This window comes from Coregonus clupeaformis, unplaced genomic scaffold (genome assembly GCF_020615455.1).
Source record: "Coregonus clupeaformis isolate EN_2021a unplaced genomic scaffold, ASM2061545v1 scaf0643, whole genome shotgun sequence".
In the NCBI taxonomy this organism is placed as follows: Eukaryota; Metazoa; Chordata; class Actinopteri; order Salmoniformes; family Salmonidae; genus Coregonus; species Coregonus clupeaformis.
This window is the reverse complement of record NW_025534098.1, coordinates 161,173-233,261: the sequence shown is the minus strand read 5'-3', so window position 1 is coordinate 233,261 and position 72,089 is coordinate 161,173. Positions and strand designations below refer to the sequence as shown.

General features: G+C 49.1%; 2 protein-coding genes across 2 annotated transcripts; both read right to left on the bottom strand.

The window, feature by feature from the left end:
• Positions 1–50,073: 50,073 nt before the first annotated feature.
• Positions 50,074–50,925, bottom strand: LOC123485285 (piggyBac transposable element-derived protein 4-like; the record flags this gene model as incomplete). The annotated part of the gene is made up of 2 exons (XM_045216233.1): positions 50,582–50,925; positions 50,074–50,420 (listed from the first exon to the last, which is right to left on the bottom strand). Coding segments are annotated over exons 1-2 (675 nt in total), but the record flags the coding sequence as incomplete, so codon positions are not given.
• Positions 50,926–64,422: 13,497 nt separating this feature from the next.
• LOC121563258 (histone H3-3-like) lies at positions 64,423–65,560 on the bottom strand. Its single transcript, XM_041875221.1, is given in 4 exon segments — positions 64,423–64,633; positions 64,635–64,661; positions 64,663–64,737; positions 65,373–65,560. Coding segments are annotated over 4 exon segments (501 nt in total).
• Between the last annotated feature and the right edge of the window lie 6,529 nt (positions 65,561–72,089).

Genomic DNA, 72,089 nt, shown 5'->3' with positions numbered 1-72,089 from the left:
CTTTTGTGTCACTGCGGTAGGCTCGAAATGTTCGCTTACGTCGAACCCGTTCAGCGGCTCTACCTTTGAGAAAAAGCAGTTGCCATTTAGACGTGTCACAGTGAGAGCGCCATCGTTGGTAAGGTGTAACTCGTTGGTGAGATTATATTCGTGATCTCTGTATGCGATAGGGGTGCTGACAGTGTCACCATTTAGGTTCTCACTAGACTCAAAGCGGTACACTCGAGCTCCTAGGACTGGGAGGATGATCCAGTACATGACATTGCAATAGTCCACATTGTCCAAGGTGAAGTCGTTTGGGTATCCATATTCCGTAACGCTACCTGACACGACATTGAAGAACACAGGCATTGAGGCTATCACAGAGTTGTTCCGTCTCCCAACTATGCACTTAAACAGTCCCATGACACTGTTCATCAATCCCTCCAATTGTAGCAATACGGTACGTTCTTCTTTGGTAATCGTCGACGCGGTCTCCTTTGCGGTGAGCACACGGCGTATGTGAACGGCGCAGATGGGGTCTGCTAACCAAGACCAAAATACCCTTCCCGTGGTCCAGTTGCCATCGTCCAGTCCTTGTGTTTGTCCTCCATTGAGGATAAGCATTCTCAATGCAAGCATTGACTTTATACCCTGGGTGTAACAGAGCGCTCGTTCAAGGAAGTCCAAGTGATATGTCAGCTGTTTGGCGCGTTCTGTATCGCCGAAGTGAGTTTTTAACTCGCTGCCGATCTGAGACATTTCCTTGTCTATGTTGTTCATAGGAGAGGTGTTGAAAAGAGCCACCCGGGGCCTGACAACCCAGCGCTCCGGCACCACGTTGCCTCTGTCACCAATACGATTTTCGGGTGGGCGAGGGACAACCATGTTGCGAGTGTCGAACTCGAGTATGGACGCTGGGTTTTTTATCTTACTGTACCAGTCTTCAAAGTTCCCAAGACAAGTCAGTTTTTCTACAGGAATTGAGTTTGGATCGCTTCTCATCAATGCGTTCAAATCATTTTGAAGTTTCGTCCTACGCTCGTGACTGAACAGCTCTTTGGGGTTACCCACTGGGTGTAGGCTACGAAGACTGACGCATGCGACCGAACCGTCATACTGGTGAAGGTACGAGGCCGAGGGGGATCGCTGGGCGAGCTGCTTGTAGTTGATCTCTTCCGAGTCTGTGGTGGAGAGGATATGCGAGGGGTTGATCTGACCCAGAGCAGGCGCCATGCAGCCAACCGTGAAGTACTCCCACTTGAACCCTTCAGAGTTACAGAATGCCTTGTTTTCAGTCGACGTGTCTCTGGTGTTACCATGCTCCATCTGCACCCCGTCCCACGTGCACAATGGGGATCTTATCGGTGGGGCCTCCTCCGAGTCTAATGTAGCTCACAATCATGTCAATCGAGCTGTCCTGGAAGCAGGATTCGTTGGTGAAGGGTAGATCCTTGTCACCCAGAGCGTTCCGGGTGACCTGTTGCATGGTGAACTCGTAGCCTAGCCCGGGTCTACCGTTCTCGTTGGCCATGGTGTAAACAGAGAACTCCGGGGTGATCTTGGTCTCCTCGCTGCCGATCTGAGACCACATCACGCCATTGGAGCTTCTCTGGGAGATAACGCGGAACAGAGTGTCACCCAGGATCAGTACCTCGGGCTTATCGCTCCCCAGTATCCTCCGAGAGTTTTCTAGTGCGCAGACCAAGGAGTCGGGTTGTATGTTGATAATACCACACATGAGTTCAGCCATAACCAATACAGAGTCCAATTTCTCTGCACGACTGGAGGTCTTGGTCCTTTGAGCGACTCTGTCTGTCAATGTGGGTTGAGCGGCGCAATATCTGAGCACCTCAATGGTCCTAGTTAGCTCCCAGGAAGTGCTGACCCTGTCCAACTCTCTTCTGATCAGATCCATTGCCAACGAGGGCACTGTAACACTCAGGAGGCTTCCGAATTGCATCGTGACCACCTTGGATGTATGCTGGAACACTTGGCTGTATTCCCTGGTCTGCACTCATTTACATTTTTACATTTTAGTCATTTAGCAGACGCTCTTAACCAGAGCGACTTACAGGAGCAATTAGGGTCAAGTGCCTTGCTCAAGGGCACATTAACGTCATTTAGCAGACGCTCTTAGCCAGAGCGACTCACAAATTGGTACGTTCACCCTATAGCCAGTGGGATAACCACTTTACAATTTGGGGGGGTTTAGAAGGATTACTTTATCCTATCCCAGGTATTCCTTAAAGAGGTGGGGTTTCAAATGACTCCGGAAGGTGGTGAGTGACTCCGCTGTCCTGGCGTCGTGAGGGAGCTTGTTCCACCATTGGGGTGCCAGAGCAGCGAACAGTTTTGACTGGGCTGAGGGGGAGCTATGCTTCCGCAGAGGAAGGGAGCCAGCAGGCCAGAGGTGGATGAACGCAATGCCCTCGTTTGGGTGTAGGGACTGATCAGAGCCTGAAGGTACAGAGGTGCCGTTCCCCTCACTGCTCCATAGGCAAGCACCATGGTCTTGTAGCGGATGCGAGCTTCAACTGGAAGCCAGTGGAGTGTGCGGAGGAGGGGGTGACGTGAGAGAACTTGGGAAGGTTGAACACCAGACGGGCTGCGGCATTCTGGATGAGTTGTAGGGGTTTAATGGCACAGGCAGGGAGGCCAGCCAACAGCGAGTTGCAGTAGTCCAGACGGGAGATGACAAGTGCCTGGATTAGGACCTGTGCCGCTTCTTGTGTAAGGCAGGGTCGTACTCTCCGAATGTTGTAGAGCATGAACCTGCAGGAGCGGGTCACCGCCTTGATGTTGGCGGAGAACGACAGGGTGTTGTCCAGGGTCACGCCTAGGCTCTTCGCACTCTGGGAGGAGGACACAGCGGAGTTGTCAATCGTGATGGCGAGATCATGGAACGGGCAGTCCTTCCCCGGGAGGAAGAGCAGCTCCGTCTTGCCAGGGTTCAGCTTGAGGTGGTGATCCGTCATCCATACTGATATGTCTGCCAGACATGCAGAGATGCGATTCGCCACCTGGTTATCAGAAGGGGGAAAGGAGAAGATTAGTTGTGTATCGTCAGCGTAGCAATGTTATGAAAGGCCATGTGAGGATATGACAGAGCCAAGTGACTTGGTGTATAGGGAGAAAAGGAGAGGGCCTAGAACTGAGCCCTGGGGGACACCAGTGGTGAGAGCGCGTGGTGCGGAGACAGCTTCTCGCCACGCCACTTGGTAGGAGCGACCGGTCAGGTAGGATGCAATCCAGGAGTGAGCCGCGCCGGAGATGCCCAGCTCGGAGAGGGTGGAGAGGAGGATCTGATGGTTCACAGTATCAAAGGCAGCAGACAGGTCTAGAAGGACAAGAGCAGAGGAGAGAGAGTTAGCTTTAGCAGTGCGGAGAGTCTCCGTGACACAGAGAAGAGCAGTCTCAGTTGAATGACCAGTCCTGAAACCTGATTGGTTTGGATCAAGAAGGTCATTCTGAGAGAGATAGCAAGAGAGTTGGCTAAAGACGGCACGCTCAATAGTTTTGGAAAGAAAAGAAAGAAGGGATACTGGTCTGTAGTTGTTGACATCAGTGGGGTCGAGTGTTGGTTTTTTTGAGAAGGGGAGCAACTCTCGCTCTCTTGAAGACGGAAGGGACATGACCAGCGGTCAAGGATGAGTTGATCAGCGAGGTGAGGTAGGGGAGAAGGTCACCGGAGATGGTCTGGAGAAGAGAGGAGGGGATGGGGTCAAGCGGGCAGGTTGTTGGGCGGCCTGCAGTCACAAGTCGCAGGATTTTATCTGGAGAGAGAGGGGAGAAAGAAGTCAGAGCATAGGGTAGGGCAGTGTGAGCAGGACCAACAGTGTCATTAGACTTAACAAACGAGGATCGGATGTCGTCAACCTTCTTTTCAAAGTGGTTGACGAAGTCATCCACAGAGAGAGAGGAGGGGGAGGAGGATTCAGGAGGGAGGAAAATGTGGCAAAGAGCTTCCTAGGGTTAGAGGCAGATGCTTGGAATTTAGAGTGGTAGAAGGTGGCCTTAGCAGCAGAAACAGATGAAGAAAATGTAGAGAGGAGGGAGTGAAAAGAAGCCAGGTCGGCAGGGAGTTTAGTTTTCTTCCATTTCCGCTCCGCTGCCCGGAGCTCTGTTCTGTGAGCTCGCAATGAGTCATCAAGCCACGGAGCTGGAGGGGAGGGCCGAGCCGGCCGGGAGGATAGGGGACACAGAGAGTCAAAGGATGCAGAAAGGGAGGAGAGGAGGGTTGAGGAGGCAGAATCAGGAGATTGGAGGGAGAAGGATTGAGCAGAGGGAAGAGATGATAGGATGGAAGAGGAGAGAGTAGTGGGAGAGAGAGAGCGAAGGTTGCGGCGGCGCATTACCATCTGTGTAGGGGCAGAGTGAGTAGTGTGGGAGGAGAGCGAGAGAGAAAAGGAAACAAAGTAGTGGTCAGAGACTTGGAGGGGAGTTGCAGTGAGATTAGTAGAGGAGCAGCATCTAGTGAAGATGAGGTCAAGCGTATTGCCTGCCTTGTGAGTAGGGGGGGACGGGGAGAGGGGTGAGGTCAAAAGAGGAGAGGAGTGGAAAGAAGGAGGCAGAGAGAAATGAGTCAAATGTGGACATAGGGAGGTTGAAATCCCCCAAAACTGTGAGGGGTGAGCCATCCTCAGGGAAGGAACTTATCAAGGCGTCAAGCTCATTGATGAACTCTCCAAGGGAACCTGGAGGGCGATAGATGACAAGGATATTAAGCTTAAATGGGCTAGTGACTGTGACAGCATGGAATTCAAATGAGGAGATAGACAGATGGGTTAGGGGAAAAATTGAGAATGTCCACTTGGGAGAGATGAGGATTCCTGTACCACCACCCCTCTGACCAGATGCTCTCGGGGTATGTGAGAACACATGGTCAGACGAGGAGAGAGCAGTAGGAGTAGCAGTGTTTTCAGTGGTGATCCATGTTTCCGTCAGCGCCAGGAAGTCGAGGGACTGGAGGTTGGCATAGGCTGGGATGAAGTCAGCTTTGTTGGCAGCAGAACGGCAGTTCCAGAGGCTGCCTGCGACCTGGAACTCCACGTGGGTGGTGCGTGCAGGGACCACCAGGTTAGAGAGGCAGCAGCCACGCGGTGTGGTGCGTTTGTGTAGCCTGTGCAGAGAGGAGAGAACAGGGATAGGCAGAGGCATAGTTGACAGGCTGTAGCAAATGGCTACAAAAATGCAGAGGAGATCGGAATGAAATGAGCTGTGTCACGGTTAACTAAGCCAGAACCCAGAAGCAGACCAGGACAAGGTACGTTGAGGCAAAGGTGAGTGTTTATTAATAGATTCCGAGTGAGGCTGAATAATCCAGGGAACAGAGCGGGTGGCGTGGATGGGTTGTTGAGGGTGCAGTGGTTGGTCCGGTACTGGCTCGGCAGCCGCCGACCATCAGGCAGAGGTTGGGTGAAGGTTCCGGGTGAGAGACTGCAGACAGAACAAAACCGGAGGTCAGTACACAGCTAGTCAAAAAGGTGCAAAACAACAAAACTAACATTAATGGCTCAGAGACTGATACGCAGACAAACATACTGTTCATGGCTAACGATCCGGCAGGAACTGGATGTTGGGCCAGAGCCTAAGAAGGGTGATGATCAGGACCAGGTGTGCAGATTGCTGATGGGATGCAGGTGCGGAAAACAAGAGCGCTCCCCGAGCGTTCCCGAACCCTCGGGAAACTGGAGATTACGAACAGGAACACTAGTCACCAGACAGGACCCGACTCAGACAGCCGGGATCGTTACAGTACCCCCCTCCGACGAACGCCACCGGGCGGACTCCCGGAGCGCCAGGATGGAGGCGGTAGAAGTCACTGATGAGGTCCGCATCTAGGACCTGTCGCCGCGGAATCCAACTCCTCTCTTCAGGGCCATACCCCTCCCAGTCCACGAGATACTGAAACCCCGGCCCCCGCCGTCTGGAATCCATGATGCGACGCACCGTGTAGGCAGGACCACCTCCGATCATCCGAGGAGGAGGAGGAGGAGGCGGAGGAGGCAACAGAGGACTGAGGAAGACAGGCTTGAGGCAGGAGACATGAAAGGTGGGATGGACTCTGAGCGTCCTCGGTAGTTTGAGTCGAACTGCCACTGGATTGATCACCTTCTCCACCACAAACGGACCAATGAACTTCGGTAACAACTTCCCTAGACTCAGTCCGTAACGGAAGATCCCGTGTGGCCAACCAAACCCTATCTCCGATGGTATAGGTGGGAGCGGGGATCCGGCGACGATCGCCTGGAGCTGATACCGGTCCGAAACTCTAAGGAGTGCCTTTCTGGCCCGATGCCAGGTCCGGTGGCAACGACGAATATGGGCCTGAACAGAAGGCACTGAGAGCTCCTTCTCCTGAGAAGGAAACAGGGGAGGTTGGTAGCCATACAGGCACTGGAAGGGAGACATCCCAGTGGCAGATGTAGGAAGAGTATTGTGGGCATACTCAACCCAAGGCAACTGAGAGACCCAGGAGGTGGGGTTGGAAGAGACCAGACAGCGTAGCGTGGATTCCATCTTCTGGTTGGCTCTCTCCGCCTGACCATTGGATTGGGGGTGAAAACCAGATGTGAGACTGACTGTAGCTCCAATGGCCAAACAGAAGGACTTCCAGACAGCAGAGGTAAACTGAGGGCCACGGTCGGAAACGATATCACTGGGCAAACCGTGGACCCTGAAAACCTCCCTAACCAGGATCTCGGACGTCTCCGAGGCAGAGGGAAGCTTGGCAATAGGCACAAAGTGGGCGAACTTGCTGAATCTGTCCACGATAGTCAGAACGACCGTGTTCCCCTCAGAAGCGGGCAACCCAGTGACGAAGTCCAGGGCCAGATGCGACCATGGTCGCCGGGGAATAGGAAGGGGGTGAAGTAGTCCAGAGCTGGGCCGATTGGTACTCTTATTCTGCGCACACACTGGACAGGCAGCAACAAAACCCCGAGTATCCTCGGCCATGGCAGGCCACCAAAAAGCGTCTGCGAAGAAACGCCATTGTCCGAGCCACGCCAGGGTGACAAGCCATCTTGCTGGCGTGGGGACCATTTGAGGACAGCAGGACTGTCACGATCGTCTGAAGGATGAGACCAACGCGCAGCGTGTGTACCCGATAAACATGATGACTTTATTTAATAAAGTGCAACACGACAAAACAATAAACCACGATCATGAAGTTCCACGGTGCACTCACCGTAACGGAAACAAAAACCCACAAACCCCACAGGAAAACATTCAGAATAAATATGGCTCCCAATCAGAGATAACGAGCCGACAGCTGACACTCGTTACCTCCGATTGGGAGTCATAGACAAACCTAGAAATACAACCAACAGAAAGGCAAACCTAGAAATACAAAACCAAAACAAAAGACACCCTAAATGAAAATAACAACCCTGGCTCAACAATCAGAGTCCCTGAGCCAGAGTGTTACAGTACCCCCTAAAGGTGCGCACTCCGGGCGCACCAGCATACCGTCTAGGGGAGGGTCTGGGTGGGCGTCTGTCCAGGTGGCGGCTCTGGCCCAGGTCGTGGTCCCCACCCCACCATAGTCATTACCCACTTAATATGCCTCCTACACATTACCCCCCCCCAACTACACCCCACTGGGTTAAGGGGCGGCACCGGACTAAGGGGCAGCACCGGACTAAGGACCAGCACCGGGATAAGGGGCAGCACCGGGCTAAGGGGCAGCACCGGGCTAAGGGGCAGCACCGGGCTAAGGGGCAGCACCGGGCTAAGGGCCAGCACCGGGATAAGGACCAGCACCAGGCTAAGGAACAGTACCTGACTAAGTGGCAGCACCGGACTGAGGGGCAGCCCGGACTGAATGGCGGATCCTGGCTGGCTGGCTCTGGCGGATCCTGCTGCTCATGGCTGGCTGACGGATCTGGCTGCTCATGGCAGGCGGAAGGCTCTGGCTGATCCTGTCTGGCAGAAGGCTCTGGCTGATCCTGTCTGGCAGAAGGCTCTGGCTGATCCTGTCTGGCAGGAAGGCTCTGGCTGATCCTGTCTGGCGGAAGGCTCTAGCGGCTCCGGTCTGGCGGACGGCTCTGATGGCTCATGGCAGACGGGCGGCTTTGCAGACTTTGGGCAGACGGGCAGTTCAGGCCCCGTTGGGCAGACGGGCAGTTCAGGCGCCGTTGGGCAGACGGGCAGTTCAGGCGCCCGTTGGGCCGACGGACAGTTCAGGCCCTGTTGGGCAGACGGCAGACTCTGGCCGTCTGAGGCGCATCGTAGGCCTGTGGCGTGGTGCCGGAACTGGAGGTACCGGACTGAGGACACGCATCACAGGGCTAGTGCGGGGAGAAGCAACAGGGCATGCTGGACCCTGAGAACGCACATAAGGGCTAGTACGGAGAGCCGGAACAGGGCAGACCGGGCTGGCGAAGCGCACCGTATCCATGGTGCGGGGAGCAGGAACAGGCCGGGCTGGGCTGGCGACGCGCACCGCATCCCTGGTGCGGGTGGCCGGAACAGGCCGGGCCGGGCTGGCGAAGCGCACCGTATCCATGGTGCGGGAGCAGGAACAGGCCGGGCTGGGCTGGCGGGCGCACCGTATCCATGGTGCGGGGAGCAGGAACAGGCCGGGCTGGGCTGGCGGCGCACCGTATCCATGGTGCGGGGAGCAGGAACAGGCCGGGCTGGGCTGGCGAAGCGCCACCGTATCCATGGTGCGGGGAGCAGGAACAGGCCGGTCCGTCGCGAACACACACCACTGGCCTCAACCGAGGATCAGGAACGGGCCGACCGGACTGGCAACACACGTCAGTCTTTCACGCCGTGCCACAAACACTTCCCTTCCTCTACTCGCCAATGGCTCCCGTATTCCGTTAGCCTTCTCTCCTTTTCTCCTGTGGCAGCCTCCTGCTGCCCAGCCGCTAAGCCATGTGCCCCCCAAAAATTTCTTAGGGGTTGCCTCTCGTCCTTCCGACGAAAAACCTGCTGCCGCCCGATGCTCCTCTCTCGCCAGGGCCTTGATCTTTCCCCAAGGTCCCTTGCCTCCGAGCATGTCCTCCCAGGACCACGATGTGCCCACCTGGGCCATCGCCAGCCTCTCCATCTCCTTGCCCGGCGCCTCCACCCATGTCCAGTCTCTTTGCTCCTGCTACACGCTGCTTGGTCTTGGTATGGTGGGTTTTTTCTGTCACGATCGTCTGAAGGATGAGACCAACGCGCAGCGTGTACCGATAAACATGATGACTTTATTTAATAAAGTGCAACACGACAAAACAATAAACCACGATCATGAAGTTCCACGGTGCACTCACCGTAACGGAAACAAAAACCCACAAACCCCACAGGAAAACATTCCAGAATAAATTTGGCTCCCAATCAGAGATAACGAGCCGACAGCTGACACTTTCGTTACCTCCGATTGGGAGTCATAGACAAACCTAGAAATACAACCAACAGAAAGGCAAACCTAGAAATACAAAACCAAAACAAAAGACACCCTAAATGAAAATAACAACCCTGGCTCAACAATCAGAGTCCCTGGAGCCAGAGTGTTACAAGGGACGAACCGACTCAGGCACAAACAACCGACCGGGTGGACCGTTACCGGGACCGGGCTGAGTCCGAAGGGCCGCCAGCACCTCCTCCTCAATCTTCCACATAACTGCTCCCACGACGCAGTTCCGGGGAAGGATTGTCTCGGTCTTGGACCCACTCTCCTCCGTCTTGGAGAACATCCGGGACAAGGCGTCCGCCTTGCCGTTCTTAGATCCAGGTCGGAACGTCAGGGCAAACTTGAATCGTCCGAAAAACAACGCCCACCTGGCCTGACGGGAGTTGAGACGTTTAGCCGATTGCACGTAAGCGAGATTCTTGTGGTCAGTCCAGACAATAAACGGTTGCTCCGCCCCCTCCAACCAGTGGCGCCACTCTCTCCAAGGCAAGTTTCACCGCGAGAAGCTCCCGGTTACCCACATCGTAATTCCTCTCCCGCAGGCGAAAGGCGACTGAGGTAGTAGGCGCAGGGATGGAGTTTACTGTCCGTGGAGCATCGCTGCGACAGGATGGCGCCAACTCCCACATCAGACGCGTCCACTTCAACGAACGAACTGACGGGCCGTGTCCGGTTGAGAGAGAATCGGTGCGTTGGTGAATCGCCTCTTCAAATCCAGAAACGCTCGATCCGCCTCCGGATTCCACTTGAAGGTCCTGATACTGGAAGTCAAGGCAGTTAACGGAGCGGCCACACGGCTGTAATCCCGGATGAATCTGCGGTAGAAATTCGCAAACCCCAAAAATCTCTGGAGCTGCAATCTCGTACCGGGCTGGGCCCATTCCAGAACCGCTCTAACCTTCTCCTGGTCCATCCTAATCTCTCCCCTGGAGATGATGTACCCGAGAAAGGATGTAGTGTGGGCGTGAAACTCGCACTTCTCGGCCTTCACGAACAGGCGATTCTCCAACAATCGCTGCAGAACCTGCCGGACATGCTGGACGTGGTCGGAAGGTTCCTTCGAGAAGATCAGAATGTCATCCAGGTAAACAAACACAAAGAGACCGATCATATCTCTCAGGACGTCGTTCACCATACTCTGGAATACCGCTGGAGCATTGGTCAGTCCAAACGGCATCACCTGATACTCGAAGTGACCCATCGGTGTATTGAAACCCCGTCAACCACTCGTCCCCCTCTCTGATCCGGACCAGGTGATACGCATTGCGTAGGTCTAGCTTGGTGAACACCGTAGCACCCTGTAAGGAGTCGAAGGCAGAACTCATCAAGGGCAGGGGATACTTGTTCTTGACCGTGATGTCATTCAACCCCGATAATCAATACACGGTCGAAGAGAGCCATCCTTCTTACCCACAAAGAAGAATCCTGCCCCCAGGGGGTGATGACGAGGGACGAACGAGACCAGCAGCTAGGGACTCCTTGATGTAGGTCTCCAACGCCTCACGTTCAGGTCGGGAGATACTGTATAACCTTCCCTTGGGGTAGACAGCTCCAGGAACCAGGTTGATGGCACAATCATATGGTCGGTGGGGAGGGGAGTGACAGAGCCTTCTGCTTACTGAAAACTTCCCCCAAATCGTGATATGTCTCGGGAACCAGGGACAAATCTGGGGGTTTAGCCTCAATCACCTGACTGGGAACCGAATGGGGGCAGGCAGTCTTGAGACAGTTAGCATGACAATCAAGGCTCCAACTCGTTACCTTGCCCGTCACCCAATCGAACGTGGGATTGTGTTCCTTCAGCCAGGGGTATCCAAGGACCAGAGGAACATGGGAAGACGGCAGAATGAAGAATGAAATCATCTCAGAATGATTCCCGACAACCGCATCTTAACCGGTTCAGTCCTCATCGTGATACGTGCCAGACTACTGCCGTTCAGAGTGGTCGCTTCAATGGCTTCCGGCAATTGCTCCTTGGAAAGCCCCAGCTGTTCCACCAACTCGGCATCAAGAAAGCTTCCATCGGCACCTGAATCGATAAAAGCGTTAAGCGCTAAGCTCTGATTCCTGTTCACAAGGGTAGCCGGGAAACGGGGTCTGACAGAGGTACTGAGAGGTTGAAACTGGCTCGCTAAAAGTCCTCCCAACTTTAGCGAGCCGGGCAGTTTGACGACCGCCGGGAACAAGTGGAGATGTAATGTCCCGAGCTACCACAGTAGAGGCAGCAGTTGGTCTTACGTCTATGTTGACGCTCCTCCTTGGTTAACCCGTGCCGCCCCACTTGCATGGGTTCAGAATCGGGAGAGAGGACCTCTCCACTAATCCATTGTGGTGGAGAATGATCGACGTGTTCTGGTCCACCACCCGACCCGACTGGGAACTGAGAAGCTGATCGATTGGACGGACCCCATTGCTTCTCCCTCCTTCGCTCTCGGACTCGATTATCCACCCGAATAGACAAGGCTACCAAGCTGTCCAGGTCACTAGGCTCGGATAGGAGATCAACTCATCCTTGAGCTGCTCCGACAGACCCTGGTAAAAGGCCGCTTGCAGAGACTCCTCGTTCACCCACTCTCCCACAGCCAACGTCTTGAACTCGATCACGAAGTCGGCCACGCTGCGAGTTCCTTGGCGAAGCGAAAACAGGCGCCTAGCTGCGTCCCTCCCTCGGACGGAATGGTCGAAGAGCTTCCTCATCTCGGCCGTGAACCCCTGGTATGAAGCCATGCAGGGATCCTGTCGTTCCCAAACGGCTGAAGCCCACTCCAGCGCTCGACCACGCAGCAACTCAATCACAAAGGCTATCCTAGCCTTGTCTGTGGCATAAGAGTAGGGCTGTAGATCGAACACTAATCCACACTGCATAAGGAAGGAACGGCATCTTCCCAGCTCCCCCTCATATTTATCCGGCGCCGGAACCTTGGGCTCACGGATGGACACAGCTTCAGAAGCGGCAGGCGAGATGGGTGAAACCGGTAGTGGATCCTCCACCGGACACTTACGTTGGTTCTGGACCTCCGTCAGACCGGTAGAAAGGTTCCGAACTGACAACGCGATCTCCTGTAGTACCGTGCTATGATGGCCCAACATCTTCTCCTGCTGGGTAATAGCATGGCGAACGGAGTCCAGGTCCGCTGGGTTCATTACTGGCCGGATCGTTCTGTCACGGTTAACTAAGCCAGAACCCAGAAGCAGACCAGGACAAGGTACGTTGAGGCAAAGGTGAGTGTTTATTAATAGATTCCGAGTGAGGCTGAATAATCCAGGGAACAGAGCGGGTGGCGTGGATGGGTTGTTGAGGGTGCAGTGGTTGGTCGGTACTGGCTCGGCAGCCGCCGACCATCAGGCAGAGGTTGGGTGAAGGTTCCGGGTGAGAGACTGCAGACAGAACAAAACCGGAGGTCAGTACACAGCTAGTCAAAAAGGTGCAAAACAACAAAACTAACATTAATGGCTCAGAGACTGATACGCAGACAAACATACTGTTCATGGCTAACGATCCGGCAGGAACTGGATGTTGGGCCAGAGCCTAAGAAGGGTGATGATCAGGACCAGGTGTGCAGATTGCTGATGGGATGCAGGTGCGGAAAACAAGAGCGCTCCCCGGAGCGTTCCCGAACCCTCGGGAAACTGGAGATTACGAACAGGAACACTAGTCACCAGACAGGACCCGACTCAGACAGCCGGGATCGTTACAAGCTGAGCATCTGGGAGCGGAGAGAGCAGGACCTCCCTCACCAAAACTTCTACCTCAGAAACTAAAATTGTTTCACTGAACCACCCGAACAAAAACTCTCCCAACTTCCACCTTTAGAAATCAGAATTGTTGTGAACCACAGCGGTTCAATGTTTAAAGGAATAGACTCAACCCACTTTATTCAACTATGACACCATAGCTAACTAGCAAGCTAATAACAATAACAATCCAATCCAATCCAATAACAATAACACACCGTATAGCACCAACACTTGGTCACAACAAACCACCAATAGTGTGATAACACACTAAACAGATCATTCGTGTCTGTGTCAAGTTCCTTTCATGACACAGCAATGATTAGACATTGGCTAGCTAGGACAAGTATATTGTATTTAGCTACTACCGTACAGTTAAGCTGGTAGTAGCTAATCCAGCTAGCAATGGCCACTGTGTTGACTTTGTTTGAAGAACGGCTAGCTGGCTAGCTTCGTGCTACACCCGGCACACAATGGCTATTGTGTTGACTCTAACTCAGTTCGAAAAAACGGCTAGGTAGCTCGCTTCGTATACAGCCGCACTGCCAGGACACAGTAACTACCCACAACAACCCACGATGCTTAGCTATGACGCCGTAGCTAACCTGCAAGCTAGCATCCATTAACACACAATTTAGCATCAATACTTGGTTACGACAAACTGCCAAGAGTGTGTTAGCACACTAAACAGATAATTCAAGTCCGTGTCTAGTTCCTTTCATAACGCATAACGCAGCAAAAATTAAACGTTGGCTAGGACTACATTAACATTTGGAAACAGCTCTCCAGCGTTGCTAATCGATACCAGTAGCTACCCGCTAGCTAGCTAGCCTCGTGCTTTTATACTAACCTACAATTACCTACGGAAACCTACAATAACAACAATACTAACCTATAATAAATACAATACCTAACTACAGCTAACTACCTACCTACGATCTAAAACATGGTTAAGCTTTACTCAACACCATATGAGAAGCTTACCTCCTGCTTACCTCCAGCTAGAGAAAAACACGACCTCTCCCGACAATCAGACAATCAGACGAAGCGGTTTGTGTCGTATTGCTGATTGTGTCGTACGTGCCCTGCTGAGCCTCGCGCTGGTCCGTGATCCTGTAGCGCCTGCAGAATCTCGCCCCACTGGGAACCGCTTCGTCGGGGACCAGCATCTTGTACACAAAGCCAGCGAGTAGGCGACTCGTCTCTCTCTGTTGTCTAAACAGGGTAACTCCCATGTGAGCCTGGGATATCACGACCGTGGCGTCGGCTGAGATGGAACTGTTGGTGGCTGAGGCTCTGATTATGTTATCTGTCATGTACTCAGCGAATGTGCTGTTCGGAGCGACCAGGAAGTTGGGAGCTTTCACCAAACGCGCGACCGTCTCTAGTGGTTTCAGCGTGTAGCTGCTCGGGTCCATGGTTACCACACTCATGATGCTGCCAATGTCGGGACCTTTCCAGTAAATTGAATTATAGCCGAGATAGAGCAAATCTCAAGACAAAACACACACAGAGTGCAGTGTTAAGATGATTATTTTTTAGAGTTACACAATGTCTGCAGTGTAATGCATATCCTTGTGGCACAGCCTAGGAGGCCTCTTGACCTGAGCTCTGTTCGACTTTCCCGGAAGCTTATCGAGAGCTCGCTGCATCTCGTTGGAGCACAAATCGTGGTACATTAGTAAACTCGGGTGGTCGCCGTGTCTTCTCAGCAGGTTTTCCGCGACAATCACATCTGTGGTCACGTCAATGGCGTTTCGTTTGAGATTGGAGGCCTTTACCACACGTGCCCGGACCTTGCCGTCTGTGTCGTCTTCGTCATTGCTGCTGTCGTTGTCGCTGTCGTCCTGGTAGTAGTGGTAATGACCACCGCCTCGGTTCAGGTTACTCAGGCTCTGTCTGTTGCTACACAGACAACAGAATGTTCTAAACATCATCCACAACATCTCGGAGACTCATCCCGTATGCGGCTGGGAACGTTGTAAGTATAAGAGAAAGCGCGTTGGTATCGTTAACCAGACGTCAACGCCTGATAGGATAGAGTCTTTGCGCTGCCCGATCGGACCGCATAAGGGGAGATGAAGAGAGCTGTGACTAGCGCGTCCAGAGAGCATCTGGTCCGCTGCGAAAAAGGAGCTGGCTGAGGCTGCTTTGGAAGACCGAGTGAGCTCCTACGGAGTAGAGATGTTCAGAAAAAGAGAGTGCTGTCATCGCGAAAGGTGGGATCGGTCAGACAATGTCGACTACGAGCGTTACGGCCTGATCCCTATCCACCGGGATGTAGACTCCTGGGTGTATGTGAGTGACGATCCACAGCTGGCCATAGTGATAGAGGAGATTGTCAACACATTCAGCCCGGCTCTCTCTGTGGAGCTGCTCCTTTACAACGTATTGGGGAGTAACAGCGAGAGTGCCACTTGCTTGGTGCGGTACCTCATCAACTACTACACCTCCAACCACGTGTGCAAACACATCAAGACAACCCTGAGGAACATGATCCGCTGGACTGTGTTGGCGGGCTTTGTGCCCTGCGTTTTCTTGCCTTGGAAGAAAGTCAGACTTCTCGGCCTGGGCTTATCGGGGAAAGCAACCGTAACCAACCTAGTATCTTCAAACCCCGCGGTCCACAGGGAGGCTCACAAGAAGCATTGGGATGACAATGATTATTGTGATCATGATGATGATAGGTATAACCCAAGTAAAGTGAGGAGAACTGAGAGGCCCGAGAGACAACGGAGGTCTGGTCACGTAGCTCTAGGGGATCACGTCGGCTGCGGCAAGGGTAGCAGCCGCAAGCAACACGGACCTTGCCTCAGGACTGTGCGGGACGGTCTCACTCCTCCGGACGCCGCGTCAGAAGCCGTGCAGGAACGAGAGGCTCACGAGAGGGCTCTGCCTTCGCTGTTGGAAGTGCCGCTCGATCAACTTGCCGACACGCTGAAACTGCTGATGAGCCGTTCTGTCCCTGAGACGCAGGTTGCCGTGGTGTGCAAGATCATCAGAGACTGGGTCGACCGAGATGTGGCGCTCAAGCGAGATCCAATCAAGGAAACAGAGCTGAAAATGGCAACCGTGGCCCTGTGGGGGTGTGATGAAGACCTTCGAGCACGGCCGGTGCCCAGTCATACCCGAGTGCAGAGCTTCGACCTGTCTTGCCTTCTACGACACGGAAACTGACCTTGTTACCACCGCCGTGGGACGGGTCCTCTACAGGCACATCTCCATGTGGGACAGTTGCTGGTCAGGGGGTTCCGATCTTTCGTCCTTGTCCAAGAGAGCTCATCTTACGGTCAAGAGCTGGGCTACTCTCTTTCGAAAGATCATTCAGGGGCTTACCATGGCCTCTACCAGACACATATACACCAGCACAGGCGTGGACCGCTCCTCTTTGACACACCTGGCCGACGTGATGGTTTCATCCCCGAGGCGAGCAGCAGCGTGCCGGACCTTCTGTGGCGGGCAACGCGTTCGCAAACCTTTACTCGACAACCTGTCCCGATTCATGGCCAGCGACCAGCAGCCCGATATGTTTGGCTTGAACACTGCCGAGCTACCAGATGTGTTTCTGAGATCCGGGGTCGGGACAACGGTTTCCCGAGCACAAGTCCGCCAGCGTCTCGCACAGCCTAAGCAAAATGATGGCTTCGATGATATCCGAAGGCAAGGAGGTTCTGTTGGTTAGGCAGTTTATCGGGGAGGTGACCAGGCACCCTAGCCTGGCCTTGGAACGGCTCAAGAATGATTGTAAGGACCGGGGCCTGCGCGGATGGCCGAGAGGGTCACGAGGCAGATGGAACACGTACTCAGAGAGGGCTGTGACAACAACTCCTCAGAGCCCGTCACAGAGCTCGGATCAGACGTTAAGGTCCTGTGCAACTATCCGTCCTCTGTCAGCGTGGCCCACCTGGAGGAGACGTTGAGCATGTGGACCAATTTCTGGAGGAGCGCTCTGTCTGGATTCAGTCAGTTCAATAGGAGACACAATACCATCCAGTACAACAACAGGGATACGGTGAGAGAGCTAGAATCGGGGTCCCCGGTGCACGTTCTCCACTGTATGCTGGTGACACTTTTGAACACTTCCGGGATAACATTCGCAGACAGCTTATCTGGGAGAAAGCCGGACACTTCGCTCACGGTCAATGACATTATGCTCACGCGTGACTCTCTGCACCCCATGGCGTATGGGTTACTATTGGCCAACAAGCTAGGTCTCAGGCCTTCCGATGTTAAATGTGAAGATGCAAACAATGACCAGGAGCAGGATCAGGTGGATGTTGAGCTGCTCTCGGCTACATCAGCGAGCAACCCCGATTCATCTGGCCCTCGGCCGTTTGTCGGCGAGGACCGGGGTTCTGTTGAGGCTCGCCGACCTGAGATCTCAAAGGAGGTCTTGGGTTTACAATTGGCAAGATCTCTGCAGACGGGATCACCGCGGCGGCAGACGCCGAGTCGGGGTGGCCGACACGATGCTCCGCTACAGCAGAGACGCGAGGGCTCGTCAACTCATCGGGGCTCCGTTGCTCAGTCCGATGGTGATCGGGAGAAGAAGAAGCAGCTGCAACAGCAGAAGGTTCTACATGGGACGTGATCTCCTCATGAGCGGCCGGCGCTTGCTGCGGGTGCCATCTGGGGACACACGAATGAGACGGAGGCGATTGTCCTTGGTCTTTGAGGTGAAGGGAGCCCGGGTTTGGATTGCTGTAGTGACGACGTGATCTCATCATTTTATTGTACATGGTGTTCATTCCTCTTTTGACATGTTGACATTGTCTCGATTGCATCCTTGTTTGCATTCCACGATTAAAAGTTGTGTGTACATTGCATCTTTCTTTGTCCTCTTCTTTGTATCCTTGCTCCTCCGGTTCAGAGCCTAGGCTCGCATGAGGATCCTTGGGCAGGGGTTTACGTTTCTTACATGACACCGAGGTGTTGGATACGTCTCCGTCGTTGCTTTTACACATCTTGCGCTTTCGTGTAGCTCGCAGCCTGTCCTCGTTGTAATCCTTGCACGGTTCCTCTTGCTCATCATTGTTTGAGTGGTGATCATCATCACCACCCTGTTGGTAATCATCACTGTTGTCGCTGTCTCTCTCCTCCTGATCATGACCCGTTAGACCTTCCTTTGCCAATGTCAGCAATTCCTCTGTCCAGTTTCTATTGGGCTGAGATACGAGCAGCTTAGACTGAGTGTCCAGGAAGCAGTGCTCGATCAAGTGATCGTCAATGGTAATCGTGGCACACTGATGTTTCGAGTACAGCTGGACTCTCCCCTTGATCATCCAGAGGGTTCCAAGCTGAGCTCTGTCAGGTCTACCAGAGACACTCTTATCCGGAAATACTTTTTGGCTGACGGAATGAGCGTATGTAGAGATGCCTCTATCGGTATGGACTTGTCTCGTAGCGCCTGGGTGAACATGTTGATCTGCCGAACCGGTCGATCTTTAACCCTGCGCACGTTTTGTGTTTCTCGGTGGGCCTGTATTGCACAAAGGAGTACTCTTGGCCTAGATACGCTACTCCTATTAGGTAGTTGAGTGTAACCACCTCGTCTCGTGACGTTTCCAACACCCCTATCCTCGGACTCCAGAAAGGGTTGCTGCTGCTGCTGAGGCTGGGGAGGCTGGGGCTTATGAGGCCGATGAGGCTCAGGAGAGGCAGGACATGGGAACAGCATCGTGCGAGGTTGATACGAGTAGGAGAACATGCTTCAGGTTCTCAACTGTAAAGCCAGAAACTCAAATGTGCTGTCGAGCGCTCGAGAGAAGTCGTAGTCTGAGAGGAAGTGTTTGAGGTTTAGCTCTGCGAGACTTTGTCCTATTTCGCACGTACTCTCTAAACGTCGGGGTCTGTAAATAGGGTTGCTCCAGCCAGCACTATCCTCCACTATCCACCTAGGTGTCTCTGAGCGATCCAAGGACTGCCAGGCTGGAACTCGGTTACCCCTCTCTGCAATCTCAAACAACGCGTGCTTCCAAAAGTCAGAGGCCTTGAAAGATATCTGACAACAGGGACACAGTGCGTAGTCGCAACAGCCGTTCAGCTGAGTGGAATCGACATCATCCAAGGCCCCATTCGCCTCTCTCATCACCCCAGATGGGATAGTGAATTGGGCTCTCTTAACTGAGGTGGATCCTTTCCCGTGGCCGTTATCCCTAGTAACCGAGACCGTTTCTGGAACTAACCTCATGTAGCCGAAAAACACTGTTATCTTCCATGTACAGAAAATGCCATTCTCCTGCAAGTTCTGTATACGGCACCTGTCGAGACGGGCGGTTGTTGTTCAGAGCACCAGTCTCTTGGTTCTGCAATTCCGATATGTAAGCCTCTACGGTATTCAGCCTCCTGCTACACGCTCCAATTAGGTCACGCAGCTCCTTTACCTGAGACTGTATGTTTTGCTCAGCCCTGGTCTTTGTGTCAGACCGTTCCGCGGTGGATAGTAGCGATGCAAAGTGTTTGTTCACTATATCCCATACCCTTAGAACCGAAGCTGTAGAATCAGCAGAGGGTGCTACCGGGCAGCTGATGGTTGAGGTCTCAGTTGACATTGTTGTTGCTGTTGCCAAAGGCTAGCTCCGCTCTACATGTCACACTCCATCTCTCTCTTGTTAAGTATGTGTCCCGTGAGCTGTCCTGGTCTTAGGCACTGTAGAGGGGTCCATGCGTTGGCTCGCCTTATAGAACGCTCGGGTTGTCGTGGGGCAGCGTGATTTGCTTAACGCGAGTTGAAGCGTCTGCTTGCTGTACCCGAGGTCTTTGAAATCAATGTCCTCCAAGCTGGGGAATCCATGGGGCGGGCAGCAATCGGGGTTTCGGTTGACGTGATTGTCTACAGTTGCGATCAGCTCAACTCTAGCGTTCGACTTACCCTCTTCTCGCAGGTAGGCCTCGTGCGACACTATCATTTTCTCGTGCAGATCGCTCGGATTGTCGAGTAGCCATGGGACTAGGTTGATAAACTCAGGGTTCTTCAGATGGTAATTGTTGAGAACCTTATCTTGGAACGAAGACAGATTGCTACGGTAACGTTCAACGAATATGGCTCTCACGGCCTCACTGTACCCAGGCCAGTACTTGGCGTGGCTACGGTCTCTCACTTGTATGAAGTACGTCTCTGTCAGGTACACCAGACAGACCTTCTCCTGAGACGTCAGCATGCCGCGCCGATCCTGAGCCAGCTCGCAGCACAGCCTATTGAGATGGACGTGTAGCTCCACCAGATTGGCCACCTTGCCGAGAGCATTAGGGAGCTCCTCGGCTATGTTCCTCACTTTTTGCGAGTTGATAGACATTGAAGAGAAGAGCTGGTGTCTAGTTTCCTCTCCGGCAACGTTGACCGAGGAGAAGAAGAAGGGTGTGTGGAAATGTTTCTTTGTGTCCTTCATGCGAATCACAACAGTCAAAGGGTTAGCCACTCCGTATATATAACAGGTAAGGTTCTCATTGCTAACCGTGAAGCGTTTAGTGGACACCATACAGGTTCCCTGGGATAAGGCAATGGTCTCGAACAACCCTCTGAAGTAGGGCTGTAGCAAGTACTTGACGTTGGAGGTGTAGTTTGCGCTGCTGCTGGGGTTGGACGAGAACTCTATGCGGGTGTTTTTATAGCCGTGTTGAGAGCACAGTCTCTTCTTGTCTGACACAAACCTCAGTCTGCTCAGCAGCTTGGTTTTAGTGGTGTTGGACTGTATGTGAGCGTATTTTCTGAGATGGTTAGAGAATACGGTGGCACTGAACCTCTGATTGCCAACGGTGTTTACGTGTAGCACGTGGAGGAGCACGTTATTCCCCAACTCCACCAAGCAGCTACCTGCGACCCTTAGCTGTCTCATTTGTTCCTTCGGTACAAGCTAGGAGCTGTAGTGTGGCGACCCTCGACTCCGATCCACTTATCACGGTTGGATTACACTCTGTACGGTTCAGGTTTGTAAAGCCAGTGAAGGGTGCCCTTGTTGCAGTCGATGTCAAGGATCCACAGGGCTCCCAGCCAGCACATGCGGGACATTCGAGACTCGTATAGTTGGTTGGTAGCGGTGAGTCTTGATCTAGACGTGTCCCGTTTAGACCTGGGGTCTGAGCCGAGCGGAAGAACGGGACACTTTCTCGTGTAAGACATTTTACATTTACATTTTAGTCATTTAGCAGACGCTCTTATCCAGAGCGACTTACAGTTAGTGAATACATTTTTTTTTTTTTTTTTTATACTGGCCCCCCATGGGAAACGAACCCACAACCCTGGCGTTGCAAACGCCATGCTCTATCAACTGAGCTACATCCCTGCCGGCCATTCCCTCCCCTACCCTGGACGACGCTGGGCCAATTGTGCGCCGCCCATGAGTCTCCCGGTCGCGGCCGGCTGCGACCCCTGTTGTCTTCTGCATCGGTCCTTGCGCTGAGACAATGGCTCATGTTTACCGTGCACAAATAGAGCAGCCCTAAGTTCGCTGGGACACAGGTTCAGGGAGTCTTGGGGTCTGGTGAAGAAGAGTTCCAGATTGCAAAGCAGGAGCTTGCGATTGCCAGCGTAAACTAGCACCAAATGACACCAGAGGAGCTCCACAGCGATCTTGGTCTCAGCAGAAACGTCAGATGACTGACACACGTCCCCTAATTCAGATGGGGGTGTTGCCGACAGGTTATCTATCAGGTAGGTCAGGGCTCTCAATTCAAATTCAACTACCTCACCGCTAAAGTCCCTGGATCCTGTCAGACGCACCAGCAAAGCCTGAGCCTCAGCCTTGGCCCGGTCATGACATTCCGACAATAAGCACAGCCTGCAGTACACAGGCAGTAACTTTCCCAGTAACTGAACCACAGCCGGCCCGCTGGGTTTTAGAACAGCAAATGTTCCGTGGATGCGCTGCTCAAAGTGAACGTAGGCGCGAGCTCTAGGAGACCAAACGTTAGGGCCTGAGATCAGCTCTCGGTGCTTCACCAGACACTCTATTAAGGCTTCACTGGAGAGGAGGAGCTGGACTTCGGTCGAGGTAGTAGACTCCAGCTCGGCATTAGGTAGGCAACGAAGATATCGGTACCTAGTTATGTCTACGTGCGGACCGGGCATCCCACCACCCCAGGGTCAGGTAAAGGTATCCCAGAACTGTTCTTCGTAGCGACTGCCATTAAAGCATGTTACGGGAAACTGCCTTGTTGGGAGGACTCGAGCGAGCATACAGTGCGGGACACCCACCATTCACCCAAAGACAAAAAACCAAGATTACAGAACAAATGGAGAGACTCTGTACAGCAACAAGGCTGCGATACTATCGACGCTGAGTACAGACGACTATACTGTGAACTGAGGAATAAAGCGCTCTCAGATATAAAGGCTCTGGTGAGAGAGCACGTGGAAAGGATTAGCACGGTGTCCACCTCATATGACTTCATGAACATATATGGCATGTGTTCCTTTGACCCACCCAATGTGGCGAGGATGTCACACCACAAGGGGGAGCCTCTTAGTTGCAGGTTTACCAAGATCACCTGTCCAGAGGACAACTCTAACTCAAACTGTCACAGACTCATCTCGGTCAGCGGCATACTCAATCCGCTCATCAGCGCCCGGGTTGAACCTGGGGAGTACAATCAGCAGCATGGAGAATCGGTTTATTTTCACCGTGAGAGAGGACCTGCACAGGATCGGGTGTGCATATAGGCAGTTGATGGTTATAGTTGAAATGTTACACCTAAACATGCTCAATTTCATATATTCCTAATGTTTATTCCTAACCTTTGCCTAAGGTTGGAGCTCGAACCCTGGGGCTCGAGGTATCATCCTCGCGGATACCACATGAACTGTACAAGTATATAACGACATGATAATGTTTCTATGTGTGTGTGTGTGTGTGTGTGTGTGTGTGTGTGTGTGTGTGTGTGTGTGTGTGTGTGTGTGTGTGTGTGTGTGTGTGTGTGTGTGTGTGTGTGTGTGTGAACGAAAGGAGTATGGGGACTGTACTCCAGGAACTGTACAACTATGAGTATCATATGTGTGTAGTGTTATGTGTGACGTGTACTATGTTTACTGTAATAAACAACCCGTACAACATAGACAAGGTGTCTTATGACTTTTATTTCATAGCCCCATATACCCATCACAATAACACACCGTATCAGTACATAATATCAATACATAATATAGGGTAAGGCAAACATGCACACCCTCTAACTATGTTTACTGTAATAAACAACCCGTACAACATAGACAAGGTGTCTTATGACTTTTATTTCATAGCCCCATATACCCATCACAATAACACACCGTATCAGTACATAATATCAATACATAATATAGGGTAAGGCAAACATGCACACCCTCTACATGGGCAGCGGCACAGAAACACAACCCTCAGTCAGAGTCGTCAAACCCAAAGTCCACATCGGTTTCAAATATTGTCAGTTCGCTGTCAACCTTGGCCTTCTTCTTCGTTGTGGTCCTCTTCTCGGGGCTACCGCCAAGCTCCTGTCTAGCTCGTTTCATACCGACCCAATGGTCAGGCAAACCGCGGTTGTTGTTCCCTTGTGATGATGATGTAGAACAAGACGCTGCTGAAGAAGAATAAGACAAGTCCTCTTGTTGTCCATACACCTCGATGTTGTTATCCTTCACAGCCGACACTAGTAAGGCAAACTCTGTTTCATTCAGCTCAGGGGTCATCATCTTGATACGGTTCACGTCTATCCTGGGCAACACACAGGACACCCCTCTCTTGATCCTCTCGACCATGTCATCGATCGTGGTCTTCTTGTCAACAGCGACACAGCTGAAGTCTTTACCCCCCTGGGAACTGTACAGTGTTGTGTCGACGCACCTGTTGCTGAACACCAGCACAGGATAATAACAACCCTGCCTAGACAGCTTGACAGATCCGTAGCTGGTGCTGCTGGTGTTGGTGAATGTCCTCATGCTAGCCATCACCATCATGGGCGCTTGGATCATGTACTCTGCGTTGGCGAACACAGAGGCGACTTTCATGACACCCATCTCGCTCCTGAACAACACCCTGTTGTAGGACATGTTCTTCTCCCGCATGATCCTCATGACTTCTTTTTTCGTATCCCCGATCATATTCAGCGACCTGTGTATGTAAGCGGGGAGACGGTTGTCGTCCGCCTGCAACCACTCCATAGAATCCAGGTCGTGATAGTTGACACCTTTCATTCCAGGGTTGCCAAAGGCTTGTCCAGTCAGCTTTAGCAACGTACCATAGGACCCTTCAAACACGTTGGTGGTGCTATCATCATCCTTTCCGTGTCTGAACTTAGCAGCCATAGATAGCGAGATGAGACGTTTGCACAGGTTAGCATCAGTCACCTTAGGACCGTAGACGAGACGGGCCAGATCGGTGCAGAGGAACCCCATGACCATCATCACAGCCTGTCGTATGGTCATGGCCAGAGTGAGCGTGCACATGGGCAAGGCTCCGTGGGACACTGTTAGCTGATACTTGCTGTTGTTGGTAAGAGTCTCCTCGTGTACCAAGTTGTTGTATCCGGGGGTCGCTCATGGCTTTAACACAGGCCACCTCTGTGAATTCGCCCGTGTTAAACCTGTGGTGGTAGCGGCCGTAGAAGAAGGTATCGGTGGCGGTCTTGTTAACCCCCAAGGGCTTGTACGCGGTAGACAATATACTGTGTAAGCTGCGATGGAGCGTAGAGTCACGGTTCTGGTTCAGGGCAATGTTCAGCATAGTCTTCATTGTGCTGGTGTTCCCGATCCCGAGAGTGACTGAGGTGAAGACCCCCAACCTAGCCTGATTCTGAGGGGGTCTTTTGTCTTCAGGGCCAGTGAAAACCTTGCCAAAGCCAAGTGTGTTGCCTTGTCCTGCCCAGCGAACCCTACCCCCGGTGGTGTAAAGGCAGCTTTCTGCTGACATTCTACTGATCTCTGTCATCAGGTTGGCGCTCTGGTGACGAACCACATCTGAGAACTTGGTCATAGACCCCTTGATGGTAGTCATTACGGTATCACTGAAGTCGCTGTTTGCGTGACAGGGCAGCATGTTGGAGATGGTGCCAAATACTGCGCACTGCATGTAAGCCAATATGTTATCTGACATCAGGTAGGAGCAGATCTTCAGGGCCCTATCGCCAGTCTGTCCTCCCATCATTTTCAGACCGGTATCTTTAACCATGAGCATCCTGTCGCCCATCTGGGGTGCCACGAACCAAAGCTTCTTGCCTTTACTCTCGACAATCTTGCACCCCTGCATACGTTGCTGTAAGCTGCGATCAGTCCAGAGGAGAGTCGTAGTATCCATCCCGTTGGACACGTCCACCCCCTTTGTGTCCAGGTCGTGCCCGTGAACAGCCTGTAACATTTCAATCTCTCATCAGGGTCCTCTGCTCCCTCGGTCTCACCTTTCCTGTTCCTCTTACCCACTTGCTGATCATAGTAGGGAATGAACATGGGCTTCATCAGAGTTGCGGCACACAAGGGATCGCTGAAATTAACCTCCAGGAAAGGGGCCGATGCAACACTCATGATGGTAGCTAGGTCCTTCTCCTCGATGCAGCTGCTCACAAATATAGCCAGCAACTGAATCAGGTACAGGAACAGCATGTGCTGAGGCTCCTCTCCTCGTTCATATATTAGATCGTTATCGCGAAGGTCGTCCATATCGAACAGCTCCAGCAGGTTGCGCAGCAAAGATACAATCTGGGCTGCTTTGGTTTTGTGGAACTTGACAAAGACACTTGGGTAAGCATCCTCACCACCCTTGTCTGTGGAGTGTACATCAACAACCTCTTGAAGCAGAGCTGCATCAGTCAGGTTTTCCCTTGTACAGGGAGAGGACCTTGTCCGCGAGTGAAGACCTGGCACAGACCCAGGAACAGGGTCTGTTCGAACTCTCCGTTTATCCGAGGCACGCTCTGTAAAGCCAAGAAGTGACCCAGGTGTTCAGCGTGCACCTTTTACGACCTCGTCCGGGAAGAGGTTTGGACAATGGAGATGCAACACCACGGGAGACTTGAGAAGCACCGGAGCCAACGGGTTGGCAGGGCAGGGTAGAGAGGATGCCGGAGTCGTTTGGTCCCGTCGCTATGCAAAATCCATCCTGTTGCAGGCTTACTTGGAGTGCCTTAACACAGTGTGCCATTCTAAACAGAGAGACAGCGGATCGACACCCAGATTGCAGACAAAACTAGTAAAGATGTTGACCTCTAAGACAAAGATTTGAATGCCGAGACGCCTTCGACTTTTGTCTTGAGTTGTGGGACGAACTGTCCTTGGCCCTAGTTGAATCAAAAGGCTTGAGTGTTGAACTGCCAAGTAAGGAGCAGTTGGCTCAGATGCAGGGCCACGAAGTTATGATCAGACTGGCTCTCCTGGCTGATTTTTATAGAGTACCAAAGCGAAGATCTCGGTTTAAATAAGGAGGAGTCAAGGGAGAAATTGTTGCGATTAGAGCCAAGGCATTCTGTTTCCTCACACAGGGACTAGATGCCAGACCAGAGCTTGAACAACCAACCATGATCACAGTATCCAAACAGAGTGCATGTGTTCAACCCTGGCTGACTAACCCACACAGAGCTGAATCATACGACCCTGGCTGTTCCAACCGGCCACGGCTACAACCTCCACCTACACTAGGGCTGTCCCACCACGACTCTTCCATACTACTACCAAGGGAGCATGTTTTAGGGGACACCTCGCACACCCTAACCCCAGAGACAGATCCGTCTCTCAGTCTGCATGAAGTGCAGCTGTAGACGATGATAACGTCTCAGAGCTGTATCACGGTGGCAACCGGGCTGAGAGAGTCGAGTGCAAAAGGACTTTGCATGAAACGTAAACTGAAACACGGACCTTTTGGGTCTTCACCGATGTGTAAGCGTAAGCGCACCAAGGGGCAACTGAACACTAAGAGTAAGAGTACAACGAATGGAACCAAAGCCGGGATTGATCCTGACAAGACCAACAACCTCTGCTCACAGTCTGTGGAACGCGGCAGTTGCTGGGGGGAATCCATAAAGTGGTCGACATTCAGTTTTTCGGTTGCAGAGGAAATCCTACTATGCCAAGCTCATAAGAGCCTTCCAAGTGGTTAAAACCGTCGGGCACCCTATGCTTACGCTCCATTCTGGATGGGGCCTGAGCTGTTACTACAAGCTAGCAGTCGCGTACACCACGGATCAGCCACTGGAGATGGCAGCGGCGTGTCTACCCCAACTGAGTCAAGCGGTTGACATTATCCACAGTCAGCATTTTCATAAGCTGAGTACACTACCGCTCGAGTGTCAGATGCTGCTATACGCAGTGCTCAACTGCCACATCAACTGGGTAGACCAAAACCACAGGCAAATACTCCTCATGCCCGGCCTACCCGGAAGCCAGCCTCCTCGACAGGAGGGAGACCTGAGGTGCTCGAGATGTCTAAAGAATCAGACCTTCCACTCGTCTGAGGTGAAAGGCAACCCGAGAAACATAGACGTGGAATTTGACTTGAGCAAATGAAATTTGGCTCTTCGTGCTGCGCCGCGTCCATGGTAATACGTACGCTCAGCACCAGAGATGTCAACACCTGCACGTTCACGAAATGAAACAGATGTATACCTCTTGTATGAACTGCAAGCAGCCCATCTTTTCCAAGTACTAGTGGACATGGAAACGCTTTACTCGCGCTGTGTAGTGTGCTCGGCCAAAGGGTTGTGATAAGGCCCCGATAAGCCCGATAAGCCCCCCCCCTCTCGACTAGACTATGGCTGAAACAGCCTCGGGTAAAGCGTGCCAGGCAGATGTGGCTCTGTTTAGAGCCGTGCACAATATACCGTTTGCCAAGTTGAAAGATATCATATGCACACATTACGAGGCTAAACACTTTGACACTGAAGTGAGGCGAGTCCGAGGCGCTCGGCGAGGCTCCGCCAGCGATAACAACCTGTACCTGTACCTAAGCATCACAAACAGGCTGGGCAGAAAAAGCCGGTGCTATCGGAGACATCACGACCGCTTACAGAGACGTCACCAGGATGGAGTCTGCTAGCAAAGCCACAGTGGAGACCGTGGCCTCACATCAGACACAGCCTCTCGTAGAGCAAGCGGACCCCTCACTGTTTGATAACGCCATGATCGAGGCGGCCGAGGCGTTATGGACCTCGAGGACCCTGAGGCTATGAGCGAGTATCTGGAGGCTTTCAAGTGTAATACCACACGCAGCTGCTGCCTCGACATCTGGGACGTGAGGGCAGTGTCCAAGGCAGCGAAGACTGTCCCGATGAGGACTGTGAATACGAGATGAGCGACTGGTGTTCAGAGCAGGACGATCAGTTATCCTTGTCTGCTCCAGTCCAAGGTGACGTGACACAATGCGGCGATACTGTGGGGTGCCAGGCTGTATTGGAAAGACGAGACTGTCGAGAAGCCTAAAGTTGTCATTGACAACTAGTGACCGTTCCTTGCTTTGTGTGTTATACAGTTAGTCATTGCCATGCTATAATTGTCATACTATAGACAGAGCTGTCTCATTTTGTTGTGTGGAAATAAAAACATTTTCAAACCCAGAGTCTGTCTGTCTCCGGTCTGTCTGTCTCTGTCCCCTTGTCCCCAACGGGCTCGCTCACCTCCTCCCTCCTAGCGCAGTGAGGCTCACCATGGAGCTCTGTCAGAGAGGCGACTGGAGCTCTACCCGGCACATAACCGTAGGTTCGACGACCCTAGATGCTATAAGTCGTGTAGAGTACACCTGGGTGCATATGTTCGATATAGAGAAACGGATACCGATGTCTGTAACTCTAACGGAGCCAGGCCTTGACGGGGTCTTTCGCATACCCGTAGAGTCTCCTGTGATCCCCAGTTTGCGTTATATTGTTCTCCGGGCTGTATACACCCACTGTGGAGACATCTACGGTCTTGTTACAGCCAAACATTTTTCCGATACGTACACCGACACCAAGGGGCCACAAGGTGAAAAGGATCAGCGTTCTGGCCAGAGCGCCCCCTTGGCCTGGGTGAAGATGAACATACCTCCCCATACGACAGTGTGCCACCTGACCTACCCTTTCACAGGGGACTCGGTTTGCGGCCACCAACCCGAGATGCTCGTTTCTAGGATATACGCCAGTGTGAACCGTCACGTCCACAATACCTTAGTGTACCTCGTACACCCCGGACTCTACAGAAAGAGATACTCTGGCTTCACAAGTGGTATGCGGACGCTGTCCGCACTCGGGGCTCCGCTTGCGTTCAAGGTGTTACACGAGCAGAGCAGGCTAACCCTGGAGCGGTTGCGGTGTGGCGGTGACCGTGATAACTTACGATAGCCGATCCCCAATGCGCGCTATGGGGACCTGTGTATTGTGGCAAATGGACACGGAACTAGGTACGCTCTCACGCATAACTGTTACCAACACACGGACCTGTCACCACAAGTCCCGTGTTCGGTGCAGTGGTTGATTGTGAGCTCACGTACATGGGTTTAGAGGTGACCAGGTGCTCGGGAGGCACTTCTACCAGAGACGTTATTCAGGCTCCCTACTGGGCGGTTATACTCACGGCCCTGTGTTGTGGAGCTCTGGACCGTTGGTCGCGCGAGCTACACAACTTGACGGCTGTGTTGAGAGTGGAAGATCGTCTACTCTGGAGTGATCGAGAGAAGGACGAGGTGTGTCAACGCTGTGGGTACGCCTATACAGCCTCACCGGTGGTGTGTGAGTCTGACCCCAAGAGGGTTTCGGCTGTGTTGCAGATAGACAACTTGCTCCTGGGTGGCATCTGCACCACTCTGTGTGCTACGGTCCACAGACATACCGGCGATGGCTTTGTCCCCGCGGGATCAGAAAGTACGTTACCCTCCACACGACCGAGGGCGAGCAGAGCGGGAACCTAGATATTGCCTCAATCACGGAGGTCTACAGCTCAAGCTGTGAGGAAAAATGGGAACTCGAAAAGTGGAAGGGAGAAGAAGATGAACAGTGGAGAGAAAGAGGACAAGTCGACCAAAGTCAAGGAAGAAAGCGGTCCCAAACCTCAAGCTCCTCAAGAGGCATCTCCCGTGTGAGAAGAGAACCAGAGCGAACAAGATCCGCCTCGTGGTGGGACAACGGATCAAGGTGCTACTGGGGACAAGAACAAGAAGACAGTGGAGAAGAAAGACAAGAAAGAGAAGAAGAGCAACAAATATACAGACCGAGGCAAATGCTCTCTGGGTACAGTGGAGCAGAAGACAAAGAGTACAGGAGAGGAAGACAAGAGTACAGGGAGAGAAGACCAAGAGCGGTGAGACCAAAGCAAAAGAGTAGAAGGAAAGAGGCAGACAAGACCCAGACCCAGGCTGGTGGTCATGGCAGAAGGACTGTCGACAGAGACTACGCGAGAGAAGCGGGCGCAGCGCGGACTGGCACAATGTCAGCAAACACAGGTTCTGGGAGCTCTACCTGTCAGGATCACAACGCTGGGGTGCGGTAGAGCGTCCACTTCGATCGGATATTGGAGGCGATTCTCGTGCCAGGTTCTTCGATATCATATCAAAACTGTTCCCTTTGGCTATCAAGGTGGACTCCTCAACATCTAGCACAGAGCCTGACTGCTGTCTCCACAGCCCCGGTCCAGGATCTCCCGAGCTCACCTCCCTGGCTGAGACCTTAGCAGCGGTTGAGGCGCTGCAGAGTACTTTCGGAGACCTGGCTAAGTGGTTTGAATCGTTTGAGGGTACCGAGCTCGAAACGTCATGGGTTCGATCTGGCTATGGAACTGTGTGGCTGTTACGATCTTGTCATCCGTAGACTGGGGAACGGCCTCGAGACACAATTGAAGAGTGTGGGGTTATACAAAACGCACAGCAGGTCAAACACGCTGACCAAGCGCTGGCGTACATTATGGGTATTCTAAAGGAAAGCGTGAGCGGTGAATTTGAAACCTCTCCACATGGAGGATGTGTTGACAGACACTGCGCAAACGACCGGGACTCAACACCCCTTACAGGACACTGTTCTGAAATTGTCTCATGACACAGCTCATGACACAGGGCACCTATCGTTGGAGCTCCACATCGAGGAGGCCGTGAAGGTGCAATGTGGCCCTGTCATCTCAATGATCCAGAACCTCAGCAACCTGATTGTCTGTACTAGAGCAGAGTGCACTCAATATCAGAACAGTTGATGTCAGCAAGACAAGACATCACCCGGTTGCGGTGTGAGTGCAACAATGCCAGAAACCGTGGCTGAACTGGAACGTACTCAGGTGCCATGAAACAAAGGGCCAGATACGTCAGCAATGTCCCAAGAGGATACCGAGACTAAGTATCTAGAGGCTAGCTTTTCGCATCATTGACCTAAAACAGTTATATAACAAGAGTCAAGTTGCACACCAGAACCTGATAAGGGATATGACCACAATCACAATGGAACAAGAGAAAGAGAGGTTCAGGTGGAAAATGGAACTTGACGATGTGGTCACTCAAACTACAGCAAAAGACTCCGAAATTGAGAGAATACAGAAGGAACACCTCAAAGCACAAGGTGAACTTGAACAGCGGATCGTGAGTCTGACAGAGTGTGAGATCAATTTGACACAGTCCTTGTCAAAGCTAAAGAGTGATATGCAAGCGGCCAAGATTAGACACAGTGAAGAGATAAATAACGCTCGACATGAAACAAGTGTGACAAAGGAAGATCTGTATAACCATCAATGCCATGTCAAGGAGCTTAAACGCAACAACGTGATGCATGAAGACACCGAAAGGAAGCTCCGCGCGACCGTAGACACACTTACCCAGGAACTATACACCCTGAATACTAGGATGACTACTAGGAGTGAAGAATTGCAATTGTGTAAAAATACTATATTGTGTTCACTAGACGAGTTGTTCGGTGGTGTTGGTTTTGGCATGTACCAGTGTGATCTTAAAACAGCGCTAGATAGAATCATGGTTCAGAAAGACGCCTCGGTTGAAAGGATCAAGAAAGTGCTTAAACGAAGGTGCATTCAGGTAATTAAGTGGGATGATGATGACGACCAACACCAGATGGACACTCTGGCCGACACAGGTCAGATGTTCAAAGACTATGAGAGTGAGATACGCAACATAATAGACACCTTGAGTTCAGAGCATACACCCATGGAGGTGAGTGGTTATACTACACGGCTGCGGCAAAGAACTTTCAAAACCCCAGTAAAACGAAAAACTTGCCTAATGCATACCTTGGAGTAGAGCATCTGACAACCAACCCCACACACAAAAAAGCAAGAATACCAGCCTGAAGTGAAACCCAAACCTGAAGTGGTAGACCCGGTAGACTCTGAACACAATGTCAAGTCTCGAGAAACAAGAAGGTGGATCCTCAACTGCACTGTGTCAAAGAAGAGTGTGACGTGCTAACTAACCCCGAATTTGGGTTATTCTGGCCATGGTGTGGTTGACACGTTCAACATTGACATTGGTGAACATGATAACATTGTCCAGACACCCATTCCAGGGTACATGGCGGCAAGCTTCAGTAAAGACGATGTCAAGATGATCAACTTAGGTTATCAGAAGCCTATTCATACTCTATTGGGTGTGTTACAAGTCAAGGAAGATGAAGTCAAGGCTTGCTCCCGGGTTACACTAAACTCATGTCATTGTTCACAGATGGCAGTGATCTCTGAGAGACTGAAATGTACACTTTGTATATGTTGGAGTCCAGGGGGGGAACACGAGGTGTATGGACATTCCCACAAGGACACATGTTTGTATACTATCATAGTAAAGAAATGCAACACAGGGAGATCTTACTACCTGCTATCTGTCAAAGTCGACAGTTCCTACACATGCAACCTTGCAAAGCTATATGCTGCAACACAGCCACCACAGTGTTTTGTACGTAAGGCATATGGTTCATGTCAAGGCCCTTGTGTTTCCAACCCCACACATTGGACCAATGACGATGCTATTGAAACGAATCAGATTGTATTACATGGGAAGGTATAAATAAATGCAACATTATCAACAAAGTAAGGTGTCCAGAGTTGTTTATTGATAACAGGTCACATATCTGAGTACTGTTTACAATGTATTGTACAACATGGCGTATTTACAACAGTATATACAGTTTTGCCATTCCACTGACAGTTCTTGCTGACTACATTATATCCCCTCATGATATCCCTCATGACTGTGTTCTTACAAATACAATTCAACTCAACGTATCCTCTTTTACTCATTACGAAGTAAACAGTCTTCGAAGGCCAGTGATTGATGTAGAACATATAATACATCTTCACGGTGTAGCATGTACATGTTAAATGGCCACAATCCGAGACCCATTGCTTCTGCTTCAAGCATGCTGTGCACCTACAGTCAGAGTAGTGTGTTATTTCCTTGGGCTTGTATGAGCTGGGCGCTTTCCTGCAAATACCGCATGTGAAGCCACCACCATCACCGGTCTTCAGTTGTTGTATACAGGCCTGTACAACACAGGTGGCCACATTCAAGGTATATGTTAGCAGTGGCGTAGCAGCAGAAGCAGGTAAATGGGTTCTCCGATCCAGTGTCCCTCGGCTTCGTCATCCGATACATCTATAAGCCTCTGGGCCTATAGGATATACACACAGATGGTGAAACACAGTTAGACATTTACAACAGATATTCCACACCAATAGCATTGCAAATATGATTCACATTATGGATCCAATCCGTCCTACCCATTATGAGATCTGTGTTGGACTTTTCCACTTCCACCATGTGTGGATCTCTATCTCTTGTCTCGCTATCCCTGAAGGCTGGATCTACACTGGACAAATCGACCCGTCTGCCTTGATGACATCTCTCAGTTTCGCCAGGTCGTTGTTGTAGTACAGGGCAACTGGTATGCACTCGACCTCGGTAGTGACTGTTGGCGTGGACAATTGCAGTGGTGGTATAGCTTTTGGTGCGGGCCGAGACAAGGTGTGGGGTTTGTGCCTCAGTACATTGCGCTCGGTTTTCATTCGGACATGTTTCATGTTGTGGTAGAGAAGGTCGACACATCAGGTTGTTGTTCACCAAATGTGTCGGTGTAGAGGATCCTGTTTACATGAACTATATTCATGTTGTGGTCACACAGGGCTGTACATGGAGACCTGGCCGACAGGGATATTGTTGAATCCCAGACATTGGAGCATTTCAGCCCATACCTCTTCAGCAAGTCGTATATTCTCTGGGGCTCTTCACATCGTACTGATATCATCTTGGTCCCAGACCCGGGACCAACACCGTCACACTGTGAGGTTCCTGTGGGTGACATGTGCAAACCACTGTAGTAAGGGGTATACCAAAACACATGTTACAGTTTCACATCTCAGCAATGTCACAACAATGTATTGATTAAACACTTACATGTTTGCAGTACATCTTAAATAATGTCATCCTGTCAGCCATTGTCACAATCCGCTTGTTTGTCCACTGGCACCCCTTAGCTACTGCCAAGGTGTTTGTCACATGGTTGTAGAAGCTTACACCTGGCGTACTGTCGGTGTGTGTGACACTATACTTGTTGGTGTCACCGGGCAATCTACTTCTTTCTTCCAACAATGTATTGAACGTCCCCCAGTCCTCCATTGCATTATGTTTCTGTTCTACCCACATATTTGTCATTACTGTCAGTATCTGGTCTAGATATTTGGGAGCAAGTTTAGATGGTACTTCGACGCAGAATGACGTCATATTTAGAGTGCCATGGTTTACATATGTCCATCTGCTTATGTGCCAGTTTGCAAATTCTTCCGCGATGAAGTTGATGTGGGGCTGTGGTGTACGGCGCCATCTGACAACAATTGTCATGTACTCCATTATGATTAAACTGTGTTAGGAGACAGGGATGGGAGACCTGTTGTACAGGGTAGACAAGCACAGAATGTAATGTAATGTAGAGCTGAGCTTGTTTTATACCCCAAGGATAACAAGACACAGGGCTGAAACACCCGACCACTGGTATGTCTATGGTAGTTCAAACCATCTGACCATGACTGTGATCCCCACTCATTGATGCTTCATCAATCCCCAGTTGTTTACCCAACCTAGGCTGATATACCAGACAACTGTTAGAGTACCGGACCATGACTGTTATCCCCAACCTAGGCTGAATTATCAGACCGATGGTATGTCTAGGCGAACACCTCACCATGAATGGGATACCCACACATTGCTGTTTCATCACTCCTCAGTTGTGTACCCAACCTAGGCTCAATTATCAGACCGATGGTATGTCTAGGCAAACGCATCACCATGAATGTGATACCCACACATTGCTGTTTCATCACTCCTCAGTTGTTTACCCAACCTAGGCTCAATTATCAGACAACTTTTAGAGTACCGGACCATGACTGTTATCCCCAACCTAGGCTGAATTATCAGACCGATGGTATGTCTGGCTAACACCTCACCATAGATGGGATACCCACACATTGCTGTTTCATCACTCCTCAGTTGTTTGCCCAACCTAAGGCTGAATTATCAGACCGATGGTATGTCTAGGCGAATGCATCACCATGAATGTGATACCCAACCTAGGCTGATATACCAGACAATGTTAGACTATCGGACCATGACTGTGATTCCCCACCCTCGGCTGAAAACACCTCACCATGAATGGGATACCCACACATTGCTGTTTCATCACTCCTCAGTTGTTTACCCAACCTAGGCTCAATTATCAGACAACTTTTAGAGTACCGGACCATGACTGTTATCCCCAACCTAGGCTGAATTATCAGACCCGATGGTATGTCTAGGCAACACCTCACCATGAATGGGATACCCACACATTGCTGTTTCATCACTCCTCAGTTGTTTACCCAACCTAGGCTGAATTATCAGACCGATGGTATGTCTAGGCGAATGCATCACCATGAATGTGATACCCAACCTAGGCTGATATACCAGACAAATGTTAGACTATCGGACCATGACTGTGATCCCCACCCTCGGCTGAAAACACCTCACCATGAATGGGATACCCACACATTGCTGTTTCATCACTCCTCAGTTGTTTACCCAACCTAGGCTCAATTATCAGACAACTTTTAGAGTACCGAACCATGACTGTTATCCCCAACCTAGGCTGAATTATCAGACCGATGGTATGTCTAGGCGAACACCTCACCATGAATGGGATACCCACACATTGCTGTTTTATCACTCCTCAGTTGTTTACCCAACCTAGGCTGAATTATCAGACCGATGGTATGTCTAGGCGAACGCATCACCATGAATGTGATACCCCACCTAGGCTGATATCCAATGTTAGACTTCACCATGACTGTGATCCCCACCCTCGGCTAAAATCAACCTGTTATGTCTTGAGTTTCAGATCTATGTGTTCAGAGCCTATGACCCTATCTCGCTCGGTCACATAGCTGGTCACGACAGAATATCGGTTTCTGGTTCTGGGATGTGTGAGTGGTAGGGTGTATCGTCCTGTCATGTTGTCGTGAACACAGGATGTGGTGTGGATCTTGTCTCCAGTGTCTTGACATGTTGAACCTTAGCAAATTGTTTTAGGGAACACAGACTAGGCAACAATACTACATGTGACAAATGTTTATTAACGCAGGTTTAACAGCACGATATTAAACACCATAACATTCACGTGTGTACGTACACCCATGTTACACAACAGGATCGAATATATCTTAACAACGCCTTTAGTTTGTTCAAAACAAGCGAGGCTTGACAGCGAGTGGTATTCGTATACAAACACAATGCCTCTAATGATTTATCACGTATTTGATTGGGGTTTCTTAAGTCTTTGCTTAGATAGCCACTTTATACTGATACGCATCACATAATACACATTGTGATGTGCGTGATATATCCTCTGTGTACAGGTGATAAATCCAATTAATATCATCCTTGTGTCTCCCTGACCACACGCCAAAAGCCTTTGCAGCCTTTGAGTCTCTCACTTTCACCGGTATGTAGCTGTCCAGGCGTCGTGAGCGACATGCAGATCCTAGGGAGACCTTCCCCTCACTTTCCAAAACTCTGGGTAGCACATCATTTCCCTTCTCACCTTTCCGAAACAGTTGAAGAAGCAGGATATCATCTCCATTCTGGGCCCGTTATCCCATCAACGGTCTGGTATGTAAGTGGAGGACCACATTGCCGTACAGTGGGTTGCTGGGCTGAGCGGCTTTCGAATGCCCTCCAGTCTATCGGTTATAACTGGGTGTAGGCATTGACAAGTAGATCTTGTTCCAGGGAGTTGCGTACTGGTCCCCACAGGAGGAGTCCAGGTCTAATACTAGGTCATAGGCAAAGTCTTTGTCCATCACCTTTCCATTCCTTAACAGACCATCAGCGTTGACCGCCTGTTTACCACCTCTAATGACTACATAATCCACAGAGTAGTCTTTGTACACACCTCTTGAGGCGCCATATTGTAACATTTACTGATCGAGATGGTCTTTCTATAACATCTTGCTTACACATAGACTACACCTAGTCGTTTGACACGCCTGCCTGTAGTACATAAACAGCATTGGTGTATTCATACAATTACTTCTCCGCAGCATCTCTCTCAGGTTAACATGGGTATTCTAATATCCAAATTTCTAATGCACTCCCATCGGTGTTGAGGTCAATGTTGCTCTCGCTCGGGAGCATTCTCCACCCAGACGCCCTGGAGATCACCCTGCACCTGCTCCACATCAGCTGTGTCCATTCTCCAGGTTCTTACCCTGTCGCCCGGCCTCAACTGCGCTTATCTGACTTCACTCTGGCGTCTGACACTGCTTGCATCATGCCCAGTCTGCAGAGTCACTTCATGGTTTGTCCTGCTGAGTCCTGTCTTTCCAACATCTGAGCAGGGAGAGGTTTGCAATGCTCTCGGCCCCTGGCGCGATGGTTGTGAGCGTAATAGATGAGCCCGGCCTACTGAGACACTGAGTGGACTGTTGACTACTCGAGAGGTTGTGTGTATTGTGCTACTTTTCTGCAACTTTCAAGGTTATGTGTGCAATGTACTTTACAATAAAACGTGCATCCCTTAACCAGACGTCCATAGTTTTGTTTCACACAGACACAAGTCCCAGAGATGCTCAAATGCATTTAGTATATCCTGTGTTACATGCTAAACCTGTACAGGTCCACAAACCACAGGCTACAGCCTTGGCTGAGTACAACAGCCTTGGATGGATACAGCAGCCTTGGCTGAGTACAACAGCCTTGGCTGGGTACAACAGCCTTGGATGGATACAGCAGCCTTGGCTGAGTACAACAGCCATGGCTGGATAGACAGCTTTGGCTGGATAGACAGCTTTGGCTGAGTATAACAGCCTTGGATGGATACAGCAGCCTTGGCTGGGTATAACAGCCTTGGATGGATAGACAGCTTTGGCTGGGTATAACAGCCTTGGATGGATAGACAGCTTTGGCTGGGTATAACAGCCTTGGATGGATAAACAGCCCTGTGTGGATGTTTGAACTCCATAGCCCATTGGTATAGCCCATTGGTAGACAACTATTGGTTGTGCTGATGAGCTTGGCTGGATGGTTCCAATACCATGGTGTTTACATAAAAAGGCTGCCCCATTTCCCTATCAACCTTGTCAGTGGCTTGTGTCACCTAGTTCTCTACAATGGCATCACTTTTCAATGTCACGTTCGATAATGCTACACTCTTCAATAGGCCTTCCAACTACCCGAGTCCAAAGGGCCATTGTTATAATCTCTATGATACAGCCGCATCTTTTACATCCCTGTCTGTCACGCGCTCGTTATGATCACGGGCTTGGTTGTCAACCTGTACATGCTCATCAGGCTCCACTGTTCCTGTTCAAAAGGACTCTGGTAGGCGAAAGAAAGGCCTTGGTGATCTCGGCGTTTTTTTTCACATATGGGAGTCTGTGACATAGTCAGGTTGCTGACTACCCCGCTCTGGGTTACTCAGACCATTCTCATGAAGGGCTGGGTGTTTGACTACGTGGTGTGCAAACTGATGAGGGGAGTGATTACGTGCGTGCACCGGTCTTACTCCTTGAAAAGGTGTACACACAAGCATGTCCCACCAGCTCAGCTACTGACATCTCTCGTTTGTGCTTCTATTTCCACAGTTCAGTTTCCAGTACGGAATACTTATCATGGTCTATATCAACATCAGCGATACGTAACTGTGGTACACAACAGGACAACTCTCAAGTGCATGGCGTCCAGGCGTGGGTCGAGCAGAAGAGAACCGTGTCTCGATTGTGCGCCTGTGTGCCAGCCGTCTCGGCTCTCTTGGACATATGCTATTACACCGTTCCGCCCCATATCCGGGACTACCATGATGTGTTTGAACGTTATGCATCCTCATTCTCAAATTGCCACCTTGTGGGGTAGGATGGCACTTTGTTTCATGTTACCCATAGTTGTTCTTGTTTTACTGCAACGGAATGATAGTGTACAGTGTCAGAAAGCACGTGAACCGGAATCGTTTGGGGGTAAGATGACAAGGGCTCAAGTCCTGCCCTTCCTCACGGCTGCGTTCTTTGTGTGCTGCTGGATCCCCTGGATGGGCAGCACCCTATATTACCGATGGCATATGGAGTGTGAGGAAGTGAAGTACGTGGTCCTCAATGTCTGCATGGCTATAGGGAACATGCACTGTATCACAAGTCCTACTCTGTATATATTTATGAGGGTCCGCTGGGGACACAAAGAGCTCCTTTAGTCTCCGAACTGCACATACTCCTCCATCTCACCAAAGCGCATTACCGGGAGACGGTCTGTCTCTGATGAATAACAATGAATAAGAGTGAGACTGGATGAGATCCACTGATTTGTTTTGTTGGTCTATGGTAAACGAAATGCTGATATATTGGTGTGCCATATTAGTGTGAATAGTAGTGGTCTCCTACTGTGTGGTATACATCCCTGTGTAATAAATAAACTATCTGTCCAAACTACTACCTGTGTTGTGTATTGGGGTATCAGCTGAGTGAGGTAACAATGCCGCACATCAATAAACACACCAATACTCTCAAAGGGTGCCAGAGTAACTCGACTTTATTGTACAACGTTTCAGGTATCAACACGGATACCTCACACACATAACTGACTGACACATCATTCCATTCCCCTTTTCTAACACAACCCCAGTAGCCCCAGAGTAGTTCTCATATAGTCATACGGTCATAGACATATAGGCAGGCGATGTCTCTCGGTCCCACTAGGGTGATACCTGGACACATAGACACAAACCCTATACATAAATATAATATAGGTATGGACACACGACACACTACACAATACTTTTGGCTACATGTCTACATATACACCAACACCCAAACCCAAACCCAAGCACACCACCCACAACACCCAGACTCATTAGTTAGTGTCCTCCAAGGTTTACCCATCCACCCTTGCTCGTTTTCTCTTTCTCACTCTCACATCAACTGAGGCTCTCCGCTGCTGCTGCTGAGCGTTATTAGTCCTTTTACGGCCCTGGACCTGGCCACTTGTCATTGGCATGGGTATCTCTCCCATATCCAAATGTTGAGTCCTAGGCTCTTGAACAGAGCGTCATACCCTTTCGTATGGCGGCGCTGCAAGGCCGTTTGTCTCACGCAGAGCCCCTATCCTGGCACTGAGGTTGGGTGACTTCCGAGCCCTGGCACTTATCAACTCTCCCTTTGAGACCATCATGGTCGCAGCGTAGTCCCGTTTCAACATCTCCACAGAGAACACGTCAGAGCCGTGAACACTGTTAAACACCTCGGCTGCGTCCATCCACTCCCCAATCCTCCTCTAGCTCGACTAAGTGACCACGGTTATCACGGTTGACTGTCAAAAGCATCTTGTCCTGGTGATACACAGTCCGTTGTACAAAAAGAGCTCACGTTTTCACGGGTACACCCGAGTACTCGGTTGTGTACACACTCAGTCTGGGCCCGTGGAAGGCTCCTCTAGGGCCTCGTCTAGATTCTCTCAGGTGCCCTTTGTCGTAAGCTTCCTTAGGTGCATTCCGAGACATCGCCCTTTTGATAACCGCCCCGTAATACAAGGGAGCGGAGCACTGGAACATCTCCCCTCCCAGCACGCACTTGTTGAACGTAAGTTCGGTTCAAGGTTCTATGGCAGCCGTGGCCTCAAGTATCACAGAGCGCACCGGGTCATTGTTGAAGTCCAAGGTGAATAGCAATCTGGGCGTAGAAGGCTGCTCATCGCCACACCCCTGCGCCGCTATCGTTCGCACACTGCCCGAAAGCATTGACGCCTTCAAAGTCTCCCTTTTCGTAGGCGTCCAACATCGCTGTGCCCAACTGGTCCCAAAAGCCAGAGTGGGAACTGGGTGCATATATGGCTATCATATCGTACACTGCTTCAAGTGGCACAGTGATAGACCCTACTTTCTTGTAGGGATTCGACTGGCCTTTCCTGAGGTGTGGAGCATTTTGGTTCGTGGCGTATCTGTACGTGCACAGCTTGTAGTTCTTCATTGCAAGGTTCCTACCCTGTCGAGCCGGGACCTTGCATGTTGAGCAGAGCATCAGCATGTTGTGCGCCACGTCATTGCCGCCCTTGATCTCTTTCTCAGGGAAACACATACCATCTATACCAAAAATGCATAAGTGTCCATTTTTCAAACTAGTCTTCAGGTGCTGCTCATGGATCTGGGTTAAGATGTACCCTAGCACCTTGCAGGCAAAGCGACCCTGTATGTCGACCTGCCGGGGACATATGTCCGGAAGACATGCAGCAGCACACAGCTTGTAGACAGCATTGGTCTCTAGGCATATTTGTCCGAGAGGATAGCTGGTTCAGAGCTTTCAGTCTGTTCCTGTTCATTTGCATCATGTAACCCCCTCAAGTCTGGCAAAAAACTCTCATCGGGGATCTTGGTCCATGGAGGGGATCCAAATGTCAAAGACAAAGTGGCACGCCAACTTCATGGCCTCGGCAAACACCAGCTGGTTGATGCAGAAAGAAACCCTCCGGCTGGTGACTCCCATCGCACACAATGTGGCTAGCGTACAGGGCAGCCACGCAGGCGTCTCTGGCGGTGTCGAACCTCAACCCGAACTGCATAATCTCAGACTCTGCAATCATTGTAGCGGACTGGATCAGGTTCTGCCTGTACAGGCACACTGCAGCTACTCGATCCATGTTCAGTTTCTCCACGGTGTCCTGTATCTGCTTGGTGCTACGCGTGCGGGTCACATGCTCTGGGAACTCTGATTCCATGATCATAGACCGATCGGCCCAAGCGTCGCTCACAAACCCCATAGTGTTGGTGTTCCACACAAAGCCGCAGTTGTGCACGGGCGTTGTACTTGACTGTGTCCACCTTGCCGCTGCTCATGTCTCTGGTCACCACATCGCTCTCCAGTACGCTGGTGTCCAGGAGGTTCTTGAACGTATTGGGGATCACGTTGGACTCCTTGTCTACGGATTTAATGTTCTTCTCGTGGGTTATATGAGCGTCGTCTATCATCACCACGCAGGAGGTCCGCTTCTGCTTGTACTTGAACGCTTGCGGGGTGAAAGATGTCAGCGTCTCTATGCACCCTCTTACCCTCCTGAACTGGTAGTTGAGCACGTTGTTTGCGTAACTCTTACCTTCACCGGGTCCAGTGACATTGAAGAGCATAACCCGTTCGATTGTGTACCTGGGAGCGGTGTTTGTGATAATGTAATTGAATGTGGTAGACGCCTGAAACAACCTGCCCACTTGCAGGCTGTCACAAAACAGGTAGCGCACTAATGCTTGGTCGTACACTTTAATCGGATCCAGAGTGGTGGCCTGTACCGAGTTGTCATCTTGATCGCCCGGTGATAGGTACAATGACTCGTGGATCTCGGCTAAGCTGTGACCGAGAGACAAGCTAGAGTTGCTCATTTTGTCGTCTATCACGTCGCTCAAACCTTTGTACAGGGAGTCTGTGTCGTTGACCTGGTGCTTGACAAGCATATTGATGACAGTGTCAGCTATGCTGTCGAACTGCCTGCGTCCTCTGTACTTGACTTTCATTTCTTTGCTCAGGCGCTCCAGTTTACCCAGATGAGGGTACAGGTGCGCAAAGTAGTAGCTGTGGTCGTCTTTGCTCACCATGAAGGGGTGACGCTCGGATGAGTTGTAGAAACACGAGTACGCTGTCTGACACTCTCCGCTGCAAGCTCTGGAAGGGTCCTTGGAGCGCATTGGCTTGCAGTAGCACTGTCCGTTGTTCAGCAAAGATGCCAGAGCTCGCGTCCTGCGTCTGCTCTTGATGTCGCATAACACCCTGTCAATGCGGGTTTTTGTGATAGGCATGTGCCTATGGAGCAGTGATTTCACAAATAGGTCCGGTTTCTCCCTGTCTATGAGTGTATCCAGTGTGTACCTGAATACCAAGAGTCCTCTGATGTTCACCTCGCTGCTTCCCAAGGAACCGTTGAGGTCACTGGTGAACGCTTTCACTCTTTCCAGGAACCTCAGGTCCTCCGCTATGTTCGCGTTATACCCAGATTGCATAATGGTCTGGTTCAGCCATTGAGTACTGGTGAGTTTAGACACAAGCGATAGGAACAACTCCTTGCCTTCTCCTTCACTGGCGCTGTCGGTAATCCTGCCTATAGAGTTCTCCAGAGCCTTCAGATTTAGGTCCACAATAGGCTCTGGTAAGAGGATCACCTGCCTCCCAGATTGGCAGGACGGTGTGTACATGGAACCCTGGAGCTCCTTGACTTTCTTCTTGTCGACCATGTTTGAGTTCAGTGTGTCGCTGCGGATATCCACCCAGTCGAAAATTGAGCCAAGCTCTCCCTTGCTGTCTCTCATGGCTATCATAGCGTTGTTTAGGGATGATGCCTTTTTCCTAACCAGTTGCAGTCGCATGAAGGCGTTGTACGCTTCCTCGAGCGTTTCATTCACAGCCGCTGATGTTGCTGGCATTGAGGAGGCATTGTCGTTGTTGATGTCCTCCATGTCATCTCGTCTGAACACGTCCATGTTGACACTCATATTCATGAGACTGAGCAGGTGGGTACCGGACATGTACTCGTCCGCATCATCTGAGGCTGCGGCCTGTGTGTCCAACTGGGATTGCAGACCGATGCTAGACGATGGAGCGTTTGCTTGGCACGGGTCCTCGGTGCTCATGTCTAGTACGAAACAAAATAGGCGCCCTCTAGCGAAGTCCTCTCTGATAGGTGGTGACATGCTGCAGAAATCTGTGTTCTCAAGAGTAACTTGGAGAACCTCCCCTTTGAAGCAATATGTCAGGTACAAGAGGAACTGAAAGGTTGCTCTGTCGTTTGGTGACAAAGCGCCGAAAGACGACTCCTCAGACAACCGGTCGTGTAATATGTCAGAGTCAACCGCTAAAAACAACGCTCTCCTACTGGAAGGCACCTTGGCCCTTTGTACCACAGCTGTGTTTGCCTCTCTGTGAGTTGAGCACTGTGCTGATGGTTCAGCTATGGTCGGATAGTTGGGCTCTATGGGGATATCAGCATTTAGGATGATTCAGCCCTGTGGGGATATGTTTGGAGAGAAGAGGCTTGTGTGGATATGTGAATAATCAGCAGTGGCAGACAGTTTAGGCCTGTGTGAATATTCAGCTGTGGGCGGATAGTTGAGCACTGTGCTGATGGTTCAGCTATGGTCGGATAGTTGAGCCCTATGGGGATAATCAGCATTGTAGGATGATTCAGCCCTGTGGGGATATGGTTGGAGAGAGGCTTGTGTGGATATGGTGGCAGCGCATATTCAGCTGTGGGGGGGGTTGAGCACTGTGCTGATGGTTCAGCTATGGTCGGATAGTTGAGCCCTATGGGGATAATCAGCATTGTAGGATGATTCAGCCCTGTGGGGATATGGTTGGAGAGAAGAGGCTTGTGTGGATATGTGAATAATCAGCAGTGGCAGACAGTTTAGCCCTGTGTGAATATTCAGCTGTGGGGGGACAGTTGAGCACTGTGCTGATGGTTCAGCTATGGTCGGATAGTTATGCTCTGTGTGGATACTCAGCATTGTAGGATGATTAAGCCCTGTGGGGATATGGTTGGAGAGAAGAGGCTTGTGTGGATATGTGAATAATCAGCAGTGGCAGACAGTTTAGGCCTGTGTGAATATTCAGCTGTGGGGGGGGACAGTTGAGCACTGTGCTGATGGTTCAGCTATGGTCGGATAGTTGAGCCCTATGGGGATAATCAGCATTGTAGGATGATTCAGCCCTGTGGGGATATGTTTGGAGAGAAGAGGCTTGTGTGGATATGTGAATAATCAGCAGTGGCAGACAGTTTAGGCCTGTGTGAATATTCAGCTGTGGGGGGGACAGTTGAGCACTGTGCTGATGGTTCAGCTATGGTCGGATAGTTGAGCCCTATGGGGATAATCAGCATTGTAGGATGATTCAGCCCTGTGGGGATATGGTTGGAGAGAAGAGGCTTGTGTGGATATGTGAATAATCAGCAGTGGCAGACAGTTTAGGCCTGTGTGAATATTCAGCTGTGGGGGGGGACAGTTGAGCACTGTGCTGATGGTTCAGCTATGGTCGGATAGTTGAGCCCTATGGGGATAATCAGCATTGTAGGATGATTCAGCCCTGTGGGGATATGGTTGGAGAGAAGAGTCTTGTGTGGATATGTGAATAATCAGCAGTGGCAGACAGTTTAGGCCTGTGTGAATATTCAGCTGTGGGGGGGACAGTTGAGCACTGTGCTGATGGTTCAGCTATGGTCGGATAGTTGAGCCCTATGGGGATAATCAGCATTGTAGGATGATTCAGCCCTGTGGGGATATGGTTGGAGAGAAGAGGCTTGTGTGGATATGTGAATAATCAGCAGTGGCAGACAGTTTAGGCCTGTGTGAATAATCGGCTGTGGTGGGGGACAGTTGAGCACTGTGCTGATGGTTCAGCTATGGTCGGATAGTTCAGCTCTGAGTGGATAAGTCAGCTGTGGTCGAATGGTTCAGTCGCCGATCAGCTCCTTGGTTGTGTATGCTGCTTTCTCACCCCAGCTCGGATGCCTCATGCCTCATCCTAATACATTATACATTGGCTATCCGGATCTCATATAAACTAGTTTTATTGCCAGCAGATGTCACTAGGCTTCGTACACCCGTAGATCCCTAGAGTGTGAATCATGAACAAAGCTTTGCCGTTCGTGGACATTTTCCCTGACATCTACCCTGTGCGCAGAACTGTCAACCCTGAACTGGAACCTAATCTGGTTGGGGTAATGATCAAATCTGTCTTCTTTCACAGACAGGAAGAGGTGCTCTTGTGCAGAGGGTTGGTGGTGCAGGCTCGAGACAGCATCATCTACACTACAGTACACTTTAAGGTTACTGGTATAGCGCCTGTTGTGGCCTATGACCTAGACTTGATTTGTGATCAGGATGGTGAGGAAGAGACCTGGGAGCTGGTACGGAACACTTGGTCCAGACACTTAGTTGCGGAGCCAGTGCCTGTCCGCGCTCTCCACGATGACATTAAGCGCAAAGTAAATGCTCTGGTATTCCCACTCAAATCTATATCATTGGCCACAAAGTACTTGGAAACCGTAAGGGGCTCGCTGACTTTCGGAGACTTCTGCCCGGACAGGGGCTACTACATTGCTCGGGACGGTAACACGCCTGCCCTATGCTCCGATGTCATGTTTGGCAGGGTGTATTTCATACCTGCAGACAGGCTGAACGATGTCCTCTCAGCCTCAGACCTCATCTATGATCATGACAAGTCGGAGGCTGAGGCTGAGCTCTTTGACAGTAAACACATGCCCTATTTCTACAAGGCAGCGTGTCTGGACATCGAGACGGTGTTTGACAAGTCATACCGGAATATGGCCCTAAGATGTGAGTCTTTCGCCTACAAGTTCCCCTACTGCACCGAGCGCATGGTAGAGGACATGACAGAGTATAGGAATAAGCTGGTCCAAATACAAGACACTGGCAGGAAACAGCTGCCCCGACAGAGTAAACACGTTTCCATACCAGCTCTGTCGCCAGACATGCCAGGTCAGCAGCACGAGATAACTTGCGTCTCTCTCGTGATCATCAACTCCCATATACCCAAGACATCACCCGAGCAGCACAGGAAGCTGCTGATAGTTGTCTATAACAAATGTAAGGTGACACAGAACTGTTACCCAGAGGCCAACCACGAACTGGCAAGGGGCGCAGGTTTAGATGATGTCAAGAGGATTTCAATACACCCGTGCTCCGGAGAGCTCGCACTCCTGGAGACAATGATCCAAGTGCTCTACCACCAGGAAATAGAACTCCTGTACGTGTACAACGCCGAATTCGACATCAGGGTGATTGAGCAGCGTGTGCATTTCTACGCTGAATCAAACTACGCCAAGCGCCTCGACAGCGCTACCCAGAAACGATGTTCCTCTCTATTGCAAGCCTGGCACGGGCTCTTTATGACCAGGGCCCTGGCCAAGGATGTGTTGCCTTTCTTCCAGTTTGAAAACGTACGTTACCTGGACATGTACAAGGACATGCTGAAGAACCTAGACTCTGTGTTGATGCACGGGACCTTGACCGAGTACAAGCTCCAAATGATATCTGTGCACATCGAAAAGTTCAACAAAGGCAAGGCCAAGCTGGGCCACTTCAAAATGAACAGCTGCGGTATGAACATCATCGATCTGTACAGGATGGCTGGGACTAGAGAGATCAAGTTTCAGTGCACCAGCATGAAGTTGAACGACGTTGCCCCCTTTGTCATCGCAAAAGCCAGGGCGCTGCACAGAAAGCCTCCGAAGGACACCAGAAAGCTTTGCAAGCTGGCAGATGTTGGTTACTGTCAAATGGACGAGATGATCAGGATGGGGGGAAAGAGTCTCTTTGCTGTGCTAGTCTACAACTTGGTCGACTCGCAGTTGTGCGCCAGGCTGGCTAAAGTCTTCAGGCCCGTATCAAATCTGTTCCATCGATGTAGGACCACTCTCAATATAGACGTCGTGGTGCACGGGCGAGGGGATATGTTTGGTGGATTCGTGCAGAGCATTCACTCGGTTCAGCTCCCTCAGCTTAAGTTTACACTCGATACTCTCAGAGTCAAAGCCGGACCATTGGGTATGGAATTAAACAGCCGCTTGAGATGGGACCCGAGGCTCCAGTCTGACAATGGTGATAGCGAGAAGTGGAAGGGGGAGCTGTGTGATCCTCTCACGGGCCTACACTATTCCGGGTCCCGGAATGGGACTTGAGCTTTCGTTTGACTTCTCGAGTATGTACCCGTCCATCATGTGCGCTCTCAACATCTCACCTGAGACCACCATCCCTTGGCCTCCCGTGAACTTCCCCCCATGATCTATCTGGTTGGGTTTGTTACAACTGGGAAGCTGAGGGGTTTGAGTACGCATCGCTCATTCTCAAATACGACCAGACCCAAGGATGTTTTGTACGTGCGCCGGCCGTATTCGCTTCCTCGGTGGAGTACTACCTCAACCAGCGAGCCGAGTTCAAGAGGAAGCTCAAGAACCCTGACATCAGTGAGGCCGAGCGGGCCTACTACAAGATGCAGGAGGGAGAGTGTAAAGTCCTTGCCAACTCCTTCTACGGAACGGCTCCTCACCCTTGCGGGCCTCTCATATCTGGCCACGGCAGGCAACAGATTGCCGTGGTAAACAGCTGCGTGGCTACCTTTTACAAGCACCGCTGCCCCGTTGTATACGGAGACACCGACAGCGTCATGGTCTCAGCTGGATACGGACCCGGAGACCTTCCTGAGAGTGACGTGCCCGACCTAGTCGTCGTGTGCAGAGACAACGCGCCCGGTCGGGATAGTGAAAACAAACTCCTGGAGAGCTCGCGTGTAAGGCCCGGACGGCTTTGGGTGACAAGTTTAAACGGGCTGGCGAGCAGGTGCCTGCCTTTCTGGACTATGTGCACACCGCCTTGGTGGAGGACACTCTCCAGAGGATGTACGTGATAGGCCGAGGTAACACACACCAAAATGTAATCAGAGACCCGAGAGGAACATTCACCAAGGAAGGCTATCCCGTCTCACGCGGCCAGAGTCCCTGGGTCTGAAGAATACACGGACGTAACGGGACCCTTCGTAAAACACAGGCGAGTCAAGCTGGAATATGAAAACAGTTGCTCCATATACTGCCACGTAGCTAAGAAGACCTATGTGGCTCTCACTCACAGCCTAGACGACAACGGGGATCTGTCCTGTGTCTCCGTGAAAGTTAGGGGCCTGTCGGCCTTCAAAAGCATGCGGTCCCCTTGCGATTCTGCAGTTACGGACACCTTCATAGCTTGCGTAATGAGGGGAGACTGCATCACTACCAGTCAAAACTTTGGACACACCTACTCACTGACCACCTTCAGGAGACACTTGAAACCATACTTCTTTAACCCTCCCGTTGTCCTGGTATTCTGTACCCTCCGGGTCGAACTGTCCCCCTCTCACTAAAGGCCCAGTTGGAACATGTGGGACAGTATGGGTGCGAGCAGCCTTTGCAGATGTATTTGTTACACCTGGTGCACACCGTGTGTGTTTTACAGTCCTTCTTTGTGGGGCAGACCTGACACCTCTTCCTCTTACTGGGTTGTGCGGGGTTGGGTGCTTGGGCCGGTGCTGCGTGGTCCGGTGCTGCGGGGCGTGATCCCGCCGGGGCTGATCACGATACGTAGCCCTCTGAACAGCTTTGTGGCGCCGCAGAGGCTTCGGTGCAGGGGAGACGGGCCCTTCTTTGTATGAACGGAGTCACTAGTGCCTTTCCCAGCTGCTCGAGGAACACCCTCCTCTTGTTTCGCTTGCCAGGCATCCAAGTGGGGTTGAGCTCTCGCCATATGACAAAAAGCGTTGTAAGAGGACACGTCAAGGATGTTGTGGAAGATGACCAGGGGCCAGCGCGCGGTCATCCTCCTGCAGCTGTAGGTTCCAATCACCTTGTCTAGGTTGTCCACACCTCCCTTGTTGCTGTTGTAGTCTAGGACGATGGCCGGCTTCTTGTCCTGGCGACGGCTAACGTGAGCCTCGGTGTGCAGCGTGCTCAGGAGTAAGACGTTCTTGTTTTTCTTTGCCAGGTAGGACACTAGAGCGGTGGTGGACGTGAAGCGAACTTGGAGGAGAAGAGGAGCCTGTCCTTTGAGGCGAGCAGCGCCTGCGGGAGCTCTGGCTTGTTCTTTCTGACTGTGCCGACCACGGTGACGTTCCTGGTCAGGAGCTGGCGCGCGAGCTCGTATGAGGTGAAGAAATTGTCGCAGGTGACGTTGTGACCCCTGAGTCCCTGCGTCAAATCGAGCACGACCCTCATCCCCTGGTTCTTCTCGGGGCCTCCGCATGTGGCCTTGCCGGTGTAGACCTGCATCTTCCAGGCGTAGCTGGATTTGGAGTCGCAGGCCACCCATGTCTTGATGCCGTATTTGGCCGGCTTGCTTGGGATATACTGGCGGAAAGGACATCGGCCTGGAGGAGAGAGAGAGAGAGACAGAGAGAGAGACAGAGAGAGAGAGAGAGAGGAGAGGAAAGACAAGAGATTAGCTTTAGCGTGTTGTGTTGTGTTGTGTTCAGTGTTGTGTTCAGTGTTGTTGTTGTGCTCTTGTACGGTGTTGTTGGCCCCGGCACACCTCTGAAAGGGACCAGTTGCTCGTCCACCGTCACGTCGGGCCCGGGGTTGTAGAGGAGCGGCAGCCTCTCGACCCACTTGTCCCAGACCTCTCTCACGGCCGCAAGTTTGTCACCGCCGCCTGCTGCGCGTCTCTCGGCTCTGGTCTGACGGTCGTCGAAGCGAAGGAGTCTCGAGTAAGCGTGAAAGACTTTGAGCGGCATGGTTGCGCGGAAAATGGTCCTTCCGCTCTCGGCGTCCCAGAGACTAGAGGCCGCTTCGCCTCGGGACCTGTACACGCCGGCTAGGATGAGCAGCCCTACGTAGGCTCTCAGGTCTGTGGAGTCCATCGCTTTCCAGCGGCCGCCGCCGCCGCCGCCGCCGCCGCGGTCACGGTCTTCGTGGTTTTCGTGGTCGTCGGCGTAGTGGCGGTGGTGGTCGTCGTCGTCGTCGCCGTCGCCTCGGGCTCCGTATTTTCGAACGCCCTCCAGATTGGTCATCTCCAGGATGATGTCTTCTATCTCGGGTGTGAAAAACAAGCGAAACGTGGAGAGGATGTCGCGGGCTTGGCCTACGGCCTGCCTAGTAGGCCCGGGCCTCATGTCCTCCGGCACCTCAGCAACCGGCCTGTTACTTTTTGCCGCTGCTGCGGCCCCTCCGACGCCCCGATTGTTGTCACAGGGCACCGAGCACCATTGGATTTGGCCGTTTCTCGACACGAATGTCTCTCTTTCTACTCGAGGGATATCGTGTTGTGTTCTGGGGCTGATGCTGCGGCTGCGGCGGCTGCGGAGGTCTCCTCGCTCTCCTCGCTCTCCTTCACCTTCCCCTTGTTCTTCCCCTTGTTCTTCTTGTTCTTCTTCTTCTTCTTCTTCTTCTTCTTCTTCTTCTTCTTCTTCTTCTTCTTCTTCTTCTTGTTGGTCGTCGTCGTCGTCGTCATCGTCTCGTTCGTCTTCTACGCCTTGACCTTGTTCTACTTGGACATTGTCCTCGTCGTCGGCAGCGGCAGCGGCTGCGGCGTCGTAGTCGTTGTCGTCGTCGTCGTCGTCGTCGTCCTCTGTGGTCTCCTCGTCCTCTGGGTTGTATTCCTCCCCGTCTTCTTCTTCGGACGCTTCCTCGTCCGCATCCTCGTCGCAGTCAGAGTCATTGGAAAATATCTGTTCTAGGACCTGTTTGGCCGTGAATCGCACAGCACTCATAATAGCTTCGGCACCCAGGCTGGGGAAGTCCCCAAGACCTCTCTCTTCGGCACGTGTCCGGACATGCCACCGAGGCAATATTAGTAGTAGTAGTAGTAGTAGTAGTAGTAGTAGTAGTAGTAGTAGTAGTAGTAGTAGTAGTAGTAGTAGTAGTAGTAGTAGTAGTAGTAGTAGTAGTAGTAGTTCTAGTTGTTGTTCTTGGTGTTGCTGTTTTTTTTTTGTTTACGGCTTACCTAGTACCTCTGGCTCAGAGCTTATGCCTCTAACGTGTAGCCTGGGTCCGTTTGACCCCAGCCAGGACAGGACAACGCTAGGGCTTATACAGCCACTAGCTCAAACACATAGGCTCTGACACGTAGTCTGGGTCTTTTTGACCCGGTCAGGACAGCGGGAGGAGATATACAGCCACTCGCTCTAACACCTAGGCTCTGACACGTAGCCTGGGTCTTTTTGACCCGGTCAGGACAGGACAGGACAGGACAACGCTAGGGGTTATACAGCCACTAGCTCAAACACATAGGCACTGACACGTAGCCTGGGTCCTTTTGACCCGGACAGGACAGGACAGGACAGGACAGGACAGCGGGAGGAGATATACAGCGAGCCACTCGCTGTAACACCTAGGCTCTAACATTAACCAAACAAAAATTAAATAAATGAATATAATATAATTTATTATTTTTATGGGAGTGGTCATTGAATCCACAATATAACAGGTTCGTGTCTCACAGACAAACAACATCCATCCATCGAAGCTATGTCGACTTTCCAGAACACAGAAAAGGCAAAGGGCGATTCTCGCTGCATCACTGCAGTGTTTGACATACACACGTCGGACTCCAGTCACGTAACTACTACTACCGACAATACCACCACCACCACCACCACCGTCGTCGGCACCGTGATCGGTCTGGGCATCGGAGGGTCGACTCGACTGAATCTGAGCACCATCAACTTCAACGACATCTATTCTGCGTTCAATCGAGTAGTGAACAACATACCCATACTTCTCGGCTACACGGTGAAAAGCCTCTCGGTCATGCCCAACAACAAACTGGAGGTGAGACTATTTGTCGAACCCAAATATAGTCTGTTGAGGTATGAGCTGTGGCTCGTTCGGGTCGTAGGACAGGCTCTGCTCTTGTGGTTTTACCACGGTGCAGTGTCACACATCATGGTGACACACCGGGACCATGTGCAGAAGATACACCGTGAAGCTGTGGGATGGTGTCCCTGTGCTGCAACGTTGACCGGTTTCGACGACAGCGAGTCTTGTACTTGTGCTTTGTACTACGACATGTGGGACATGGACGTTCGTCACAGCCACGTCCGAGACCAATTGTTGACATATTATCGGACATATCGGCAAATGCCATGCGACATCTCATCCGTGTGTAGCGGTGTCCACATGACAGATCTCTCAGATGAGGAACAGACACTTCTGATGAAGAAAGTCGCCTGGATATTTCAAGGCTTTTCTGTTGGCCCCAAACAACACGCCATTATGGGGATCCGTTCGAGCCTAGGCATACCTTGTGATTTCACGAAAACCCAAAATGTTGTACCGCAAGTATACAAGTTGACAGACTGTCAGAATGAAACACGTGCGGAGATGTTCAATTGTCAGCAAGCCGAAGAGCAGATGACATATATTCACTTGTCGAGGAAATGGTTATCTTGGGGTTCCAGCATTGTCCTCGACTAGTGACACACACCTACAATATTACAAGGACATCACCAGATTCTTTTACCAAGTTAAAAATTTCACTGTAATGTCTGTACCTACAATGTGACCAATAAAAGTTGATTTAATTTCATTTGCAAGGGTCCCGTTCACAGCACAGCACACACTCGCTCTAACACTCTAACACGTAGCCTGGGTCGTTTTCACCCCCAGCCAGGACACGAGAGGACAACGCTAGGGGGTCATACAGCCACTCGCTCTAACACATAGGCACTGACACGTAGCCTGGGTCTTTTTATTTTTATTTTTATTTTTGTTTGACCCGGACAGGACAGCGGGAGGAGATATACAGCCACACGCTCTAACACATAGGCACTGACACGTAGGCTGGGTCGTTTTGACCCCGGACAAGAAAGGACAGGACAGGACAGGACAGGACAGGACAGGACAGCGGCACGGGATATACAGCCACTCCCTCTAACACATAGGCACTGACACGTAGCCTGGGTCTTTTTGACCCCGGACAAGACAGGGCAACGCTAGGGGTTACAAAGCCATTCACTCTAACACGTAGCCTGGGTCTTTTTGACCCGGACAGGACAACGGGAGGGTTAAGGAATACCTGGAATAGTATGAAGTAATCCTTCTTCCCCCACCCCCCATTTAAAAAAAAGGTGGTTGTCCCACTGGCGATCATAAGTTGAATGCACCAATTTGTAAGTCGCTCTGGATAAGAGCATCTGCTAAATGATGTAAATGTAATTCAAGGGTTTATCTAAACGTAGATAAATACTGAAGACATCAAAACTATGAAATAACACATATGGAATCACGTAGTAAGCAAAAAAGTGTTAAACAAATCAAAATATGTTATATTTGAGATTCTTCAATTAGCCACACTTTGCCTTGACAGCTTTTCACACTCATGGCATTCTGTCAACCAGCTTCACCTGGAATGCTTTTCCAACAGTCTTGAAGGAGTTCCCACATATGCTGAGCACTTGTTGGCTGCTTTTCCTTCACTCTGCCATCCGACTCATCCCAAACCATCTCATTTGGGTTGAGGTCAGGGGATTGTGTAGGCCAAGTCATCTGATGCAGCACTCAATCACGCTCCTTCTTGGTAGAATAGCCCTTACACAGCATGGAGGTGTGTTGGGTCATTGTCCTGTTGAAAAACAAATGATAGTACCACTAAGCCCAAACCAGATGGGATGGCGTATCGCTGCAGAATGCTGTGGTAGCCATGCTGGTTAAGTGTGCCTTGAATTCTAAATAAATCACAGACAGCACCCCCACACCATAACAACTCCTCCTCCATGCTTTACGGTGGGAACTACACATGCAGAGATCATCTGTTCACCCACACCGCGTCTCACAAAGACATGGCGGTTTGAACCAAAAATCTCCAATTTGGACTCCAGACCAAAGGACAAATATCCACCAGTCTAATGTCCATTGCTCCTGTTTCTTGGCCCAAGCAGGTCTCTTCTTAATGGTGTCCTTCAGTAGTGGTTTCTTTGCAGCAATTCGACCACGAAGGCCTGATTCACGCAGTCTCCTCTAAACAGTTGATGTTGAGATGTGTCTGTTACTTGAACTCTGTGAAGCCTTTATTTTGGCTGCAATTTCGGAGGCTGGTAACTGAACTTATCCTCTGCAGCAGAGGTAACTCTGGGTCTTCCTTTCCTGTGGCGGTCCTCATGAGAGCCAGTTTCATCATAGAGCTTGATGGTTTTTGCGACTGCACTTGAAGAAATGTTCAAAGTTCTTGAAATGTTCCGTATTGACTGATCTTCATCTCTTAAAGTAGTGATGGACTGTCGTTTCTCTTTGCTTATTTGAGCTGTTCTTGAAATAATATGGACTTGATCTTTTCCCAAATAAAGCTATCTTCTGTATACCCCCCTACCTTGTCACACTACAACTGATTGACTCAAATGCATTAAGGAGGAAATAAATTCCACAAATTAACTTAAGGCACACCTGTTAATTGAAATACATTCCAGGTGACTACCTCATGAAGCTGGTTGAGAGAATGCCAAGAGTGTGCAGAGCTGTCATCAAGGCAAAGGGTGGCTATTTGAAGAATCTCAAATAAAAAACATACACTGCTCAAAAAAATAAAGGGAACACTTAAACAACACAATGTAACTCCAAGTCAATCACACTTCTGTGAAATCAAACTGTCCACTTAGGAAGCAACACTGATTGACAATAAATTTCACATGCTGTTGTGCAAATGGAATAGACAACAGGTGGAAATTATAGGCAATTAGCAAGACACCCCCAATACAGGAGTGGTTCTGCAGGTGGTGACCACAGACCACTTCTCAGTTCCTATGCTTCTTGGCTGATGTTTTGGTCACTTTTGAATGCTGGCGGTGCTTTCACTCTAGTGGTAGCATGAGACAGAGTCTACAACCCACACAAGTGGCTCAGGTAGTGCAGCTCATCCAGGATGGCACATCAATGCGAGCTGTGGCAAGAAGGTTTGCTGTGTCTGTTAGCGTAGTGTCCAGAGCATGGAGGCGCTACCAGGAGACAGGCCAGTACATCAGGAGACGTGGAGGAGGCCGTAGGAGGGCAACAACCCAGCAGCAGGACGCTACCTCCGCCTTTGTGCAAGGAGGAGCACTGCCAGAGCCCTGCAAAATGACCTCCAGCAGGCCACAAATGTGCATGTGTCTGCTCAAACGGTCAGAAACAGACTCCATGAGGGTGGTATGAGGGCCCGACGTCCACAGGTGGGGGTTGTGCTTACAGCCCAACACCGTGCAGGACGTTTGGCATTTGCCAGAGAACACCAAGATTGGCAAATTCGCCACTGGCGCCCTGTGCTCTTCACAGATGAAATCAGGTTCACACTGAGCACATGTGACAGACGTGACAGAGTCTGGAGACGCCGTGGAGAACGTTCTGCTGCCTGCAACATCCTCCAGCATGACCGGTTTGGTGGTGGGTCAGTCATGGTGTGGGGTGGCATTTCTTTGGGGGCCGCACAGCCCTCCATGTGCTCACCAGAGGTAGCCTGACTGCCATTAGGTACCGAGATGAGATCCTCAGACCCCTTGTGAGACCATATGCTGGTGCGGTTGGCCCTGGGTTCCTCCTAATGCAAGACAATGCTAGACCTCATGTGGCTGGAGTGTGTCAGCAGTTCCTGCAAGAGGAAGGCATTGATGCTATGGACTGGCCCGCCCGTTCCCCAGACCTGAATCCAATTGAGCACATCTGGGACATCATGTCTCGCTCCATCCACCAATGCCACATTGCACCACAGACTGTCCAGGAGTTGGCGAATGCTTTAGTCCAGGTCTGGGAGGAGATCCCTCAGGAGACCATCCGCCACCTCATCAGGAGCATGCCCAGGCATTGTAGGGAGGTCATAGAGGCACGTGGAGGCCACACACACTACTGAGCCTCATTTTGACTTGGTTTAAGGACATTACATCAAAGTTGGATCAGCCTGTAGTGTGGCTTTCCACTTTAATTTTGAGGGTGACTCCAAATCCAGACCTCCATGGGTTGATACATTTGATTTCCATTGATAATTTTTGTGTGATTTTGTTGTCAGCACATTCAACTATGTAAAGAAATAAGTATTTAATAAGATTATTTCATTCATTCAGATCTAGGATGTGTTGTTTAAGTGTTCCCTTTATTTTTTTGAGCAGTGTATTTCTCTTACAGAATTTCCACGTGGGCAAAGATATTGGAAATTGTACAACTTGTTTTTATACTAGGACAGAATAATTTATAAAGAGCTTTTTCAGACAACATAGGTACAGCAGATCCCCTTATTGTATGGGACACTTTTAAATGTGCCTTTAGAGGCTGTGCAATTCAGTACTCATCGCTAAAACAAAAGCAATTTAGGTCAAAAGAGTCCGTATTAACAAAGGAAATGGAAGGACTAAAAGTACAGATAGATAGCAATTTAAACTGTGCCATAGAGGCACAGAATAAGTTAGAGGAAAAACAAAAATAAATGGAGGAAAGATCAAGTGTAATATATTATAAAAATAAAGCGAACTGGATGGAACATGGGGGGAAATGCACCAAATAATTTTTTAATCTTCAACATAGAAATGCTACCAAAAATAATTTACTGAAACTTGTGACAAATGATGGAGTCACCCATGATTCTCCAAACTATATTTTGAAAGAGGACGCAAAGTACTTTAAGCACAGGTTTTCATTTCAGTCTCCTCCATCTCCACTAACCGAAGATAACTATGGATTTTTAAAAATATTAATAATGTGAAATTAACAGCTGTACAGGAAGACTCATGTATGGCCAAATTACAGAGGAGGAACTTCTTGATGCAATTAAAGCATTTAAGTCCGGGAAAACTCCAGGGTTGGATGGCATACCAGTGGAGGTATACCAAACCTTTTTTGATATACTCAGAGGACCGTTATTAGCATGTTTTAACCACTCCTACAAAAATGGTAGATTCTCAGATACTCAACAATTATTACTGAAACAGGATCCAAGTGGTAAATACAAAGATCCGGTCCATTAAAAAAATCGGAGGCCCCTTACACTTCAGTATTGTGATGCAAAAATTCTAGCAAAATGCATAGCGTATAGAATTAAACATATATTGTTGGATATTATTCATCCTAAATATAAGACAAGTACTGGAAACAATAGAACAATATGACAAATCTGGGAAACCAGGCCTGGTATTCATAGCTGACTTTGAAAATACTTTTGATAAAGTACGACTGGAATGTATATATAAATTCTTGGAATATTTCAATTTTGGAGAATCTCTTATAAAATGGGTTAAAGTTATGTATAGTAACCCTGGGTGTAAAATAGTAAGTAATGGCTACTTATCTGAAAGTATTAAACTGTCGAGGAGTAAAACAAGGTTGTCCTCTATCACCATATCTATTTATTATGGCCATCGAAATGTTAGCTAAAAAAAAATCAGATCCAACAATAATATCAAGGCTTTAGAAATCAAGGGCTTATAAACAAAGGTGTCATTGTACGCTGATGATTCATGCTTTCTTTTAAATCCACAATTTGGATCCCTCCACAGCCTCATAGAGGATCTAGATACTTTTTCTAACCTCTGGATTACAACCAAATTATGTGTGTCCTATATTACGTATTGGAGCACAAAAAAATACAACTTTTACATTACCGTGTAGTTTATCAATAAAATGGTCTGACAGTGATGTGGACATACTCGGTATACAGTGAGGGGAAAAAAAAGTATTTGATCCCCTGCTGATTTTGTACGTTTGCCCACTGACAAAGAAATGATCAATCTATAATTTTAATGGTAGGTTTATTTGAACAGTGAGAGACAGAATAACACCAAAAAATCAAGAAAAACGCATGTCAAAAATGTTATAAATTGATTTGCATTTTAATGAGGGAAATACGTATTTGACCCCCTCTCAATCAGAAAGATTTCTGGCTCCCAGGTGTCTTTTATACAGGTAACGAGCTGAGATTAGGAGCACACTCTTAAAGGGAGTGCTCCTAATCTCAGTTTGTTACCTGTATAAAAAGACACCTGTCCACAGAAGAAATCAATCAATCAGATTCCAAACTCTCCACCATGGCCAAGACCAAAGAGCTCTCCAAGGATGTCAGGGACAAGATTGTAGACCTACACAAGGCTGGAATGGGCTACAAGACCATCGCCAAGCAGCTTGGTGAGAAGGTGACAACAGTTGGTGCGATTATTCGCAAACGGAAGAAACACAAAAGAACTGTCAATCTCCCTCGGCCTGGGGCTCCATGCAAGATCTCATCTTGTGGAGTTGCAATGATCTCTGTAGCTCAGCTGGTAGAGCACGGCGCTTGTAACGCCAAGGTAGTGGGTTCGATCCCCGGGACCACCCATACACAAAAATGTATGCACGCATGACTGTAAGTCGCTTTGGATAAAAGCGTCTGCTAAATGGCATATTATTATTATTATTATCATGAGAACGGTGAGGAATCAACCCAGAACTACACGGGAGGATCTTGTCAATGATCTCAAGGCAGCTGGGACCGTAGACACCAAGAAAACAATTGGTAACACACTACGCCGTGAAGGACTGAAATCCTGCAGCGCCCGCGAGGTCCCCGAGGTCAAGAAAGCACATATACATGCCCGTCTGAAGTTTGCCAATGAACATCTGAATGATTCAGAGGAGAACTGGGTGAAAGTGTTGTGGTCAGATGAGACCAAAATCGAGCTCTTTGGCATCAACTCAACTCGCCGTGTTTGGAGGATGAGGAATGCTGCCTATGACCCCAAGAACACCATCCCCACCGTCAAACATGGAGGTGGAAACATTATTTTTTGGGGGTGTTTTTCTGCTAAGGGGACAGGACAACTTCACCGCATCAAAGGGACGATGGACGGGGCCATGTACTGTCAAATTTTGGGTGAGAACCTCCTTCCCTCAGCCAGGGCATTGAAAATGGGTCGTGGATGGGTATTCCAGCATGACAATGACCCAAAACACACGGCCAGGGCAACAAAGGAGTGGCTCAAGAAGAAGCACATTAAGGTCCTGGAGTGGCCTAGCCAGTCTCCAGACCTTGATCCCACAGAAAATCTGTGGAGGGAGATGAAGGTTTGAGTTGCCAAACATCAGCCTCGAAACCTTAATGACTTGGAGATTATCTGCAAAGAGGAGTGGGACAAAATCCCTCCTGAGATGTGTGCAAACCTGGTGGCCAACTACAAGAAATGTCTGACCTCTGTGATTGCCAACAAGGGTTTTGTCACCAAGTATTAAGTCATATTTTGCAGAGGGATCAAATACTTATTTCCCTCATTAAAATGCAAATCAATTTCTAACATTTTTGACATGCGTTTTTCAGGATTTTTTTGTTGTTATTCTGTCTCTCACTGTTCAAATAAACATACCATTAAAATTATAGACTGATCATTTCTTTGTCATTGGGCAAACGTACAAAATCAACAGGGGATCAAATACTTTTTTCTCTCACTATACATATCCTGAAATAAATACATTATCTTACTACAATTTTTTTTTTATAGAAAGTTAGCAAAAATAGATAGGTATATTCATTTCCATGGTAGCAAAATGTTGTCTGTTTGTGGAAAAAATCACACCGATTAACTCTAGTCATACCTATTTACTTATGGTCTTGCCTACACCTAGCGACTTGTTTTTTAAGTTATATGAGCAAAAAATATTAAATTTTATTTGGAACGGTAACCCAGACAAAATTAAACGGCCTGTTTATACAGTGGGAAAAAAGTATTTAGTCAGCCACCAATTGTGCAAGTTCTCCCACTTTAAAAAATGAGAGAGGCCTGTAATTTTCATCATAGGTACACGTCAACTATGACAGACAAAATGAGGAAAAAAATCCAGAAAATCACATTGTAGGATTTTTAATGAATTTATTTGCAAATTATGGTGGAAAATAAGTATTTGGTCACCTACAAACAAGCAAGATTTCTGGCTCTCACAGACCTGTAACTTCTTCTTTAAGAGGCTCCTCTGTCCTCCACTCGTTACCTGTATTAATGGCACCTGTTTGAACTTGTTATCAGTATAAAAGACACCTGTCCACAACCTCAAACAGTCACACTCCAAACTCCACTATGGCCAAGACCAAAGAGCTGTCAAAGGACACCAGAAACAAAATTGTAGACCTGCACCAGGCTGGGAAGACTGAATCTGCAATAGGTATGCAGCTTGGTTTGAAGAAATCAACTGTGGGAGCAATTATTAGGAAATGGAAGACATTTTTAAGTGGGAGAACTTGCACAATTGGTGGCTGACTAAATACTTTTTTCCCCCACTGTGTTTTGGCATCACCATACACATCCACATTTACATCACACACATTGAGAACAGTCAGTCCACCAGTCTACATACATAAATACAGAGAATACCAAATACCTGCATATTTTGTTGGCGTATTTCATCAGCCTCTGTCTGGTGAAGGGGAACCCATGGCTGGCGCAGTAGATACAGTACTGCACCAGATAATTTTCATCCTCTGGTGCAAGCAATGTGGGTGGTCCACTGCGACAACCACGGGTCACCTGGCCGCTCAGCCTGTCCGCCAGGGTCTGCCGAGGTACACCATGCACCTTGGTAGATAAGAAAAGAAAACTGTTACTAGCAGATAAAATTCACATACACATGGTAATCTCCTAAAAACAAAAGATGCCTAACCTTGGCAGCCTGGCGAATAGCCATCCCTGCCCCGCAGTCCTCCATGGCATGGAACATGTCCACCTCACTCCACTGCTTCCTCTTGACTTTCTCCATGCTGTGGTGTTAATACATTAACTTGGCATACTATACACATTTTAGAAAGATATCTGAATATGTATAAACATTTACATTTCAGAGCTAAGGCATTGAAAGGTGATGAAAGTTTTCACAATAACTGAAAGTGTACCCACGTTTTTTGTTTGATGTTATCTGTAATGAAAATTAGTGTCCCAATTAGTTTAGTATTGATGCATACATTGTACAATTTGACTAAATACTACCTCTATGTAGCTGTTGTAAGATGAAACATAACCAACAGTGATAGGTGTCAAAAAGTTAATGGTTCAAAGTTCCAAATACATTTTTGCAGATTGTGCAAAAGGCCTCCGTCAGAGGACTCCCAATTTTGATATGATAAAGCTTGACAACATTCTGCTGTTTTCGTGATATGTATTATCTAACGCTTACAATTTCTTTCCTTTTTGCTGTCTTAGTAGTTCTATCAACATTTAGCAACTAAGCTAGCAACATTAGAAAATCCGTTAGCTATATTTCAGAGGTAAAAAGTTGGATATTAAATTATGTGTGGTCTGTCGCGCAGTCGAATTTTACAATATGCAGCGTGTTCCACAAAATGTGTACATATCACTTTTTTCAAAACACTCAAAACCTAACTTCACTTACACAAATTGCACTTAAAATCGGTGGTCAGCTAGCTAGAAGGGTGTCGTTAGCAGCAAAACGTACCATTATTTTCCAGTTCCATTTTAAAATGTTGAGCTCGAGGTGATTTAGTCCTCCAACCGCTAGAGAGTGTCAGAGGTTAGGGGGAAATTAGCTACAAGTTAGCTAGCTAGCTAGTCTAGGCTACGTTAGCTAGTAACACATGACCAAACGAGAGCTCGCTAACCATCGGTCACATACGACCCAACAAATGCGCAGACAAAACATGTAATCAAAAAACTGTCATTACAATAATGCACATTTGTCCAGCATAGATTTGACTTGCAAAAGCGGCTGATTTTTGCGCATCATTTCCTGTATTTATGTTAAATTCTTTGGAATACATTCACCACACTAAATAATGTTCACACGCACAAACAAATAATTTATTTCAAGATTTAAAGTTTAAGAGAGTGAGTACTCAATTGGACGACATTTCATTGTTACATACCTAGTCTCAGCTCAGCTTATTATCAGACTTCTTGAGGTAGTGACCGTTTCAACTCCTGTTGTCTTTCGCAGCAATAGTATCTCTTCTGTCACTAACTTCGGGGTGCAGCGCATATGGTTCAGTGGCGCTCATCAGCGCCATCTACCGTCGGGGAGTTTGAAAAAAGGAACGAACAAGTCTCTGATCTTGTCAATATCAGCATTTTGCTCTACTTACCGTGAAGTAAAATCATAATAGTCATCATCATAATAGTAGTACATTACAGTATATATTTGAGTAAAATAGTACAATTTAAAGGGAGTATGTCAGGGTCAATTACTGACAAATGAGAACACACTAATCCTCAGGGGTCATTTTGGGGCAAAACGCACCACTTTGTGAAGGTTTTGTTTTGATTGAAGAGCAAGAAAAGTATTAATTGGTTCCACTTCTTTCCCTTCTAAATGTGTTTGCCTAAGGACAGCCAGTATGCACATATCTAAATGTTATAAAACATTGTTTATTTTTTTGCCACTCAGAACACAGACATTTACCTTAAGGGGAGTTACCCTCATTTTAGACTTCCCAACCATACATTTTCATGACAGTGTTCCTAATCTGCAGTAGGCAAAGCAGTTGAAAATTGGTAGGTTAACACCAAACCGTGAAGTGATTATGAATTCAGAGCAGTCGGATTAGGTCATAGTCAAATACATTTGAACAAATGAACAACAATATCACACGGAAAGTGATGTGAGCATTGCATTGTGGAAAGCAATGACTTTACAAGAACATGTATTGCAATGTGAAGCATGTATTTCTAGATTAAACACTGATTCAGTGTGGTGAACAAGTACCTGTATGATTTGGTGTGCTCTACTTGAACATGTGCTTAGAGTTTTGAAACCACTGCCTATATGATGAGCTGTTGTTGTATTTTTTTTTTACCACATACTTATGAAAATTGCACCGGTTGAGAGATGATGGCTCTCTGAGCCTACGGTGAAGAGTACTTCTGATCCAGCAGGTGGTGCTAAGATCCCTCCCTATATTACTTGAATGATGAGTTGATTTATTCCTTATAGCTCCTAATGATTTTAAGGCCAGTGTTGGCAAACATTACTTCTGCTCCAGCAGGTGGCCATGAAATCCCTCCCTGTATGACTTGACTGACCAGTTAGTTGATGGACTCCTTATAGCTCTTAATGATTTTAAGCAGAGTGTTGGCCACATGACTTCTGGTCCAGCAGGTGCCTTTTATTTCAACGCCTCAGGCAAGTAAAACGTGCAATACGTAGCTTTTAGACGGGTTAGTTAACAACATACATGGTGAGAAATGTAGAGGTGCGCGTATATAATAAGCCATTTAACAGACGCTTTTATCCAAAGCGACATACAGTCATGTGCGCATACTTTTTTACGTCCCGGGGATCGAACCCACTACCCTGGCGTTACAAGCGCCATGCTCTACCAATTTAGCTACAGAGGACCACGAATAAATATATCAATTGTGCCTTTTTGATAGAAATATGGAGGTGGAATTTTGGAGATCAAGTCATAATTTATGCGCGCTCTCTGCGAATAAGGCGGGCCAGCTGGATGTCCTAGGACATGATGGTCACCCTCTTTGCGTGGATGGCACACAGTTTGGTGTCCTCGAACAGAACGACCAGGTAAGTCTCGCTAGCCTCCTGCAGGGCCATCACGGCGGAGCTCTGGAAGCGCAGGTCGGCGATTTTTTTCCACAGGCGCTGGAAGGGCACAATGCGGATGAGCAGCTCAGTGGCCCTTTGGTAACGACGGATCTCTCTGAGACACGGTGCCGGGCCTGTAACTGGGAGGCGCTCCTGCGCGCAGACTTGGCGTTGAGCTGCTTCCTGTAGGCTTTGCCAAGGGTGGATTTGCAGTCGGAGTATAGCCTCGAAATGCCCATGTGAAATGTATAAAGCCGGCAGTGGCATCTGCTGATTGGACACCATCTCCCCACCACCCCGATTGGCCCATTGCGGAGGACTCCTCTGTCGGTTACTGGAAGGGATGCTTTGCTTCTTTTTTTTAGGACCGCGCGCCCAACACAATACACTGGGCACCCAAAACAATAGTCCACTAAGCGCGTGCGTACAATAGCACACTGCTGGCCCTTTGCGCGCAATAATAGTCGTCAAAGTCAAGAGTGAAATCTTGTGTTATATTTTAATGCTAGCCTGTTATGGCAAACGAGGCCAATGGTACACTGCCTGCACACAACTACACACTGCGCGCCGGCAAAAGCACACTGTGCGCGCGCAACAGCACACTGACGGCCCTTTATGCGGAATAATAGTCTCCAAAGTCCAGAGTGAAATCTTGTGTTCTAATCTAATGCTTGCCTGCTATGGCAAACGAGGCCTAGTAGGTGTTATTGTTCATTCATGGCCTCATGTGGGAACATGATATAGTGCCATGTATGTAAGAAATAGTCGACATAATTGTGTATACACCCACTCAATTGGTTGGCTCTTAAAATAGCCTTTGGAGGTTGAGTTGTCAAGTTGAAGCCGCAGAGCGAATATACTTGGCTTTGACGGTCTTCTTGGGGAGTAGGTAATGGGGAATGATGTGAGGCTTCTTGTTTGCACGGGCAATGTCTCCGGCCAACTCCAGGATCTCAGCAGTCAGGCACTCGAGCACGGCAGCCAGGTAGACTGGTGCGACAGCACCCACACGCTCGGCGTAGTTGCCTTTGCACATCAGCCTGGGCATCTCTTAATCCATCTTGATTTAAATGTTCATGTAAAATTTGTTCCCAACATTGAAAAATGTCTGTGTTTGTGTGTTATTTTTTTTCCAGCAAGATGAAGGGGGTGATGTCCTGCAGGACCTAGCACAACATGTAAGGAAAATCGTTGTGTACTAACCTGGGATATTTACGTTAAGGATTATGTTTACCAATCGATGACAGTATTGACTCAATACGGGGTTTGCGTTCCGCTATCCGTCGCCGTTTAAATGTCTGACATAAAACCATGCTCGAGAAAACCACAGGTAGCATAATGTATTTCAGCAGATTTCATGCGTTTCTGTGTGAAAAGACACGAATTGATGTGCTACTTAATTCGTGCGAAAAGACACCATAAATGGATAGCCTATTTTTCTTTATTTTCTTTATTATGGCTAATTAAACTTTATGAATATACAGAAATGTTGTCTTTATTTAATAATGTTTCAAACATTGTAGTTGTATGCCTATGTACTGTTTGAGATTTTCTGAACATCATTTGTGAGAAAATACACACATTTACGTGCAACTTAATTCGTGGGAAAAATTGTTTTATTAATGCTAACGCTGTGTTCTATGCTTGATTTCGATTAATACTTTGGGATACTGGTGCACTTTTGGTCAGAAAGGCCCCTTTTCCGTGTAGGCAACAGTACACGATTTTCTTCATAATGCATTTCATATTTCGAAGAGCCTAAATTACACAATTTTCTTCATAATTCATTTAATACATGTTAAAGAGGTTAATGTAAAATAATGAAATGTCGGCTTTCACTTATGGCACTTCCAAGGCCTTTCTATTATGGTTATGTCAATCATATTATATACTTGTTGTAACACGTTCAACCAGTTAGCACGTCAGAAATGTCCGTTTCCAAGTACAGACTAGCACTTGAATGCTGTATTATGCCAACTTCACATTCTCGTGGAAAATGGGAAGTTGTAACTCCGACATGATTGTGTTAAAGTGGTTTTGAAGTCGGAACAATTCTTAAACCAATAAGATTGGCAACAACATTTTCACAATTTCTCACTTGTAATTCGAACTTGGAGGGTCATTCAAGTGAAACTTCCCAGTCGGAACTAGGTATTTCCGATAACTCTGATAGCACCCTGAACGCGACATAAATATGTGTGATCGACAACAGTAGGGTCTGGGTCCTGGCGTGTCCAGTCCCCATACCCATTCCATAGGAGTGAGTGTCAGTAGTCTACTATATGTCCGTGCTATGTGAAGTAAGTATGGTGATTATTATTAAGGTTCTGGTCGTCTGAGATATCAACAAGTAAGGCTATACAATATCAATAAATATATATTTTTTTCTATTAGTTTTTTTCCACAAATAGACAGGTATTTTTTACCTTTCCTTGGTAGCAAGATCTTATAATTTTTTGCTAACTTTCTATTAACATTTAATCGAGTGAGATCATTTTATTTATTTTGGGATATGTATCCATATCACCATCAGACCATTTTATTGGTAAACTACAAGTTGTATTGTCAGTGATCCAATTTACAGTTTAGTCATTTAGCAGACGCTCTTATCCAGAGTGCATAAATGTTTCATTCTGGCCCCCGTGGGAATCGAACCCACAACCCTTGCGTTGCAAGCGCCATGCTCTACCAACTGAGCTACAGGAGGGTCAATACCTTATATAGTACATTTATCATAATGTGGTTGTATTCCAGAGAGGTTAGAAAATGTATCTAGATCCTCTGAGTACAATGACACGTTTGTTTTTAAACCTTGGATTTCTAATCCCTTGATATAATTGTTGGATCTGATTTGAATAGCTAACATTTCGATGGCCATAATAAATAGATATACCGATAGTGGACAACTTTGTACATTTCAGCACCACGGAGCTCCTCTATTACCCGTCTCGTGAGTGGAGATGAAGCAGAAGTGCTGTCCATTCAACTGTGCTGAATAAAGCAACGCATGCACCGAGTCTTCCTTTGTCCTTCCTGATTTGGCCAATTATTTGGCTGGAGTATTTCGGCCTGCCGCGCGTCTTTGACTATTGTAGATAATCCCTTTGGATTTATGCATTTTATTTCAACGCCTCAGGCAAGTAAAACGTGCAATACGTAGCTTTAAGACGGGGTAGTTAACAACATACATGGTGAGAAATGTAGAGGTGCGCGTATAAATGGAGCAATTGTGAATTTTTGATGGAAATATGGAGGTGGGATTTTGGAGATCAGGTCATCATTTACGCGCGCTCTCCGCGAATACAGTGGGCCATCAGGATGTCCTAGGGCACGATGGACACCCTCTTTGCGTGGATGGCACACAGTTTGGTGTCCTCGAACAGACCGACCAGGTAAGCCTCGCTAGCCTCCTGCAGGGCTATCACGGCGGAGCTCTAGAAGCGCAGGTCGATCTTGAAGAACTGGGCGATTTTTCTCCCCAGGCGCTGGCAGGGCTCGTAACGGGGAGGCGCTCCTGCGCGCAGACTTGGCGGCTAGCTGCTTCCTGTAGGCTTTGCCACGGGTGGATTTGCGAGCGGTTTGCTTGGTTCTGGCCATGGCGCTAGCTTCCTTCTTAGACAGTCGGAGTATAGCCTCGAAATGCCCATGTGAAATGTATAAAGCCGGCAGTGGCATCTGCTGATTGGACACCATCTCCCCACTACCCCGATTGGCCCGTTGCGGAGGACTCCTCTGTCGGTTACTGGAAAGGATGCTTTGCTTCTTATTTTTTTTAGGACTGCGCGCCCATCACAATACACTGGGCGCCCAAAACAATAGTACACTAAGCGCGTGCGTACAATAGCACACTGCTGGCCCTTTGCGCGCAATAATAGTTGTCAAAGTCAAGAGTGAAATCTTGTGTTATATTTTATAGCCTGTTATCGCAAACGAGGCCAATAGTACACTGCCTGCACACAACTACACACTGCGCGCTGGCAAAAGCACACTGACAGTCGGGAGTATAGCCTCGAAATGCAGAGACGCGCCATGGCCAGAACCAAGCAAACCGCTCGCAAATCCACCGGGGGCAAAGCCCCCAGGAAGCAGCTCGCCACTAAGGCTGCTCGCAAGAGCGCCCCGGCCACCGGCGGTGTGAAGAAGCCTCACCGTTACAGGCCTGGCACCGTGGCTCTGAGAGGGATCCGTCGTTACCAGAAGTCCACTGAACTGTTCATCCGCAAGCTGCCCTTACAGCGCCTGGTGAGAGAAATCGCCCAGGACTTCAAGACCGACCTGCGCTTCCAGAGCTCCGCCGTGATGGCCCTGCAGGAGGCTAGCGAGGCTTACCTGGTCGGCCTGTTCGAGGACACCAACCTGTGCGCCATCCACGCCAAGCGGGTGACCATCATGCCCAAGGACATCCAGCTGGCCCGCCGTATTCGCGGAGAGTGTGCATAAATGAGGATGACCTGAGCTCGAAAATCCCCCAAAGGCTCTTTTAAGAGCCACCTCCATATTTCCATCAAAAAGGCACAATTGTTCCATGTATACACGCACCTCTACATTAGCCACCATGTATGTTGTTCACAAACACGTCTAAAAGCTACGTATTGCACATTTTAGTTGCCTGAAGTCTAGCTTCAATGTTTGTGTTTGTGTGTGTATATACTCTGGCATCATCCACTTCCTTTGAACTATAGTAGCACAGTAAAATGCTTTACAAAGGAGGGGGAAAAGAAACGAGTGATAATATAGGCCGAATAGTAACAAGAATTGTGTTCAGATGAATAATTGACACTATTAGTTGTGTGTAATAATAGCCTTGCATGCAGTCCAGAAAAAACATTGCATGCCAACTTACTTTGAAAGTCCCATGTTGCAGTGCTGCTGAGAGACTCATGCAGAGGCCAAAACTTTACAGTGGAGCACGGAGGCCATCTTGTGGTTAAATGTGGGTACTGCACATCATGGTGATTCCCTTTCAGTATTTGCTCTTTAGGCCAGCGTTTTCCAAACGCGGTCCTGGGGTCCCCAAGGGGTGCGAGTTTTGCGTTTTGCCCTAGCACTCCACAGCTGATTCTAATACTCCAGCTTGATGACGATGAGTTGATTATTTGAAGCAGCTGTGTAGTGCTAGGGCAAAAACTCCCAAAACGTGCCCCGAGTTTGGGAAACCCTGCTTTAGGCTAATACTAGCCTATTAGGATGACTTGGTTCGATCGCTTTAATGGCAACTGCTGAACTCTGGTTTTCACTAATTACTTGTCCCAGGTCACCATTATGAATCCAATAGCAAAACAAATGTTTCAAAATTGCTCAATAGTGAAAGAAGGGCAGGAAACGATGGGTTCTCAGCAATATTTATAGAATATTTCACCAACAACCAATCACTATTCAAGCATAGACATTAGGATCATCAACAAATATTCCTAAGTCATACTACAAAAGGGTTGTAACGAAATGGATTTGTCTGTTCAATGCAAGTTCAACGTCAAAGAAAAAGTGCATCACCACAACAAACGTGTCTTTAGATACACTGTAAAAAATGACTTTGTGGAATGTACTCAAGCTATTACAGTCAACAAAAGCACACGTCATATTATTGAGTAGATCTTTTTGCTTGTTTTTATGAGTAGATAAGCTTGAGTAAGTTGTTTCGATGTGGTCCAATACATAGAGTAAATATGATAGAGGTAAAAAAGGATTATATTACGTTGATTCAACTCAAATAGACATTGTGTTATTTTACCTGAATGATTCATCCTATTATGTATTTAGACCAAGTCAGAAAAATGTTCACATTTTTACTTTGGATTCACTCAATCAGATCCCTTAAGAGAAAAGGTATCCGGACACCGGGAATCCATTTATATAAACATCAACGGTTTGCAAAACATCTGTTATTATGAGATGAGAAATTACGGATTTGCAATCAACACTGCAGGTAAATCCTGATTGCTGCAGGTAGGCAAAACCGTAGAAATAGGAACTACAACACTAACTAGTATAGGATCTCTGTGGGCAGAACCATTACTTACGAGAGATACAATGGAGCTTCAACCCCATAGACGTCACGGGGAACAAAATATTCTCATAGTAACCATGGATACCTACGGAAATGGAGGCTCAAATAGCTTGTGTTTGCACTGTGGGATATTTTTCAAACTACAATGCCAAAACATTGAACAACCCCAATAATCTAAACACTTTTACTCGTTTGTTCCTATAACATTTCTCTGTTCACGAGCACTGCTGATGGATGCCACCTATATTACTTTGGTCATTTTTCCTTTAACCCATTAATGTTGTAGGTGCGCCTTTTTTCAACAGTTCCCAATTGAAATCTGTACCGCACCTGCTGCTATTTCAACCTCTAAATGGCCGCCTATGAAAAGCCAAGTGACATTTACTCCTGATGTACCGACTGTACCGACTGACCTGTTGCAACCTCTACAACCACTGTGCTTATTATTTGACCCTGCTGGTCTTCTATGAACGTTTGAACATCTTGGAGAGAAATGTGCCCTTAATGGCCACGTACTGTTGTAATCTCCACCCGGCACAGGCAGAAGGGCACTGGGCACCCCTCAGAGCCTGGTTGTTCTCTAGGTTTGTGCCTTTCTAGGGAGTTTTTCCTAGCCACCGCGTTTCTACATCTGCATCGCTTGCCGTTTGGGGTTTTAGGCTGGGTTTCTGCATAGCACTTTGTGACATCTGTTGATGTAAAAGGGCTTTATAGATCCACTTCATTGATTGATTGATTGATGGTAGAATTGTCAAAATACCAGTGGTAAAAGGTGTGTACCTTGATGAAACCTCAAAATGGTATGCATAACGGATAAAAAAATTGACATTTCAAACCGCAACTGTATGGGAACAAAATGGACATTACATTTTACAATGACATCCTTCATTAAAAACACCTATTTGGTATCTCTTGTATACAAAAACACAATGGAAAATACCGTGGCAGTGACCCTTTAAAACACACCTTGCAGAATAAACGTGTCTTCCTTACCCTCTAACCTCTTTAGCCTAGATGACCGCCACGGGCCCATCGGGACGGGGTCCCAGACCGCAATGTGCTCGAGCCCCGCCTCTCGGTGACCATCCCCCGGTAGGCAGAGGTTGGTCCCAGCACAGATTCTGTGCCCCAGGCGGCTTCACCAACAACAAGCGGGCCTGTGGTAGAGGACACCGTTCCTGACCTGCTACCAGAAAAAATGAAGGGAGAGAAGAGTTCCAAAAGGCACCTCAGCGTTTAACTACGAAGGTGTTACAAAGTAACCCTGACATTCAGTCTATGACAATTGTCCTCTGGCCTGGCATTCTGCTTAAGACAGTCATTTGTTCTTGAGGCCTGTCATCTTGACTGTGAGCTTTGAGCAGTCCAGCTCCACAAACACTTTCTGGAATGCCTTGAACGTGTACTCCGGCTTTTAGGGGTGGCTGAGATTCAGAGCATACAGTGAGGGGAAAAAGTATTTGATCCCCTGCTGATTTTGTACGTTTGCCCACTGACAAAGACATGATCAGTCTATAATTGTAATGGTAGGTTTATGTGAACAGTTAGAGACAGAATAACAACAAAACAA